The sequence below is a fragment of the Calypte anna genome, chromosome 6 (assembly GCF_003957555.1).
Source record: "Calypte anna isolate BGI_N300 chromosome 6, bCalAnn1_v1.p, whole genome shotgun sequence".
Taxonomy (NCBI): Eukaryota; Metazoa; Chordata; class Aves; order Apodiformes; family Trochilidae; genus Calypte; species Calypte anna.
Window position 1 is genome coordinate 29,409,050 of NC_044252.1, and position 72,089 is coordinate 29,481,138.

Genomic DNA, 72,089 nt, shown 5'->3' on the forward strand with positions numbered 1-72,089 from the left:
TGCACTGCTCAGGACCCCTGTTCTTAATCACAGAGAGAAAATTTATTAATCTGAGAGTATTTGCTTACTTAGCTGTGTAGCTAGTGAGTCTCATGAAAAAAATGGAAGAAAATCAGGCTGCAGACTTAAAAAGATAGGTCATTTTTACCTAAATTGGTTCACCCCAATAGGAAACTTTCCTGTGTATGTCACAGGTTTATTTAAAAGGAAATCCTTAAAAATAAATAATAAAAAATAAAATAAAAAACCCAAAATTAACCAAACCCACTTGCTCCAAAATGGGTACAAAGAATGCAACAGCAAAACAGAACACAAGGACTAAAAAATTAATTCCTTGTGCTGCTTGCTTCCCTGCTTTCTGTGCCTGATGCCAAAACCCCATGCATTTCAAATCCAATCCACCACAATTACACCAGTCCCCAGCCACACACCATGCATCTGTAGGAGCATGGTGAGCAAGAAATGGATTTCCCTCAGCTAAGGTGTCAAGGGAACAGCCAGCAGGCTGGAATTGTATCCAGCCTTTTTGCTCAGATATACAGTAGTGAAAATAAAAATACTTCCCATCCTCCACTAATATCCAGCTTACAGAGCTGCTTAGATATTTTATCCTGATGCCATAAAACCCTAAAACCTTTCAAAGAGATCGTATCCTGCCACAAAAATTCACAAAGTTTACCTGTGGGAGCACTTTTTTATTGGAGTAAAAAAACTCCACACAGCTTGGTGAGACAAGTGTCTTATTCTGAGATGGACCCCACAGTGGAATTCTCTGGAAGTGTGAAAGCTTTTGAAGTTGCATCTTCAGACCACAGGCAAGAAAACCTCTTGGAGACCCCACCAGTTAAACCAGTGCAATAGATACAGACACAGTGCCTGCTGAAAGAAGCCTCCAGCTGGCTGGGTCCCACTGAAATCACAGAGCAGGGCCTCCAGATTGTCTGATATCAAATCAAGACACTCAAGTGCTGGCCCCCAGGAGTCTGAGAAGCTCAGCCCCCCCCCCACAAGCAGAGAGCAGCTGGAGGCATCAGGTAAATCACTCTCAAATTGCTCCAGAGGACATTGCAGCCATCACATCTGCCAAGAAGGAAATAATAGTGGGGGAACACCTGGTTTTCCTACCACATTCCTGCCACGGGCACTCAGGATGAAGAGGTTGAAAGCAGAAAACATCAAGATATATATCTGGGGGTAGGGAGGGCTATGATGCAGAGAGACTTGAAGGTAGAGATTTATTTTATGAACGAAAATGCTTTTGCAAGGGAGTGAATGGGATAGAAGCAGGTGGTCTGGCAAGGCAAGAATCCAAAAGCCTTATTTCCAATCATTAGTTTCAGATTGGAATATAATGATCCATTTCAGCCAGGTGGCTGTGGCATAAAGGATAAACTACCCCCTATGTCCAAAATCCCCCATTTCAAAGACTTCACTCATTAATATCTCATTACCTAACCACTGTGGTTCATAGCTGCAATCAGTGTACATTGGGAATGCCCAGTCATGCTGCTGAGGCTGCCTGAGAGATTTCTGCAATTTATTTCACAGCAGCTTCTAGATGATCCAGTGAGATCAGATCTGTGTCATCCAAACACATGAGAAAATCTGACACACACAGAGGTTCACATTAGAGCAGCATGCCTGCACTTTTTGCACAGTAATATCCTTCCTCAGACACACACAAAAAAGCATCATTACAGTTCCTGCAGATACACCACTTCTGGGCAGAAACCTTGGATGCTTGGGCCACTGCCAGCTGAAAGGGTCTGTGAGCCTCACCAGGGAACTGGCATTATCATGATGGTTTTCAAGTTGAGAACTGTAATTTTCTGAACTGTTGTCTACAGAAGAAATCTGTAACCTCTTATAAGAGAAAAGCAGCAGGAATGTATATCTAAGGTTTTGTCACTGGCAGAAAAGAGATTTCTGGTATTACATTATAAACACAATCTGACTTGCAACTGCTGCCAGCACATATCCCTGTAAGCAGTGAGGATATTTGTTGGGATTCCCTGGGAATGAATCTCATACATAACACATTTGCATAATATCTGTAGGTTTTGTTATCATAGCCCCTCATACTAAAAAAAAGCTCTAAGGTTATCCCACAAACATCTTCAGAATTTTCTTGAGGTCCTTTTTCTTCTGCAGATTAAATTATGAGAAATTTTAGGGCAAATATCTGACTTCTTGGGTTCACACTCCAGATGTTGTATCTCCTCTGAGGATCATATTGTCATTCCATGTTCTCAAACCCTTCCATAAGCTCTTGCTGCCCAAAGGCAGAACGAAGCTTGTTTTACAGCTAACCTGGCCCCCTGATCTCCAAGCCTGCTGTAACTCCCCTGACTTCTAGAGACAGAAAACCAGGTACATGGGGCAAAAAACACAGAGCAAGACTTTTTTTTTTTTTTTAATTATTAAGGCACTGATTTCACTGGGGAGTTAAGCACCAAGCTACCCTTAAAAATCTGACCTCTAGAACCACTCTTATTATCCTCTAATAAGTAAACCTAACTTGAGACAACAACCTAAATCACAGCTATTCCCAGATACCCAAATTCTATTAGCAGATTGTATATCATCCTTTATCCAACTGACAGCTATTGTTTGGAAATTACTAACAGCTCAGCTGCAGTATCTGAGGGTATCTGAGTCAGGGATCATCTTGGTTTAGGGATAAATGAGGGAGTGGAGATGCCAAAGTAGTCTGTGGTGTAACTTTTCATAAAAGGCTATCACCAGGCCAAAGTTGAAGGAGAACTCAGCAAGTGAAGGTACCTGCACCTCTGTACTTGCATGTACATGACATTTAATCTTTTACACAACCTAGATAAAAATCTCACTCAGTTCTCACTGTATCTCCTTTTCTAATGCTCGCAGAGTTTTTACAGTGCTTTGAATTAGATCTGTGATTCGTGAGTGACTTGTATAATAATTAGACTGTGAAGATGTACAGTTAATCCATTTAAAGGTGTAAAGAAGTCCATTTAATGAACATTATAGTCACATTAGACTTGGAAACATCTAACTCTTTTGTTGAATAAAAAGAAGTTCAATGAGATTAACTTCTCTTAGTTGGTTTTAAAGAATACTCAAACATGTCCTACTCTGATAGTGTACTATTCCTTGGTGCATGGTTTCTGCATACCAATGTCTTCAGTGTAGAAGAGTAAGAATAAGACTGGGAGACATTCTATTTCAGTTAAATAATTACAAATTAAAGAGGATCACTTCTACTTTCTATACTTACTGTAGTATGATAAGAAGCTGAACTCCTTGAACTTGTAATTATATAACAGAAATGTTAATCTCCTGGTTGGGTATTCAGTTCTGCTGCATTAAATGTATTCTTACAATTATCAAGTTTACTACATGGCACATAGACATTTCTACTGGGAAACCTATTATTTGATCATATCAGATTTTGACCATAAATACTGTAATGGAATTCTGTTTTCAAATCTCTCACTGCCACAAAATGACTAATGAGGGTTAATGCACCTGGGTAGCTTGAGAACCTGAAAAAACATTCATATAATTTCTGATTTTCAATTTGTAATGCTAACTGAGCTTCCGATTATTTTCCACAGCATTGTGCAATTAAAATAAAAAAAAAAAAGGAAAGAAAAAATAGAGAACACATAAGTCCGAAATGCACTAAGTAACTTGTAATAAAGAAATTTAATTTTAAATATATGTACTTTAAGCAGCTGTTCTCTTCTTAGGAGAAACTCATTTAGGCTTAAGAGTTACTGGCCAAAGCTATCTTCTTTTCACAGCATATTATAATGTGTGCTACTGGCTTTAATAGTTTGGAAATACAATTTACATCCTCGTCCATTTAAATATATAAAATTACTTCAAGAGGTAGGGTAGCCAGTTAGAAAAGAAAACAAGATCCTCCTCTGACTACCACTTCCATGTTTTAATGAATTAAAACTTAAATTTCCAGCAAAATTCAGGCTTCTAATACTTTAATGAAGCTAAGCCACTGCTAAGAACTGAAGGTAAATTCTGTAGATTGTCACTTCAGAGACATTTCAGACAGTGTGACTCTTGTTTCCAGCAGAGATACCTGGTTGTTGTATACATCAGGCTACATTCTTTTGTAGTTTCCAGAGCAACACCTGATAAAATGGAGAGAAAACATAATCCTGGCTAATGCAGGGTGACTTTTTATGTACTGTATGGGATGCAGATGGCACAGACCTGAGGAAGGTTGGGCAGGGGAAGTGCTTTACTGAGAGCTAACCCTGCACCTGAACAGCATGCTCAGGTTTCACCTTCTGAGCAGGTTGATGGAGCTTTCCAGTTGTTGTCCCAAAAGAAGCATTTCACCCTGCTGAGGTGAAATTATCATTATTATCATTATCATCATTATCTGCTGCTCAAAACTCATGCAGCACCATTTGCAAAGCACTGCTCTGAACACATCTAAACAAAAGATTTTACTCCCCAAATGTACCACTTGGTGAATCAGGAACTCAGGCAGAGGTTTTTACAGGCAAAAAGAACTGGAGGGAAGAGAAGCACAAAAGAAGAGCATCCCATTCAAGCCAAGATTTGTTGCTAAGGATCTCTGAATGCTGCTTTTGCCATACCCTGGGTGTTAGGCAGTCCAGAAAGGCTGCAGGCACCTGGGATTGAGATAATTTTATCCCTCTAAAGGTCAACCTTAAAGTAGCTGTGCAGGGCCCAGGTTCTTTGACTTATGGAGGAACAAGCACCCACCAGCCAGTGGGATGGAGCTGTGCCATGTAGTCACCAAGGGTTTTTTCTGCCAACTTTGGCACCACCCCCATGTCCCCTTTGGACCTCAGATTTCTCAGCAGCCATGCTCTCCTCAGGCATTTGATGCTCACTGGAGCAAACCACTGAGATAAGGATAAAATCAACTTTGATTGTGCTGCATAGAAAATATACTTCCCTTTGAATTTCCTGCCTGCCTGAGTTATTGGATACACACACAATGCCTGGTCTAATAATAATGACTCAGTCATGCAAGTCAAGGCTGAGCAGCAGGGCTCTCACAGCAGCCTGACCTGCCTTCTGATGGAGTTTGCAAGGGTAGAGCTCACTCCACACTTTCAAAGAGAACACTCATCATACAAAACGTCACATGAGATCTAAACCAATAGGAGTTTTAAATGAAATATATTTTTTTTCTGTCTTTCCATACTAGCTAGTTGTATTAGTACAGCACTTCATTGTCCTCTCATCATTACCAAGTTTCAGCTGCTCTCTAAACAACACCTTCCTGTTTCAGCTGGAACATCTGTGTCATATGCACTATGGCCCTGGAGGATAAGTTACTACCTATCTTACACACAACCCCCTCTGATTTCACACTCATGTTCACATAAGTTGCCATGTCTGCTTTCTAACACAGGCCAACCAGAACCATTCTGTTTTCTTCAGTATTACTTCTTTAGTTGTTTTTTGTGGACTCCTGATGACACATGCTCCTTTTGAACCTCCCCACCTGTTTTGCCATGTGCTGTCTCTGAACATTCTACTTCTCCTGAAACTTAATTTCCCCTGGACAGAACTGGAGGATTACTTCAGGTGTCCTACTGCTTCTTTTTCAGATTAAAAAACCAACAGTGGCTGGCATTTCCACTGGCCATTTTTGCTACCATTCCATGTGTGAGCTGAGGACAACCAGACCTTTTTCTGAAAGATACTAAATCATTTTAGTAACTAGTTAAGACCAGTTGTGTCAGTCTTTCTCAGCAAATGCACATTTATGACCTATTCCTACTTGCAGCATCTTTTAACACCCTCCCTTGTTCTGAATACACCTGAAAAACTGATTGACTCTTATTCCAGGAAAGGTGTTCTTGCTGTCCCAGATTGTCCATGTCACAGCACTGAGCCAGTCTGGCAAATTTGTCCCTTTGCTGCTGGCTCTGCCTGTTTTGCAAGGAGCAGAGTTCATTCTTTGGGGCCAAATGAATTCACAGGTCTGAGCAGGCCAGTGTGAGCCTGAGAGAGCACAAGGAGAGGAACAGGCTGGGCCAGCTGAGACATTGCTGTGGCCATTAAAAAAAAATTAAATATAAAAAGATTCAGCTTTGCTGTGAAAGGACAGAGGTTCCCTCCAAGTTCCCAAGGCTTGAATCTCTCCTGTGCCAGAGGCTGCCAAGGGAGAGCTGGCAGGGAGTAGATCCTGCTCTCCCCATGACAAATTCTTCCCTAGCTGGTTAACAGGGACACCTCAGCAGAGAGGCACAGAATGTCACTAGGTTAGAAGAGTCACATCACTGTGAAACTGCTTTTCCTTTATGACAGCACAATCCCAGACACTGAAGAAAGAGCAGTGAGCAAACAGCAACACCAAAGCAGCAGGTAGTTGTTTTTAAAGTAAAGCTAAAAAAAAAAATATTTGGAGAAAGTACTCCAGTCTCATTATCTTGTAATAAAATTCACATTTCCTTCACATATACCATAGTGCTGTAACATCAATATACTGCAACTAGGTAACAAGGCTGTTCTGATGATTAAATAGAATATACAAATGTGAACTGGCACATTGGGAAATATACTGCACTGCTGCTTAAATATAGCAAATAAAACCATGGGATTGAAACAACAGAATACACTGCTGTAAGATTACACAAATATAAATTCAAGTGCTCTGCCGTGGTGCTGCTGGAATATGGGGAGAAAGTTATTAGAAACAAAATGAATTCAGTAGCGCCTTGAACTCACTATCATACTCTGGGGCAAGTTAATCACTTCATCCTCATCCACTAACACATTTATCCACCTACTAATTCTCCACCTAATTAGAGAGAAATTCAGAGCTCCACTGGTCAGGGAGGCAGGGATTAGGGTTAAGAAAACACTTGTATTTGAAACCCCCTACCTCTTCTGGTTAGTGTGAAAGATCCTATAAGAAACTCCCACCCTAGCTAATCCATGACCCTCAGCAGGGAGGAGTGTTAACAATTTGGTTTAAAACTCACACTCTCAGACAAATGCATCAAAAACGGCTTTTCTTCTTTGATTTATAGGTATTACTTGTTTTTCCAAGCTCCATTAAGGACTCTTCATCATGTACTGCAAGGGGCATTAACCACTGAAAGTTGTTCCCAGCTCTGTATTATTCAAAGGCAATTTACACTAATTATTGGAGTCCATGGTGTTACCCATACTCATAGAATGATCCATCTCAGCAGGCTAAAGTACTTTTGAAATGTTAATTTATTACTGAGGTATAAAAACGCCCTTACATTAAAGCACAATTCTTTCCTAAATACCAAGGGTTTTCTATTACTGATCTATTGCATACTTACTATTTATCTTAGATACAAGAATAAAGATAGAATTTAATTTACTGTATAATAGTGCCCATAAAAGCTACCATTAACACAAATTGCACTGCATTTAAACTCAGTTGCGACACTGATATTATACTTGTTTTTCTTGTTTAGTGTTTTTCTCAACACACACACAAACAGAGCACGCAGAGCTACAGCATGGAGGTAAACCCTTCTGACAACCTGAAAAAAGTGTTTCAGAGGTGAAGTGTTTCACCAATTCCAAAATCATCTCATTCACATTAAGGTACAGCACTGGTGTGGTATCACTCCTCTGAGGACAGAGGAAAAATGCATCTATAAACTGGCAGGGGAGCACACCCTGCATCAAGAGTCAACAAACCAAAATCCACTGAAAATATCCAGTATTCTGTAAATCCTGGCACAGAAGCTACTGATTCTAACAAGATAGTTTTGGCCAGCTCCGAGCACCCCACCTCTTATAGGTTTTGTTTTTCTAGGTTGCAATGTGTAAAAATAGAGCCATGCCAACAAAAATTTATTTGACCTTGTGTTGACACAAGCCCTTAAAAAATGAAGGGGATTATTCCTTTACTAGCTCAACCAACAACTTTTACTGCATGTGAGAAGCCACTGGATTGCACTCAGAGCAATGTCAGTCTGGGGATGCATAAGGAGTTTGTGGCAGATGAAAAAAGGCCCCTTTGCTTTTCCTAAGTCCTCTCCAAGGTCTCAGAGATAGTCCTCACCCATAAAATGTACACTGTCATGAATTAAGACCATCTGCTTTATATCTGAAAAATCTAAATAACAGCACATAAACAAAGCTTGCCATGATAGGAGAAAATCTTTTTCATCCAAAAAATGTTGGCAACTTAGAATTTGTTTGTGTAGCTGAAATACAAAACACAGCTTTGGAACAGCAATAGTCTTATTCCCAAACTCTGTTAAGATTTCTTATGACTTTGCCCCAGATTTCCTTTTCCTCTTCAGACCTCTGTCTGACCACTGGAAATACCCTTCTTTATTCACAGTAGTTACTGAAAGGACTTAAGATAAAAAGTGTTATGCCAACATAAATCTCAGTCACCCCTCACACAACCTGTTTATTCAAAGAAATCCAAATTCCAGAGCCATGGCTTGGCTTTGTCAGCTGGCCAGCCCACTGCAGGTACTCAGAAGCCAAATGATTTGTAGAGGAGTTGGATAATTACATGTGGGAAGTGTTATGCTCACTCACCTGCCTAAATTCCAAGCACAGGACTGTAATTTGCATGCACAACACTTTGCATACATTAAGGAATAGTTTTGCATAGAAGGCCTGATGCTAATGACTTCTGTACAAACCCACAGTAATCCTACCTGCAAGTCAGGACTTTAGATTAAAAAGGCTGACTTAAAAAACCCAGTTCTTAGACTATGAAAATCTGCTCCAGATGTTTTTACAGAATATTTAAATGATCATGAAAATGATTCACACCACAAAACACAACATTCCTTAGATTTCTCCTATAAAATTAGAAGAGATGCATATTATTATTTTGCAGCAGAATTAGGGAAAAAATTACACTAATCAGTCAAATTTAATTTTCATTTAGTCACAAGCTGTGTTCTATCTGTGGTATCTCTTTTATTTTAGGAACAGGTGGGCACTGCTGATTCTGGACCATTGAGGCCACAATCCCCAATTCATTGGAAAGAAGCCCTCCTGACATATGCAGTTAAATTGATTGGTTTTTTTCAAATTTTTAATTTGATTCTTCCCTGAAAGTTAGTTAGATTTTGACAATTTGGACCATTGGTTGTTTCCATATAGAAGATAGGCAGCAGTTTCAGTTTTAGCTGAAGTCCCATTGGGAAGAAACACACTGAAGAAGAGGATGTAAATATTGTCCTTGACTGAAAACCTTACTGCTTCACAAACTGGTTTGATTCTGCAGTTTAATCCAAGCAATCAGTAGGAATTCTGTGTCCCTCACTCAATTCTCCTCAACAAAGGAATGGTTTGAGAGATAAATATAGCTCAGGTGTCATTTTAGGCAATGAAATATATTGTACATTGCTCCGGCCTCATCTTTTTTACGGATGGAAGTCTAGAAAAAGAATTATTTGAAGTTGTGCAAACTTTCAGTGGCCACAGACATTGGCTCAGCAGATAGCTCAGGCACAAAAGGGGCAAACTGAAGCAATGTGATGAGTTAAAAGTACTTAAAAAGCAGCCTAGAGAAGAGTCGGCTCAGGGGAGACCTCATCACTCTCTACAACTCCCTGAAAGGAGGTTGGAGCCAGGGGGGGGTTGGGCTCTTTTCCCAGGCAACTCTCAACAAGACAAGAGGGCAGGGTCTCAAGTTGTGCCAGGGGAGGTTTAGGTTGGACATTAGAAAGAATTTCTTTCTGGAGAGGGTGATCAGGCATTGGAATGGGCTGCCCAGGGAAGTAGTGGATTCTCCGTGTCTGGAGATATTTCAAAAGAGACTGGATGTGGCACTCAGTGCCATGGTCTAGCAACCACAACGGTGGTTCAAGGGTTGGACTTGATGATCTCTGAGGTCCCTTCCAACCCAGCCAATTCTGATTCTATGACTTAGGATCTGGGGAAAGAATGCTGCAGATCTCTCTGCAGGAAATATTTTCTACTAATTTCCCACTAATTTTTGAATTAGTGTAAATTCCCTCAGAAAATGGAAAAAATAGCACAGTAACAGCTTCTCTTCTAACAGCCTGATTTTAAAGACCCTAGAGCTTGTTTACTGCACATACAACCAGAACAATACACACACCTTGAGCTGACTAAACATTCATGGATATGAAATAGTGACTTAAAGAATTTTAACTAGCAAACTGGAAATCAGTATTCTGTTTCTTCCTAAAATTCTTCTCCATAGGTCAATTTTGTGTGTGTGTGTGTGTGTTTTGTTTTTAACGTCAGCAATGGCTTGGACTTTTCAAGGAAAACCCTCAAGAACACAAGGCCCAAGTTAAACAAAAGGGAAAATTCTCATTATTTCTCAAGAAAAAAAAGCCACTTCTCCCAGACCTCAGGTTTATGTACTCACTACAAGAAATGGCCCATCAGTTTTCAGTGGCTGTGGCTCAGTGAAGAATAAATATTTCAGTGCAGAGCCATATGAAACATTTCAGCTTCCTAGAGAAAACAGATACAGATATGAAGCTCCAGCCTAAATTCCATTCAATTAAATCTGGCTGCCAGATCAGGTATCTAAAAAATGTTTTATCTTATTGGACAGATACAATTTTTATAAATAAAGTAATGAGAAAAAATCTGTTTGCAATCTTGTATTCATTTGATTTTATCCATTGTAAGATATTTTATTAAAAGGGGACATTTCCCTTGCAAAATATTAATAATTTTTAATTATATAATTGAGGCAGATATTCTGTATTTTGTAAATTCATTAGGATATTGTTTTGCTGCCATTCAGATCACATAGAAGCTATGCATTATATATGCAAGGCTAGTGGCACCAGGCAGCTCTTACTCTAATTAGTACAAGTCAAATTGTTAGGAAGAGGGAAATACACCAAAAGTGAGAGAAAAGGAGATTTCCACACAATTGCCCATTGCAACATGAAAACTCAGCTCATCTGCATAATATTAATGACATCAAATATGCAAACAGATGTTTCTCTCATTAAATGCTGTATGCAAATAACAGTAGGAGGAGTGGTAATGTTGTTTCAGGGTTGAGAGATCACGGGGGGTAATTAAAGGTTAATCCAGTTTTCAGTTCACAGACTGTAAGACATGAGTGGTTGTAAAGAAAAATTGTCACTTAACCTTCAATTCATTATCCATAGCACACGGATTTTTCTTCTAAAATGATAAAAAACATATATACATTTATCCACATTCAGGTGCCAAAGTATGGTGTGTATCATTAGAGGAAAACAGAAATTATTTGTTGCTATGAGTTCCATTAAGCAGGTGCAGGAATGCATTAATTAAGGAGAGCAAAATTTGCACAGAAGTTCTGAGACCACGGTCCAAACACTGTAATATCTCTAAACGTATTTCAGTTGCTGAGATGTTGTCAAATACAAATAGAAAACCACCTGAAGTACTTGCAGGACAAGTCCCCCAAAATAATTAACAGCCTAAAGTCTGCGACTGAGCCCGAATTTTGCTGTGAGCCCTGTGAGTTGGATGGTACCATCAGCTGCAGGCTGCCAACCCTCACTTTTGCTGGAAGTGTCCTGCTGGGCAGATTGAAAGCAGTAAACATTTTAGCACTTAGATCTGAGTTCAACACGCCAGATGAGACGTTCCCACTCCTTGCTCATAGGAGAAAATAAAGTGATAAGTGCCTGCGCTGCAGTCTAGCCATGTTCTTCAGCAAGAAGATTTTGTGCTGAGGAAAAGGCAAGGCCAGTGTGAAAGACAGCAGCCACAGGTGGGAAGAAGTGAAGAGAAGCAAAGAAATATCCTTATTTGTGCAGCCCTCTCTGTATAATAGCTGGGTGAAAATCGATGTGGGCCTGGATGGCGAGAGCGAGAAATCAAAGAGGAGATGAAAGTTGGCACCGTTTGGCCTTGGATCCAAGGACCACAGAATTCTCTGCTTCCATGACTGCATGGCACATTTGGATATTTTGGTGTCTCACTTAAAAACCTGCTTCCAGAAGTCTTGCAAATGATTTCCTTTAAATACAGAACAAGAGCAAGGGCTTATGCTTGTCTCCCCGGTGTGTCCCTCACCATCTGGCTGCTGCCACTGCCTCTCTCACTCCTCCCCCAGTAACACACAGCACCAGATCTTCCATCTGTGCCTCACCAGTTCCTCAGATTTGAAAACCAGTTTCCTTCCCCTCTGGCCTCTCAAGTTCCCATTTGTGCAGTTTATCACTTTTGAGCCTCATACTCAAAGATCCATGACTACACCAGCCTATAGCTTCAACATTTACCTTGGTTTTCTGGGTTGAATAGCTTGGATTTGGCTCAATAACTTTCAAACACCACTGAATGTGTTATACCATCAACTTTAGCTATCATGATTGCTCTCTGTCTAGATTTTCATTACATACTTCAGCTTTTAAACTTCTTGTTAATTGAGGATACAGTTAAAAAAAGAAAAAAAGGCATTTTAAGTGGAGCAGAAGAGGTAAAAATCGCGAAACATATATTTGCCTGCATTCTTGTGACATCCTGCGGCATAAACTCTGCCTCATAAAAATTCCCCTTCTCAATGATTTTCACAGCTATTTACAGCCTGCTTCCATTTGAAAAAGGTCTGATATCCAAGAAAAAAAGTCTAAAAAAAAAATCACTTTTTCTGAAGTTGAACACTGCAGAAGGATTTTACTACACCTTCTCTTGAATGGATGCAGTGAAACAGAAGTTTCACCTCGAGTGTGCAAGAGAGCCTTGGAAAGTGCGCTTTGTGAGGTCACTATGTTCAGCTAGCTGCTAAAAATTAGGGCAACAAAGGGGTCATCTACAGCACCAGGGGAAAGATTTTTAAATACTGAAGGCTCCACTTACTCTTCACACCTTATCCAGAGACAGGAGCTTTGTGTGAGACAGGGGGAACACCACACCTTCCTAGCTCGCTCCAGCTGTAGCCTCACCACCTCCAGCCGCACATCTCTTCCCGTGGCCACCACTCCACCTCCGCAGCAGCCCAGCAGCTGCTGCTCCTTCTGAGCTGCCTGAACAAACAGCCGAGGATTACCCTCCTCAGGGTGTGGGAGAACACCCTGTGGCACAGCCGGTTCTCTGTCACCCCGGGGTAAGGGCAGGATGTGGCACAAGCATAAAGGAGCGGCAGCCGGCAGGTGCGGGAGTCCCAGGGGGGCCTGCTGGAGGATGATAGGATTGAAGCAGCCTCCAGCCCCCCCCCGCCTTTGATCACTTCAGCACAAAGGTGGCTTCCACGCCTTCCCCGTCATCACACTCCTTCCTCACCCAGTGTTAGGACCTGGAGAAACAATTCAGGCTGCAAATCTCCCAGTCACTTATCTCTGAATCCTGTTGGAGAAGGGAGAGGTCAAAAATTTCATCTTGGGGCTCATCTGTCCCCGAGCGCTGCCAAAGGCAGGGCCAGCAGGTGAAGATTTAAAGTTGTACCCGTGAAGTCTGGACGAGTTCTAGCAAATGCTGCCTGATCCCTGTAAGAGCAGAGGACAAGCATCCCCTTGGAATGGGACCATGTGTTTACAGACAGAACCATACAAAAAGAAAAAAAACCAAAAAAAATTCAGCCGTAATGTTTTCTCTTATTGTGCTCACAATATATTTTCCAGAAGCATGAATGCAGACAACTCTGCAAGCAAATCTGGCTATGGAGGATTTGGTCCAAAGCTCACAAGAGCATAAGAGAAGAAATCTTAGAAATTTGGTGGGTAAATGGACACTCACAACCCTGAAGGCTGATGTCTGATGCGTGTGCACACAGGTCCTGATGGCTGGAAACAAATTCCTTCATCTCTGGTTACCTGGGAGAATGTTTGGCTGAAGGACGTCAGCCCCCAGGACTTTGGTCTAGACAAAGAGAATAAATAGCTATTCAAATCTGTTTATCAGGAGCAGAGTTTTGAACGTCTAATTGCTGCAGTTTGATAGAGGAACAAAAAGATCTTCCCTGGCTTCCGCCATATCCAAGGGGATTAATTTGTCACTCTTCAAAAACAACTCATTGGAGGAATACCCTCTTTGATTCTTAATTCTCACATTAATTAGGAGTAATAAGTACACTAGATACACTTGGTAGTTAAAAAATTAGTTAGAAATAAATCTGCCACACATCTCAAGAGGGCAACAAAGATCTGGCTCTGCCGGGTGGCATCCTCGAAAGTGAATCCTGATGGCTGGACAGCTCTGCCATGTTGGATTGGAGCTCAGCACCGGACCCTCCGGCTGGCAGTCTACTGAGAGTGCCCGGGGATGGGGACACCACTTTCCTAAAGCTGCCTCCTCCTCAGCCACCACCGCCATCTCCTCAGCGGCGCTGGCTGCGCTCCCCCGCTGGCCTGAGGCGGGAATCGCAACAGTCGCCTCCAACAGCCGCCCCTAATGGTCACCTCAGTCTCCCTGAACAATTGCCCCGAACAGTCGCCTCCAACAGCCGCGCCCAGTGGTCACCTCAAATGGTCTCCCTGAACGGTTGCCCCCATCGGTCGCCCCCAGTGGCCGCCCCCACCGGTCACCTCCAATGGCCTCCCCCAGTGGCCACCCCCAGCGTCCCTGCCTTGCAGCCCGGGCACCAAGGAGCTGCCCACAGGCACAGGTGCCTCCCACCCCATCCCCTCCATCACAGCCGCTGCTGCCCCATCTCACCTGGGGAGGCCTCACTAGAGTCTGTGCAAGTCCTCATGAGGCACCAGAAGGCATCAGTCCAGAAGGGCCCATGGGGGGAAGCTGCAGGAGGCAGGCAAAGCCATGAGTGGGGCTTGGCTGGTGGTCTCTTGAGGCTTTTAAAGCATTTACCAAGTGCTGAAGCCCCCAGACACCACTCACTCAGTGTTGTACCTCCCAGCCTGTCCCTCATGCTCAGCTCCTTTGTGGTGACTTCGCTCTTCCCAGCAGTTTCCTGGTTTAACCATAGCGGTGAAGCTGGCTTGAAGAGCACAGGGTGCAAAAACTGTAGTGTAACGAGGCAACCAGGTGCCACTAATTGCCAGGGAGTGAGCATGAGCTTGTGTCAAGCCCACCTGTGCCCAATTAGGGTGGGCCCCCACTGTGCATGAGCAGGACAGGGGACAATAAAAGGTGAGTCCTGAGACACAGGCAGAGCTCACTCCTGAGTTAGCCAGCAGAGAGACCAGTCGCTCTCAGAGCAACAGCACCGATCCAGTCTAGTCAGCCCTGTGGGCTATAGGCTCGGAGCACTATTTGTAAGTCTCTGCTGGAACACCTGGTTGGACCTTGAAGCACCGTACCCTAAATAAGTTCGTCTTGCTACATCCTTGCCTGCATTCTCCACCAGATGTAGCGAGACAAACTTCTTTTAGGGTACAGCGCTTCAAGGTCCAACCAGGTGTCCCAACAGAGACTCACGAACAGTGCTTTGAGCCAATAGCCCACAGGGTTGACTAGCCTGGATCACTGCTGTTGCTCTGAGAGCAACTGATCTCTCTGCTGGCTAGCTCAGGAGTGAGCTGAGCCTGTGTCTCAGGCCTCACCTTTTATTGGCCCCCGGGTCCTGCTCATGCGCAGTGGGGGCCGGCCCTAATTAGGCACAGGTGGGCTTGACACAAGCTCATGCTCACTCCCTGGCAATTAGTGGCACCTGGTTGCCTCGTTACACTACAAAAAACCAAGCAGGATAATTTTGTGCTGAAATACCAAGTAAAAGCCAATTCAATACTTCTCCAAAACAGTTGGGGGTGACCGAAAATTTCATCTCCAAAGAATAGTTCTGACAGGATTGAACCAAACCCCATGTTTTCCACTATTGACGTTCAAGGGGGAAAACTCCTGGATGATTGGGATATCTTGGAGTCTCTCTTCCAAGCAATTTCTCTCCCTCAAGGGAGGGACTGCTTGTGCAGACCACTGTCCCCTGGTTCCAGAGATTGGTTCTGCTCCCCAGCAGTCCAGCCAGGACCCTGCCCAGGGGAGGAGGCTGGAGGAGCACAGGGGTGCCAGATTTCCAGATTTCCAGACATTTTTCCTGGGCTGGGAGTGCTGACACCCTCACCTCCTCATTGTGTCCTCTAACCACACGGCAGCCCTCGTTGCCTCCTTGTTTAAGGTAATTACTACACGTATTTCCTCCCTGCTGGTCCTGCTGAAGCAGAAAAGGCTTTGGCCTTGGCTTCACTCTACATAAGAAAAAGAAAAATAAATCTGTTTTATAAACACCACTTTTTTTTTTACTTTCAAAGGCAGGCTGCGGAGTGAGGCAGGAGAATGGTCCCTGTTTGGCAAGCAAGCTAAAAACGGTGGAGTTGCTGGGGGGAATCTCTTGCAGAGTTTCCCTGAGCACTCTTTGTTCCCTTGGTAGTAAACAATAAACCTCTATAGATACTCAGCTCTCCCCACCACTCACTTTTCTATAGGATATTAAAACAAAAAAACCTACAAAAAGAAGAGCCAAACAGCCCAGCTGAGTGTAAAGAATGGATATAAGTCCAGAGAGGGTGGGAATTAGTGACTTTTTAAAGACAATTAGTGTTAATTAAAATTTGTGTAACCCAAAGAGATATATGGCACTGATTTTCAGAGAGGAATGAAGTCAGCCTGATCAGCAAGTGATTTGTTACCATGTTAAAATACTCTTTTTGATTTTTAAAATTCAGTATTTAGTCCTGATGGAAAACAATTGTTTCTACTTCATATAGCACTGAAGGTTCAAGTGACTTTAAATACAAAGAATCCCACAATGCAGCAAAAATACATATTTATATTTTACTGAGAAATCCTAAAAATAAGAATTTTTTTTTTTAGAAGTACATTGTGGATGAAAACATAAAAGCAATATGAAAATTCTCCTTTTAAAATCTACCTAGCAGTCAGCAGTGTGTTGATTTGAAATGCCTTGCCTTTCTAACTGCTCCCCTCCTCCTAATAAGCACTGCATCCAATTTGTATGTTATTCTGATGAAATGGTTTAAGCGAGAGAAAATGAGTAGTTTGAAAAATAAAGGAAAGTTCTACAGAAGAAATGAAGTGCTATCATTGAAATCTTTATTTATGTGAAAAGAAAGGGCTAAAACATTACCTCAGAATTCAAGATTACAACATCAGTAGGATATAAAGTAAATCCATTCTAGTAGTGAAACATCAGAAACCATAATCCTTTTTCAAAGACCTTTTGTTATTTTAATGTCTGACAAATTATGCTTTTTTAAAAAGAAGAAAAACACTTAGATTTAAGAGGTTTCTTTTACTTCAGTAAAAGTAGTTTCACTATTTAAAAGTTTTAATTTTCTGTAACCAATAGTATTTACTGGCAAAGTAAATACTGGCAAAATTATGCTGGCAAAGTATTAACACAAGAGCAAGGTTATTTTACCCTCAATAGGACCGAGTACAAAGTTGCCACCAAAGACTTTTGCATCAAGTTGTTATGGCAACTTGGTGTTCTAAAACATATGAACTTTTAGCAGTGAGTTTTGTTCTGTTAATTATCATTCAAATGATGGGAGATCTCAGGACATATTTAACATTTTGTATGTTGCAAGGCATCCCAGGATGGTGTCCAAGGGCCCCCATTCTTGCCTTTAGTGGGAGCCCCATGACCTGTGTGGGCACAGGAGTTGTGCCTCAGTGTTCTTAGCACTAAGAAACAAGGACAGGAGGAAACAATCTACCTATTAACCTCCAAGGAGAGACAGGATGGATCAAGGGATGGAAGAAGGGACCTTTCTGTTGCTCATCAAGCACCTCTCTTTCATATGTTCTTGCTGAAAAGCCTCAAGAATTGGGTCCTCATTGGTATTCTGGGCTCTTGATGTCACATGAAGAGCTGGAAGAGTGAAATAAGCTCCTGAGAGCTCTGCAGCCAAAGGGCAGTTTTTGATTGGTACAGACATGGCAGGAAATTGTTCCAACAAGCCCATTTTGGGCCCTGTGTTAGGTGGGAAGAGAGGATTCTGAGTTTCAAAACCCATAATGGACAAGAGTTCACAAGGATCCCAAACTGCCACAAGCCACTCACAACAGCCTCCCTGTCCTCAGTGATGCAAATTCCAGTTCTGAAGAAGGGACTCTGTTCCCTAACTTTAACCCTACCCATGACCCTAACCAGTCCCATCCCCAAATACACCATCAGCTACATCATCATCCTGATTCCAATGCCTCTCCCACCTTGCCAGTTTGGGCAAGGGAACCCTGGAGGTCAGCCTGGATGAGTAGGAACAGTTGGTCATGGAGCAGAGTATCCTGGGCTGGCTTCCCTAGGCAGACTCCTGGGTGTACAGCCAGATACCTCTGCTGGCTTCATCCACAATCTGGGTTTTGGGGCTTGAATGTGTGTGGTGAGAAATAAGGGGAAATAAGAGTGAAATAATTGTGTTTCTCAAGAAAACGAGCCAATTTTGGCCATACTGACAAGCTTTCACAAATTTTTAACGAAGCTGAAAACTATGCAGAGCTTGTGTGGTTTTCATCAGAATTTTGGCTTCTTGCTTTTCTCACCAGCTCTCTCAACTCATTCCTCCCCTAGTATTGTTACTTCTGCTCTCCTCTTAAATAGAAAGATGGATGGAAATAAGCTGGGGAAATTGAAAAGAATACCAAAATTTTAAAAGGTAAAAACTTGACATCCCTGTGCCATTAATAGATGTAGAAGGCAACAAAAATAATTTATTCTTGAAATATTGAATAATTTTGGCATTTAAAACTATATTTTTTTTTTCTTTTGGAGGTGGATCAGTCTACTAAATATCTACATTGCAGTCATTTTCCTAGAAGGCAAACAAACAAAGTTTGTCTCCCAAATTCTACTAAAGTATTCTTCTATGAACTCAGATAAATCATTTAATTGGCCACTTTCTCCATGCACTGTTTGTACAATGAGAACAATACTCCTTCCTTTTTCTCATCCTTTCTCTTGTTTATTGAGATAGTCACTACTCCAGGGAGTACACAATCTCTAATTATGAGCAACTAGCATAATAGCACCCTGATCTCTAGGACCTACCACAATACAAAGAAGTAATAATCATTGCAAGTCTTCTGTTCTGATGCATGATCTGCAAGAGCTGTGAATATTAACATATGCTGGAAAGTTCTGCTTAATTTAATGCCTTTGAAAGGAAATAAAAGCCTGTTTTTCCTATTGCTGCCATTTGTACAGGCTTATACTTTCCAGGAAACTTCTGCCTTTATGTGTCTTCTTTGACCTTTTTGAAACAGAAATAAAAGTCTCAGTAAATAAAATAATCTTTGTTTATGAACGGGCAGTCTTTTCCTTCCTACCAGCTTCTTGTCACCCAGGAACATGCAGCAAAGGATCTCTAAGTTATCATTTAGTTTCAGAGGGGTCTGCCAGCTGCTGGCCATATGTTTAAGCCTTAAAGGAATTACCTGTGTCTTGTGTTGCCTGTACATGTCTGATTCCCTGTTTATGTATTTTTACTTGACTGTGGCATATTGTAAATCCAGCTGGCTTAACTTTTATAGTCAGAATCCAAATCCTTCAGTTTTTAAGGGTGCTTATCCAAAGGAAACTCCATTGCCATTGTGGAAAATCAATGCAGCAACAACCAGGATGAAAACAGTAAGGTTTCATGCAAAGTTATAAAACATGAGACAAAAAGTCTGTGGAATTTAATTTATAATGACTCCCCCTATTTTGAGTTTGTTTTTTTAAAGATCTGATAGCAGACAGATTTCATAGCAGACAGATTTTTCCATCAGCTTCCACATCCCTGTCCAGAACCTCTGTTCACAAGTGACTTGTATGGTTTCCACCACAGAGATCCAGGGCCAACCCAACCCTGGCCATGATCGGAATGTATCCCTTCAGTGCCCTGACCACCCCTCATGTGAAGGGACTCTGGAGCAGGGAAGGATGGAGTAAATTAGTCCCAGGCAGAGGAAACAGCTGAGCTGGGAACTGAGTTCCAGTTGCTCAGCTCTCCAGCAGGAGCCAAACCCCAGGCTCTTGTTCACTACTGAAGCTTCTGGACATCTCCAGATACCTGGAGTCAGATTTTAAGAGCAGCATTTTTGCTATGATACAGCACTGTGTGATACCAAGGCACCTTTTGTACTTCTAGGCCATGGTAAATCTTTACCATAGAAACGTTCCAAAATGCCTTATACACAGAGGCTTATTTTTCAGAATGGAGGAACCTGTCCCTTGGAGATGAAGATTGTTTCCTTAGGACTCAACTTAAACATTCCCATGTGGTAAAATGAAGGAGGAGAATCCAGTGAAGGGAGCTCTCACTTCTCATTTAATTTACTCCCTAATACTCAGCAGCCTCAGATTTGTAAGAACTGTCCACGTTTCCCCTTGTGGCAGTAGCAGACAACTGCTAATGGACTTGCTTAGAAAGTTTATTTTAAGGAAGAACTTATTATTTTTCATGGAGGTGTGAACATGGCTTAAGGAGCTCAAGTCTCCATGTGTAAGCTTTACCAGATAGGTTCATGAGGATGGTGATCTTCATTAATATGAAACTCCAAAGCCAGCTCTCACTGGTATACATGGTGCCATTTTGTAAATAATGGCCTTTCTGATATTGCAGAGTTCTGAGGTTGCCAAACATACTATTCTTTACACGTATAATAATATTAACCCATAATACACATCTTCTCCTGCAGCTGCAGGACAACAACAAAACCACTCACACAGAATCCAGTCTTCTCTACAGCAGCATCTGGCACCTTCCAAAGTAAGATTTTGTCTGCCCTTCCAGATGGGACCATGGGCTGTGGGGAAGGGAGGGCACTGGGGTCTCCTAAAATATTCCCATCTTCACTCACCAGATGTACCCATGAACTTTCAAACACTGCCCTGGTCCTGACTTAAATTTTTGCTGCTCCCTCCAAGGACAAGTTCACTGGCTGGGACTGGGCTTTGGTTTCTGTGCACTGCAGAGGAGCTCTCTGACCCCTTTCCCTGCTGCTGAGTAACCATTTAGTATCTGGGGCTTTCAGTAAGAGAAAGGAACACACACACCACTGCTCAGCACTTTCCAGGATTTAACCTGCCCTGCACATGCTGTGTGGTGATGAAAAGGTGATTAAAGAAGCATATATTACATTATGTCCAGCTTTAGAGAAATATTTTAATGGAATAAAGAAAGAGCCATACATTTTCTTGGTGTTTTGGTTTTTTTTTTTTGGATTAGATGTAAGCTTCACCTTCTGGTATTTACAACTTAAAGCCCTCTAATATTGGGCTAGTTAATAGGATCCAGACAATGAAGCTGACTACAGGCAAAAACAAGAGACTGTTTTAGTTTGACCAGACAAGGAGAAGAAAAGCCCCAGCTTGATAAATGGTGAGAAGTAGATTAGATGTTTAAAAATATTTCATTTTTAATAATCCTAGGTGTTACTGACAACCCAGGTAAAAAGCAAAGTTCATTTATTCAAAATGTATTTAAACTGACAGTATCCCTTTAATTAAGTAGCAATTTAGATTTTCCTCTCCTCCACATACAAAGCTTTAATGAAACATGAAAGCCACAAAAGAAATTTGTGTGTGTTTCATGGCAAGGCGTGAGGAATGATTTTCTGTTTAAATTCACAGACAGTAGCTATACAAATAACATTTAATATTTGTCAGAAGTATTATCTGCCTTCTTCCCTCACAGCATTACATTACTAAGGTAATAAGTACATGAGAATACATGATTTCCTGGCTACTGTATTGAATATGCACCTTTAAACAAAGTTAGACTTGGGAATTTACCCATATTTTAAAAATGCTAATCTAACACTAATTAAAAGGCCAGTGAATATGCTTTGATGGATTCTAGTTCATAGAATATGACAAATGAATTTAGATGGCATGCAGGACTGCCCTGGAATTACAATATCAGAGCAGCAGTGAGCAGGGGAGACCAGGAAAGGGCTTCTCTGAACTGGAACAGGGGCAGGGAGGAGGGAGAGCTGGAGCTTGCCAGGGCTTCTCTGGCTCCTGCCATCTTCTCAAGGTGTGGCAGCCACAGCCTTTGTTTCTTATTTCCTACCTGCTTTCCTGGATATGCTGAAGCAAAAATTTGGCTTCTTCTGCATCCCCCACCCACCCTCCTGTAACACACATAACCTATTCACTGTAAAATATCCCATTCTTCAGAAAGGGAAACAGCCAACCTGGGGAAGAAAATTCAGATTGTAGCTATTTCCTTTCTCCTACAGAAACAGGTTATTTCATAGGCTCCTTCAATTCCTTAAGTATTTCTAAGTGAGATTCTAGGTCAAATATCTCCTGCAAATGACACTTTCTTCATCTTCCTCTCAGCATCAGGACAAAATTCAAACCTAGCTTGCCATGCGATTTGGAAGTATGCCCTGTGGGCTCTCCAGTATGTGCTTCTCCTGAACTGACTGCAGCCCTCTTCAGAGCCCCTTCTTGCATGATGATATGCAAGGAACACGCTGGGTTTGGCTGGGATGGAATTAATCTTCCCCATGGCAGCCCTCACAGTGCTGTGCTTGTCTTGGGATCCAGAAAGATGTTGGGAAGGCACCAGCATCTGCTGAGCAGTGTGTACAGCATCAAGGCTCTCAACCCAACCCGGCCAAAGGGATATTTCATAACATCTGACATCTGCTCAGCAATAAAAGCTATGAGAAAGGAGGAAAGGGAAGGTGGAGGGGTATTTGTAATGATGCTTCTCTTCCAGAGCACCTACTACATGTGCTGAAGCACTTCCTAGGTAGCGGCTGGGCACTGCCTGGTGATGAGAAGTAGAGAATACATTTTTTTTTTTTCCTTTGTTTCCATGTGTAGCCTTTGCTTTGATGAACACATCTTTATCTTGACCCATGGGTGTTTTCTCTCTCATCTTGTTTTCTCTTCCCCTTTCCTGCTGAGGAGGTGTTATAGAGCAGCTTGATGGTTTCTTGATATCCAGATAATGTTCTCTCACCATAAGAAATTAACCAAATTGCTCTTGTATCTTTACCTTCATTATTCCCACATGAGAAAAGCCAAAATTTATTTTGTGCTAACTAAAAAACTAGAGTAAAAACCTCCAGATTTTTAGAAGCAGTCTTCCTAGATCTCATCTAACAAGAATTTGGAAGTTGGGGTTTCAAGGTATTGTTGCTTACTTGCCTATGTAAAACAGCATCTCACCTCCATTGCTTACACAGGTTTTTATATAAATCATGGCAAAATTAAACATGTTTCTTTATCTGTTTTGGCCTTATAACCCCTCAGATCTCCTTTCAGAATGCTAAACCCAAGTGAGGCTGGCCCACCATTTGAGAAACCTGGAAGAAAGAAGATGAAGAACACTTACTGTCTGGGAAAAAGAAAGGAGTAAGCACCAATACAACAAAAAGCATTCACCAAAGTCGCATGGCCTGGATCTAAAGCAGCTGAAAAGAGCCATTCTGAAAAAAAAAAAATCCACAAAATTCTCTGAGAATTGTACAGTAGGAGGAGGCAGAAGTAACTATGGTTGGGTAGTGAAAGCCTTTATTCTTTTAAAAATATAATGTTCTGTCCAGGAGTATTTTCAGTCAGAAAGAATTGAGATCGTAGGCATTACTTAGAGTCACAGGATTCTCAAAGATAGAATCTGTCATGGGATAACCCACCACCTGCATGCCCATGAGAAATCTCATTCCCTTTCTCTCCCCTTCAGCAGGGACAAAAGGATTTTAGGTTTTAATTCTATTATTTCTTTCAACTTTGGATAAGAGTCTGGAGGACACCCTTCCTACAGCTGAGGATCCATCCCAGCTCTGGGTATCCCTGGGGTTGACTGATCCTCCCTAAAAAAACCATGACATTTTGTATAAAAAAAAACAAACTTCCATTGGATCAAACAGAGAGTTCTTGTACTTAGGGGTTGATGCACAAGTTCATTCACAGCCTCCCTGAATGAGGGATGTCAAAATTTGAATGGCTTTATATATATCCCCTGGCAAAAGTAGAGATTGCAACTGAGCAGTGTCTTTTAAAATACCAGAAGCATTTTAACAGTGGGTTCTGCATGCTTAAAAATCTGGCTTGGAGCACTTTTTCCAAGGTCTCAAAGTGAAATGGTGCCAGTGCTGGATATTGAACTATGATCTTCTGAGGAATGTCTATCCAGATTTTTGCAAACAAAGCTCAGGGACTCCCAAAAGATCCAAGAGTGGACACAGCACCACACTACTGTGGTGTACAGCTTTGGGTTTGGAGCTAGCTGGTTCCTAGCCAGCTTGGATTGAGGACAGGATGATCTTAGTCTGGCCTGCAAAAAATACCATGGAAAAATATCCAGAGTCCCAATCCATACCTTCAAAAAAAGACCAGACTGTCCTTTTAAGGGAGCAGGGGTGGGAGAGACAGTATTTTCTAAATTGTTCTTTTTGCTATGTGAGGATAGATCTTATTATAAGCACAGCTGAATTTCTAGATGAAGAGAACTCTCCTTCTCACTAATTCTGCTTGATCTTCCTATCACAAACTGGGTATGCACTGCTTATATGTTCCTTGACTGCCACTTCTGTGTTCCCTGCTCTTCGATCAGAGATAAATAAACCAAAGACAGCATGATGCCTGTTATCTAAAAAGATTCAGGTAGAGCAAGTATCATAGCACAATCAGAGTACTTGAAAATTGTATTTTCCAGGGAAGGACTTTCACTTGCTTTCTTGGATCATACACAGAGGAAGTCCAAGGTCTAGGGGGAGAAAATAACTCTTAGTAACAGAATGTTTGAACATTCATACAGGATTAATTACTTGTTTTATTTTTTTTTCTTTAATTTTAAATGATTGTACTGCTAGCAAAAGTGAAAAATAAAGACTCTGATCTATGCCAGCCACTTACTACATGCAAATACTCTGCAAGTTTTTCCTATCTTGAAGAATTTCAATGTAGACTACAAAGGCAAAATGGACTGAAGTGATCCCTGGAGAAAACATGTGCAACTCCACTCATATAAAAAGACTACTTGCTTCAATAGAGCCAGACCAATTTATCCTCAGGATGAATTCACACATTTTTTTTCTATTATTAGATGGACGTCCTACTTCTAATGGAGTCTATGTCATCTAAGCATTTCCAATTTTATTTTTTTTTTAGAAGTAAAATTCAATGCTTATATAATGAATTGCACTGCTGAGCAGTGCTCTAAGTATCAACTGAGGTCCATTAGCATTTGCAGTGCCATTATGCTGAATCTGAAATCCAGGGCTATATAAAATATTTCAAACCATGTTTCTGTTCAGTCTTGGTACAGAAAATCTTTTGTCTGTGGCATATGGCACCAGCAAATCAGTGTAACAAATATTACAAAGCTTTTGTTCTGTCATCAAAATGGATCAATTTCCCAACAAAGAAATAACCAGGAAGAACTGTGAATTTCTAATGGTTATCCCCTAAAACCTATTTCAGCCAAAAAAACACATCCTAAATATCATTATGGCTCGTAAGTTTCTAGTTAACATTTACTTATGGCACTAATTAAGTCAGTTGAAAATATTCAATCTGAGATAAAGGCAAAATATATAAGACCTCAGGGTTATGACCACTGGAAAATGGGTGCTTAAACCAGATGACTTGTGAATCACAAAGGTTGCTGCCAGGTTCTCACTGCATCAAAGTCAAATGTCAAGTTGCCTGTGCTTGGTTATGATCAATGTGAGATCAGGTCTCTTTGTGTCTTGTGAGCCATATTCTCCATGGCCAACTTTCCTAAACCTGCCTGTGGTCTTCTTGCTAAGAAAAAAAGGAAGTGTATTCACCCAAATACACAAGTCCTTGGGAGGCAGCAGCCCTAACTCTGCACTGCCTGTCTGGGCAGCACTTGAATAAGGATCAATGAGTCAACTGTCTACTGAAGCAGCATGGTTAGAGCAAAACCCCAGCCCTACTATTGATAGATTTAAAAATTTTTAAAGTGGTTTGAGCTTGCACTAGAAGTACATTGTAAATATATGCATATCTGAAATACCAATATTCAAAAATATCAGGCAAAATACTCATTAGTGGATTAACTACACATGATCAACGCCAAATAAAGAAAACTGCTCTGGTTTTGCTGAGGTCATGTAGTGCTGTACAGTTCTTATGAAGTAAATATTTTTGAAAGTTGGGAATGCTCTGAGATTAAGCAATACATTACATTTTTTGATCAAATGCCAGAAGCCATAGGTGAATAGGAAACAGACATCAGTAATTACAGTTCATACTTAAGCTATTTCAAAACCCCTTGCTTCAATGAGCAAGTATTAACTGGACAGACACTCCTTCACAAATTAGAGGTTGCAAGGGCTTATTACACACCATATTTATCTTTGAAACTAGTCCAACAGAATTAAACTAAAAAAAAATAATGATACAGATTATGGTTGCAGGCAGAAAACTATTAAAACTCTAACAACTATATATATATGTTTTTATCTGTCAAACTGTCCCTGCAGCCACTCTTTGGTTTAGAAGCTCAGGAATGCAGTATTAAGAAATACTAGTAATTGTATCAGTGTGCTGTTGTCAAACCTTAAAACTGGATGTATTTTATCACAGGGTTGAAAAACAATTTCTTTCTTGACTATGGAGGCTTTCGAATGAAAGAGAACTGCAAGAAGAGGAATCTGGACTAGGTTGGAGAAGAAAAAGTGTGATACATGAGTGAAAAAGGTAGAACATGGATTGGATTAGTGAAACAGCACACACAGCCATCAACTTGACATTTTAAAATCTATTAAAAGTCTATTTTAGAATCAAGAGCAGAATATACTTAGTTAAGAGGCATCAGTGGCACCCACCAGATATAGCTCTGATCAGGCCAGGTAGCTCAAGATACAAACCTTGGCCAAAGGACAAGGAACGAGAGGACTTCAGCCTTTGCAAACTTAATTTTTCTGTTTACTCCAGAGAAACAGACATGGGAAGCAATGAGATCCTTTCTCAAATGACTTAAAACTACTCCAGATATCCAAGAAGGTACCAGGACTATAAACGGAAGAAAGAGGAAACTGGTGGAAAAAAAACTGGGGCAAAACCAGTGTATATACTGGTTTTATATGTTTAGGCTATATATTATTATATATTATATATAATATTATATAATATTATTAGGTTATATATTATTTATATATTATATATTTAGGTTTTTCCAAGGCTTCTAAGAGGTAGGAAGGAGCTTAGGTGAGACTGCCTATAACTACTGCCAAACTCAAGATATCATCAATGAGCTCCTAATAAACATTTGGCTCTATAACAGATTTGTACTGAAATTAATAATTTAAGTACATTCCTCTAGATACGTGATTTCAGTCAGACAAGGAGATAGAGCAAACTTGTCATTTGCTAAAGGAATTATTACATCTCATATTTAGTTCAGTGTAAGAGATTATAATATTTAAGCTGATTAAAAAGGTTTCAGCTACAGAAACAGCCATTTGCATTGTTTTAACACTGTTTAAAAAATAGGAAAAGTGAAATCTCAGAACCTAGTTTTATTTGTTTGGCCAAAATGCAGAGAATGCAGAAAAAATACTTTTTTTTAAAGTGTCAGGAATGCAAGACACCTTAGAATCACATCAGCAGTTTAGGAGGATATTTATTAAAGGTTGAGTTATGCATTCATTTATTATGTATTCAGATGATCTCTATAAAGCTGTATTAGGCTTTTGTATTTTCTCTGTTAATCAGGGGTTTTTTTGAACGTGGTATAATTCTGGGAAATAATATTCTAAGCAAATGCTCAAGGTAGATCAAAATAGTTGAACTGTGATAATTTTTAAATATATCACACAAATAACCCAATGCAAATATTCTGCATAGTTACACTTCTTAGTTACATTATTAATGGCCTAATATAAAACTAACTGGTTATTTTAAGTGAAAAATATTACAGGTGTCTCAGTATGCACTGGTGTGAGAAACACATTGTGGAAAGTTTTCAGACAACAGATGTTTTTTGAGCATTTTAATTTCTTTTAAAACACATTTTCATATTAAATAGCCCTGATCCTTACAATAAGATCAAGATCTTTGACAAACAAATAATATTATTATTAAAAGCAACTACTACAAGGAAACATACAGCACCTGTTTAATACACACTACTTTTAAATGTTCCATGGAATACTGCTGATGTTTTCAGGACAGATTTATCAGGATCATTTTGCTTTTCAGTATGTAACAAATAGAAAGGTCAACTGTATCTCAATCTCATATGGCAGCTGCTTAAAAAAAATAAATAAAAACCACTGGGGACAAAGTGCCTGTAAGTTTTGAACAGGAATATGTGGAACTGAGAATAATCTTGAATGTTCATGTAATGTTTGTTTATGCAAGTGAAGAGGTGATTTACCTTATTGTCTACAAAGAGATATTGCTTGCTTGCTTCCACACCAAAGATTCTAAAGCTGACATAGCTTGTAAACCACAGTGAGATTTATGATGTTATACTGCAGAAACCTGTTCAGACCCTGATTTACAATCCTGGTGATTGTATTCAACTCTGTCATCATATCTAATTATAGCTAACTGCAGATTACCATAGTGCAAACTCTCATCTTCCTTTGGAAGAAATATGGCTTTTTCCTTAAAAAATTAAAAAAAAAAAAAGGAAAGAATCAAACATCCTGAGGGCTAATGAACAAAAATGCACTATCCTGTGTTGGACTGCAAACCTAAACTCTTCAAATTGGTGCTGTAAAACTTCCAATTGCTGTTTGTTGGCAACTTGTTTTAGCCTCAAGTGCTCAAACAGTAAATCACCATTACACTAATACCATACCTTTGGCCTGAAACATATTAATCTTGGTTAACAATAACTGACATTTACATTACCAATTCAATTCAGGCATTGTGGTGACTAAACATAAATTCAAGAGCTTCAGGGAGAAAAGTTATTAGTTCTGAATGTGTCCTTTTCACAGAGAACCATTTTGAAGAAACATTATCATAAATTCTTATGTTATAATCTTATAACATAAACATTCAAATCCTAATTGATCTGTAAAACACTTGACTTGCAGTAAAAACTGCATTTGTTTCTTGGGTGCAGCTACCTGCACAATATAATACATTTCAGGTATTTTCAAGAGCCACCTTTGTTTAATTTATCTACTCAAGAGAAGCTGAACCTCTTAAAACTTGAACAATTGTGAAAGAAAAATGACAATTTTAAATATTCTGAAGAACATGTCAGGACATGACAAATAGTACCAGATCCTCTCAAGAGAGGGAGGGTGGACTTCTTTACTAAGATCCTAAATGCAAAAAAATACCCCTTTAAACAGGTAGGGTAGTTTTGCTATTATTTATTTAGTGTCTCCCCTCATCTTTCAAGCAATCAGAAAAGCAGTACTTATTGCATTAAGTCTGCATAGCCTTAGCAGGAAAACTTATCCTTCTCCTTGTACCTGCACATTGTAACTGCAATGCAGCACAGAACACACCTGGAACAAACATTCTATTCCAACTGTGGAGTGTTCTCAACCAGACCACAAAAGAGTTCTACATTCTACAAACCTTAAGAGTTTCATACTGTGGAGAAAAATATTATATTTAACACAGTTTTGATATTTAGATAGTATTTTTGCTGAATTACAAGATGGGGCCAAAAGAAGATATTGAAGTCTAACAGCATTAGAAGAAACACACCAAATTCAAGGTGTTGGGGTTTTTTGTGTGTTTAGATTTAAAAGTTGCCTACAAAGATTCTTCAAGTAAAACCAGGTTATTTCACTTGTGAGGAAAACAGGATGGATTACATGTATCCCATGTTGCTTTTTGTTTCCCATCTCTTCTTGGCTTCAAATCTGAAAAAGAACACCAAAAATATATTAGGCATCATGAGCATGTGTGTTTTCAACCATACAACTCTTAATAACAACAAGCCCCCCACCTTATTTTAATACTGTAATAAAGATTTGAGGGTGAACGTAGCCATGTAACCAATATATTAATTCTGGCAAAGCCTCTGTGCTTAAGTCTGATACACTGCTAAAAAAAATAAAAATAATAAATTACAAAACAACCACAAAAAACCCTCTCAAACCCAACAAGGTTAAACTAAACAAATAAGATTAGCACAAACCTATTTCAACTAAGAAAACATTAAACTGAGATTGTATTGTATATGCTCAGTGCCAATGAAACCACAAATGTTTAATTACATACTCAAATGACTTACCCCCAAGCAAGCTTCTTTTTCTTTCGAGCTTCTTGGGCAGCCTCTGCTTCTTGCTTGGCTTTCACAAAGTTACGGCAAGCGGCAGCTTTGGCAATTTTCACACCAAGCTAAGACACAAAAAAGGAACAAAGAAAAACTGAACAGATGTAAAATGCTCCCATGAAATGCAAGCTTTACAAATTTCTTGGTCTGCTATTGTTCCTCAGAATTTAATAGATACGAAAATACCTTTCAAATATTAGGCTGACGATGTGCTTTTAGATCAGACGTGCAAGAATGTCTTGAGAGAGAGAGAGAGAGAGAGAGAAATACAAAGCATGGGGATCTTGGGGGAAGGAGTTGTGATTGCTGTCATTCAGTTAGCCAAAACTGCTACAAACTGGTTAAGGAAAACCAAGCTTTCTTCCTCTCTTCTCCAAAATCTCCTGAAGTTAGTGAACACATTTGTGACTCGATATTCTAATTTTCCCAAACAGTGCCACGGGAGCATCAAACAAGAGAAACAAGGGAGACCCAAGTGAAAGAACACTCCTGAACACTTTGTTTCCATCACTAATGGTGAATAATCTGCACTTGAATAATCTGCAGCACCTACACAGCTGATTCTTATTTACCCCAAGAGACATTTTATGCAGGTGAGACAACTCCAGAATTCATCTTTAGGTGTAGACACACTGACACATCTACAGCTCTGCCATCAAACACCCACTCTGCAGGTAGGCTGATACCCCTGACCATTTTGTTCATAAAGCAAACCAAACTTGTAGTGATAAATAACATCACTACAAGCTGATCTACCTTATGGTCTTTTCAGGGTTCAAGAATCAGGAAAGTAGCCTTACTGTACAAGGCTCTGAGAGCCTACATGCATGTAGACAGCGAGCACACCATCAGTTTGTGCTTCGTTTGAAGTTCTATACACTGTCAAGACAATTAAGCAGCAACTATAATATCTGAAAATGAAAATTTTGCAAAATAAATAATGATAAAACAGTTTTTCATCCAAGTTTTGCATATGAGGTAGATATGTACCTATGGAATCATCTTGATGGGCAAAAAAATTCATGTGACCAGACATCTGAAGTCTTTTATATTATTAGCTACATCATTTTCCCCTGGAGGATTAACATTTTATATGACCAGTAATTCAATGCCAACATCTGAATTGCCAAATCAAGTCAACGACTAGAACATAACATTCTCTTATTTGCCTTGTCAATATTTAAGGGCAGATTCTGACTTCAATATACTAGCAGTATAAAAATGCTTAAGGAAACCTGACTAAAATATCAAGAAAGTGTTTACTTGTTAATTGAAACAGGACTAATTATTAGCTAAAAGAAAAAAAAAATTAAAAAAAGAGAGCAATCTGATGGCTGAAGTCAGTCAATTAGTGGTACCATGCCTTGATTTTTGAACTTCATTTTATACCTCTTAACCCATTTAAAAACTAGCTCCTACTATGTCATAAATAACAGCATCTCCTTAAAATAAGTTTTTGTGGCCTATTCAACACCTATGCACACAGAAATATACACAAGTGAAGTCTACACGAGTGCTCTGCAGAACAATATTTTGATCTGTATTTGTTGGAAGAGGGAATGAGTTCTTTTATTTTTGAAAAGTATGGGGGGAAAATAGGATCACAATATCCTCTGTAGTATATGTGGAAGCAAAAGGAGAAGCATTTTGCAGCAATAATGTTATCATTTCTAGGCTACACAGAGTCAAATTTTAGAGACAGGAAAACAACTGTGTCATGTATACATACACACACACAAACATTTTAGCCAGATTAAATGTCTTCTACTACCACCCACACCCAGACATACATTTCCAATCCCTCCTCCCAAAAGAAATCTGCAAAAGCTTGGTCAATGGGTTTTGCATTAAAAAAAAAAAACCAAACATTTCAGGTCATCAGATAACTCAATAAAATACAATTTTAAAAGTAGTAAGAAAGCATGAATAAAAACATATACAACAATTTCTTGTGTAGTCAAAGTATCAGCATTTTCCATATAGAACATCCAATATTTTGCTGCATTTTAATTAAGGTGTCTAAACATTATCACAAAGAACTGCAAATTGGTCAGAGCACGCAGTAAGGAAAATTAAGCTCTAAAGGCTTTTTATCACCATATTTCAGGAACCAAGGGTGTAAAATGTTCTAATTTGGGATATATTAAAAGCCATAAAAGGTCTTTCAAAAAGATTAATGGTACTTTGCTTGGATTTAAGATAAGGGCTTTAGCTGGTTGGAAAAGCAGGGCCCTGGCTAGACCCTTGAGGCATTCATCTTTACAGCCACTTGGAAGATTTGTAAAAGCGTCTGCATAACCTCAAGCAAATGCACTGCGACATTTTTTTTTTTAAATTCCTTTCAATTTTACAGGTTTAAAGTGTGTAAATCATATTGGGTAGTAAAGCTGATATAATGGTTCATCCTTGTAACAATATATATATATATTTTTTTTAAGACAAACTTAAAAAACAACTTAGTTTCCACAGGGCAAAGACCTTTTCATTTTGAAGTTGACCAGTAATAATGTCAAATATTTTACTCGAGATGTTTAATGTAGCATAAAGGAAAAACCCTTATCCCTTATTTTTCATAAATGTTCTACTCATCTGAAATTGTTACCTTGTAACAAATTTCTGAAGCTCTGCTTTTTCTTGAAGAGTTGCAAGGCATTTATTTAAAAATACCAATTATCATACTTTAACTTTTTATGGAATAACAGGTCTCTATGAAAAATATTTATGCTATTCCCTTTTGTTCTTTAATTAAATGAAAACAGATGTTTTCTGAAGTAAAGCGGAACCATTACTGGAGTACTTAAAGTGTTAAGGTCTTTAATTTTTATATCAGTTTGGTCTACAATTCCTGATTGTCTTTACTCAAGCTCAACATTAATGTCAAGCAAGTTACCTAGGAGACGAAAGAGATCAAAGAGACAAAAAACCCTCAAATGTCTGATTAATCAAGCCTGCAAACAGCTTATTTCTTTTAGCCTGCATGCAAGTATGAAAATGAGATTCTGGGAGCCGTACATTGTGCAGATTTGTTCATTCTTATCAGAACAAAGCCAGCGGCAGCTTATTTCATGGATCATTGGCACTGTCATCAGTGCTACACAGAACGGGTGACAGCTCCTCATTTTGAGGCTTGAACAAAATTAGCAAAAAGTCGGCACAAATTAGCCTCTCATCTTTTTAGTAATATGACATTATTCATTTACTTTTTATCCAATTTTTAATTTTTTCCTTGTCAGCTATCCCTTTCTAGTGTTTCTTGCACAGCATCATAAAAACGTTTTTCAAACAAGCAAAGAAATGGCTGAAGTTGAAATAGGATGTGAAGTTCATGGAGAAGAGTAAACATTTGTATTAAGCAGCAACAGAATCTACTCTAACTTCCAGAAAACTTCCTTGAAAATCAAGGCATTCAGCACTAAATATCATTAAGCAGAGAGTGTTCATTAAGACATCACTGTGCAATAAATGCTGAAAATGATAAGAGTAAGGAGACAACGGCTTCAAGAACTGCTCCAGAATTACTCAGGTACAATACACAAAAAGCTAAACCTACAGAACCTCTAACAAAACATCTATATTCAAACAGGTCCTGAAATATCCTGTGATCATAGCAGAGAAGCCAAACAGCCTTTTAATACAGTGTTACAGCTTCTCATCAAATATGAATCTAGTTATTTCAGGCTTGCCTTTAGCAATGATTTTCTCCTTTTATGTTATGGAATGTTATCCATTGCTGACGTATATAAAATATATAAAGCAAACAAGAATACCAAGTGGATTTTGCAGTGAAAATTGTTCCCCTTCAATGATGTGCTCAACTTCCACTGTAAAATACTTTGTAATACCTTTGTTGTATTTTTATGCTGTGTATTACAACATCAAATTATATTTGGATGACACAGTAATGGAGCAAGGACAGAAAACTGTTCTAATATTAAGCTCTTTGCTAGACTGAAACATTTAAATGCAAGTAACTTCTTCCATTCATGAGAAAACACAGCATTAAAAAATTAACTATAAGCTGTTAGATGCTTTACATAGCCCCCTTATAAGAAAGGCAGTTTTAAAAAAAGAACTGTAGTACTGTTTTCAGCAATTTCTTTATCTCTGTTCTTCTAAGTAAGAAAGCTTATTAACAAGCTTTGAACTTAAAATCACATTTACAATAATGTGCCATCAACAGTTTTATAAGCTAATTAGAAAAAAAGATTAATTAATGACTGGCTGCTAATAAAATGGCAATCATGAAGAAAGAAACCAAGGGTGCTAAGCTTCAACTACCACCAATTAAGAGCTAATTACAAACAAATTATATATGTGTTTTGCTGTGGGCTTTAATTTACTAAAATGGTTTTAATTAAAAGAGAAAACATGCTGATTAATTGAACTGCAGAAAAAAAATCTACAGTATAAACTGTGCTTTGTCTGTCTCTTTAATTAGACTTGTAACATCTGAAATCTTTTTTTAAGGTTTGTTAAGGAAAAGATATACATAATTAAGGGAGCATAAGAATGTAATTCTAGGTGATAACCCTGCCATGTTCCAAAGGTTAAAATAAAACAACCTCAATGAAGAGAGATATTTGGAAGCACCTCTGCTAAGTGTTAGAAAGAAAATCCTTCAGATATAAAAAAATAAAGTCTTATTTCATTTACCCCCGGGGTCTTTCAGCGGGCAAGACTTCCAAGTTAATTGTTGCTTGGTTATATTCCATATAAAATTGCATCAATCTCTTCAGGAACCTAAAGCCACTGTGATATGTCATGAATATTGCACAGAATTTACAGATTAAGGTCTATTTTACCAAGAGAAGAGCATGAAGCACTATAACCTGTCCATCTGTAACAGTGCTGTGTGTGTGACCTCATGACCAGCCCTATCCTACCCAGATTTTCAGATGGAAAGCACCTTCCAGAATGGCTCCCTGGTTATGACACACAACCTTGCTCCTGTACCTCCCATTCTAAATTACATGACTAACAAGTTACTTGCAGATGACAGAGACTAATTTGATCACTAGAAAACAGTCAAAACTGGTGCCATAAATTTAAGACAACAGAGGGATGAATCTTGCTGTAACCCAAGAATGATATCCCAGTGAATAACCAATTAATTTTGTCTATCATGATGTAGGTCTTCCATGTAAGTTTGATTACAATACTGTAATTTCTCTACAAAATGCAGCTTTTTAGAAGTGTTTCACCAAAATGCCAGAAGCCACTGGGCTGAGCACTTAGGAACAGTGCTGTCAAAAATCCTGCTCTATTTCAAGACCGAGAGCTACTGCAGTAATTCAGTACACTAAGTTACAAAATATTTTAAAAGCTCCTTTTGACAGGCAAGTCTAATAAGGTCAAGATTTTTTTTATCACGTTCAAGTTACAGTCCTCAGGCTAATGCAGTCTTAGACAATGTGGCACCTACCTACCAGGCAGCTAACACAAAACCCACGAGCAAATGCAAAGTTTGAGCTTTTGCTTGAGCAGTTCTCAGAATATTAGAGCCTTAAGAATTCTGCCTTCTGCTTCCTGAGACACTACACAGTGACTTGAGTGCAAAAGTGCTATGAAAAGTTCTTTATCTAGGGGGAAAAAGCTTGGAAAATATATTTAGATTTATGTATTAGGGTGGTGGTGGTGAAACTTAAGATTATTTGGTTTAATTAAGAACTTTTACAAGTGTAACTCCAAACTCAGATTTACAGCCAAGTGAATTTAACAGGTATCTCCACATACCATCCTCACTTAAAAGTAAAAACACCTCCACATATGCAGTCACAGTGCTCTAACTTAACATTTATTCTTCAAAAAAATCTTGGCAGATTCGCACACACAAAAGTAGGAACAATTAAAGTACATTTGAAGATATTACTTTTTTGAAAGCCTTAGAGTTGACATAATTCCAATGGTCTGTTCCCAGTTACATATCCAAGTACCTGCTACCATTCAACCTCAGCTATCTTACCCTAGAGAACCACTAAGAAAAGTATTTCAGCACAGCCCAGTATCCAAGTGAACATCACTGTCTCCTCAGCTTTCAAGGTAAAAGGTTCAGAATTTTGGGGGTAACTCCTGTGTTAATATTTAACATGTCCATTAGCATCTCTCAAATCATTATCATTAACTGCAGTGTTTGAACACCAGCTTTAGGTGGTGTTTTTTTCCAGCCTACACTGGAAAAGCAGAACATTAAAGCATGAAGGACCCTGCCAACCCTGAAAGCCCTTGGAATGTTGTAATAAAGACAGCAAGTGGATTACAATTAACAAAATAACAAACCTGAAATGTGCCTCTTACACCAGCACACTGCAATGAACTGCTAGTTATTTAATACTAACAATATTATGTTGCAGGTATTACAAAAATAATTCATTCTAAGATTAAGTAGTATGAGCCACCTGCATCATGTTGACACTCAAAGATTTATCAAAGGTTGTGCTGGTCTCAAAATGTAACTGTACCACAGCACTGAGGTGCTCAAGCTCAACAAGGTTCTAGAAGCAGTCCAGCTGGAGAAGCAGATTTACTGAGGGCCTAAATTATTCTGTACAACAAATGCAGGCATGCCCATGCTCTTTCAGGAACAATTTTATTCATATATAAAATAATGCAATTGAGAATTTCAGGATTATTAGAACTCTTAATGAAGCAGAACACCTCACAAGGATGTGGCCAAGGATGCTACAGTTAGAGATCTTCTACCCTGCTGACTCCCAAACCAAAGTCACTTTTCTAGTTCACAAACTAGGAAAAGAACAGGAGAGAAAGGGCAATAATACTTGTAATGAGGTCTGCCAAGGGATTAGACTTAATATCATCATAAGTACAATTCATTACTTAACAGAAATGCAACTCCTAATCAAAAAGGAGTAAAATGATTTTGCTACTCTCAAAAGCTACATATGAATCCACACATGCAGAGCCTTAGGCATGAGGTGCCCAAGTTTCTCTCAGTCTGAAGCCCCAAATGCTACTAGATTAAGAAGGTTGCTTTCAAAAGATCAGCATTTGTACATAACTGTCAAAGCAGAAGAAAGCAATAAATCACACATTGCCCAAAGCTTCATTGACAGCACTACAATGGCAATTTCCTTAAAGAACCTGCAACAAGTACCACACGGAAACCCAAGACCCAAACCCTTGAAGCAGTATCAGGCTTTAAGGATGTAAATTTCAGTGATCCACTCACAGCTGCCTGATTATCCATACTGCCTGAATCATCACCATTTTTTAAGCAATCTGATTTTTTAAAATGGTTTTCTCACCATGTCACAGTGACAGTATATTGACAGCAGCATTTTGGCATTCCTTTGCTTTTTGGGACATCTTTTTCCTGCCTATTCTCATCATCTGTTTATTTTCAGCTTCATTTTTCTAAATACTGAAGCTGCCCTATCAGTTTCACAGGCTTATAAATGTTATACATCAAAAATTAGTTTCACTTATTAAGGCAGGAAACGGCTTTAAGAACTCTGGGATCTGTGCCTCAAAGCAAAAGCTTTATCAGCAGGTTCCAGTCACTGCTTCTTGCAAAAGAAAATGGTGCTGATTAAAACCCCATACACCTGATTTCAAAAAAGAACACCTACCCACTCCACATTTTTCACGTGGCTGCAAGGGGGGCTGCACCCCAAAGAGAAGGCAGCTGTTTCTCATAAGCTGCCTGCCCCCAACCCTGCAACACTGCTCAAGAAAAATGAAAATGATACAGAAAAAGATGACATTGAGATAAAAACAAACAAACACACCACACCACAATAATTCATCCACTTATTTCTCCAAGACTTCAGAAGTGGTGCACTTCAATGCAGTCATAGTGTAGTCCCAAGCCTGACTAGCTCACAGTTTTGTGTTGCATCTGGAAGCTAGAGGGCTAAAAATAGCCAGATTTTAAAATTAACTTGCCTGTAAGAACTATTTTGGGAGGTGAATTTAAAAAGGGATATTTCTTTAAAATTGCAAAGAGAAGGATAGCAGTGATTGAGTCAATATTATACAATACAAAACTAATATTTTATTAACTGTACTTGTACACAAGACAATGTTTGAATCAACCACTTCCATAACCAAGTCCTTCTCTACAACTCTTCACTGCATCAGTCACTATTAGAATGGTTTCCTTAGAATAAAAAGCATTTTAAAAGATCCATGAAAAAAAAAATATACAGCTGCTTAAAACCACAATGAAAAATGAACTTTGCAGTGTGTTATGTAGCAGAGAGCCCCAGTGAATTCACATGGATTCTGCCTCGACAGAATTCCTCATGAGATCAAGGCAGAGTCATTGGAGTTTTCCCTCTTTCAACATACTATTTATTCAGATAAACCCACTTAACCAAAACCAAGTCAAGGCTGTGAATACTAATAATGTTTCAAGCATTTTGTTTTCAGCATTACAACATGCTAATATTTGAAAGTCAACAATTTGGAGCTAATGTTCCACAAATAATAATACATTGCTGTAGCACCTGGGATATGCTAGATGTTGAACAATCCCATGGCTACTGAAATCAGATAACAGTTTATCATAAATATTACAAAACCTTAAAACTTCTTACATTAATTTGTTTTTATAGTCAAACAATTTGCACTAGACCCTCAGTATGTTTTATTGATTGTGGTTCTCTAACCATTTTTAGAGTAAATGGGATAATGACATTTGTGAAGGAGAACAGGCAGTGTTTTTCATGTTGTACACAGGAAAGGTAAAGAAACAGCAGCACAGGGACAAACTGGTCAGACCTGAAGGGAACATCAGGACACATTCCTAACACTGTCAATAGCTGTTATCTTTCTGGGTTGAAGTTTTGGGATCACCTGGTGAGAGTCCAGTCATTACCAACTGCCCTGACTGACTAAATGTAGGACTTCAAAGAGTAAGAACACATGCAGAGGAACAGTCAAGGTTCTCTTAAATAAAGTTAAAGTTTAGGTGAAACTAAGACTGTATTTCCCATTTTTAAAGCCATCACAACATTGCATTAAATAGTCTGCAATTTTACATTCAGGCTTAGCTTGAAAACCTGTACTTAGGAAATATTGTAAATATGTGTAGAAGGAGATGTATTCAGAATTTGTCTGTCTTAATGCTTTTCTAATAGCTTTGAATTTTGGTAGTGTATACAATGGAGAGAAAATTCTCATTATCTCTGTAAAGACAGAATGAAAGCCAAAAAAATATACAAAATATCCAGTGTAAATTTAGAGTATTTCTAATTTAGATTATATAAATCAGATGACTTAAAAATTATAGCTTCTCCACTCACCTCAAACAATACTTTTTCAGTCATATTTTCTTATGTCTCCAAAACTATTCCAAGTATCTTTTTATTTTAATTTTCTTCATTTGAATTTCCTCCCCTGTGCACAGCCAACAGTGGGCACCACAGCCTTCTTGGATTTCAGTTAGGTACTTCAGCTGCTACCACCTCCCATACACACACCAATTTAGCTATTTCTTATATAAAACTGCAATTGCCAGAGGTATCTGGTAGATTCCTCACCAGTTTAATCATTCACTCAGCACTGCATACAAATTTAAAGGGTCTGCTTAATGTAACAAAGAGCTGCATAGCTTACATAAAATTACCTGGATACACCAACTAACATGGAAACACCTTGAAAATTGAAGTACAGGAGCTCCTCTCACCTACATTTTTTTAGCTATACAATTATATACTAAAAATTGTGAGGGGAAAAAAAAACATACCAAAACCAAACCACAAAGTCTCTTAAAATCATGCTAAGGCTACAGCAATATGTTTGACATCCATGTCCTCCCATTCTTCTTCAAAATTCTTCCAGCCATCAACTCCTGATGACATGAATGAACAGAAAAAAAGCACTGGTGCACAGGTTTAGGTGTTTCTGTCCTGATTTGTGCATGTCTTTCTCTAAGCTTGCTAAATCTCTACCTTTCTTCAGTCTTCCCAAGCTTACTGGGGAGGGAATGCAAAGAAAAATCTGAGGCACAGGGAACTCAGAGGAAGGGAACATCCCAATCCTGTTTTCTTGGTTTGCAAAATGGAAAAAAATCAAAAGCTCATTGCAAAGGGCTCTTTACTGACTACTCTGACTCAGCATGAAGGCTTTAAGCAAGGCTATTTGGGATCATTCATGCTCTTATTTTCAATTTTTATATATAGTTGTCCAAGCTTTACTAGATCAGCAGCAAAATTCTTCAATTACTGACAGACATCTGTCCCAAACCATCTTAAAATGCTATTTTAGTTATGGCACTTCTTGTACAGATGTACAAACTCAGTGTTTCAAACAAGTTAAGAGCCCACTTACCTCACGAACAGCTAATCTGTCACTCAGCTCCTCAGCTTTATCAATGTCACCTTCAGCCACAGACTTCTCTATGCTAAGTTCAAGGCCAGACTAGAAAGGAAAAGCAAATATCTTCAGGATAAATAGAGAAGCAACATGTTTAAAGTGAGATACCTCCTTTCTAAAAATATTTGGTTTTTTACATTCTTTAAGACACTACACAAACCTGTAATTTCTGTGTAACACAAATCACTTTGTCTGTGTACTGCAGTGGGCAGTATAATTAAGAATGCACTGAAAGGCTGCCTGAGCACAATCATTGAATTAGTTCCACCTTATGTGCAGGATAATACTGTAGGTTAAAAAAATTACACGGACTAGTTTATGCCTGTCACAATAAAATTTCATCTGAAGATCTGGCTTATCTCTTCCATCCCTGGAGCTTTCTAAACAAATTGTGAAATATATGTGTCAGGTAACATGAAGAATAGCAATTACCACTGTATCGTTGCAGTTATAAGATCTTATCTTGACCCAAAAACTGAGTTCTGGCATGGTGCCATTCCACTGTGCTAATAAACTCAAAATTCTAGCAGTCCTATGGAAAACAGGGCAAAACACTGCAGAATGTAATCTCTGAAAGTAACAAAATAACCTCTATGATCGACATAATTTGTTTAACATCATTTACAAATAATGCAACAATAAAAAGAAAGTACATACAGGAAATTAGTTGGAAAGTTCTGAAGGAATACAGAAAGGTAACAGAGAAGTAGGTGTTCAAAAGTAAAAAAAAAACCTCTCATAAAAAAGACACTTCACAGACTCACTGACTCTAAATATTAGTGATGCTAAAGAAAACACATTTGCCAGTTTTGTAACATTTACTTTTTCAAAATATAAAAGTAAACAGAATTCTTGAGAGACAGAGACCTGCAAATACTGCACTTGAATTATGCAAGTGGAAGTTGGAAAAAAGTAGTGCACAATTGGAAGTCATTGTGACAGCCAGTGCTGTTAGATGTCTCTTCTGATATTAATGACATACACATTCTACTATGATAAAAACTCTGAATTTATATGGAAACCATCTGCATTTAAGATCTATCCTGAGCAGTTTGCTGGCAACTAATCACTTATCAAAACTAAGAATTCAGACAGAAGCAAACTATGTCCCATGGCTTGTATGCAGAATCTTACTTTTAACAAGTCAAAGATGGAAAATGTATCACAAAGGAGGCTAAATGGACATTATGTCATGGAACTTACACAGGCCCTTACTAGAAAACCTACAGAGCAAACAGCTCTAGGAGGAACTCAAAAGTATGAGTTTCTTAATTTGTCCATCTTGTTGTACCAGTTATTTCAAATATGATTAGTTAAACAATAATATTTATAAATAAAAGGTGTTATAAATCCAGTAAAACTGTAAGGCAGGTTTAGTCCTCTAATTACTAAGGCTACTACTGTCAACTAAAGTATCTACATGACCAATTAAAAAATAAAAACAAAGACAAGAAAAAAAAAAATCAAACCATGTATATGAAGTTCTGTCTCTCATGGTAACAGAAAACAAAACCAGAGGGGAAACAGGCATAGATATGTCTCAAAAGAAAGAACATCTTTCCATCCAAGTACTATTATTCATGTGATATTTAAATTAATTAAAAACATGCAAAAATTGTCCTTCCTCAGAGCAACTGGATCACTTACATTCAAATATTCTCAGTTTTTATTCAGCCTGTTAAGGCTGAATTCTTTTACTGTCCAGTACAAGCTGACATTGCTTATATATAAAAAGTCACCTTTTGTGGAGCTCTGCTATCCACAGGTGATTCAAATCTGTCATTGATTCCAAAGTACTGTGTAAGTTCTTTCCATTTCTCTTCATTTGCCAATTGTTGGCTACTGAAAACAAACACACACAAGTCATTAACATAAACAGTTCCCTTTCCACAACTTGTAGTATTTTTCAAGACTAAAAGGAATTTTTCAATTTGGCAGACATCCTCTTTTCACTCATTCATAGTTTTCAAAGTGAAATTATTTATTCCTTCCCCCCTGCAAGTGTAGTTCCAGAACCTTGAAAGCAAGTTTATAGAATCATTTAGGTTGGAAAAGATCTTTAAGATCAGCTAATCCAACTGTAAATCTAACACTTTTTGTCAAGGGGGAAAAGGAGGAGGAGAAGCAGGCTGAGCAAGACCTTGTATGGAGTTAGATGCAGAACACCTTTAGGAATTACATTAATTCCATTTAAATTTACATTAAATAATGCATTTGTGTCAATTTTTAAAACCAAGCAATAACCTTCATTTAGCAATCACTGGTACCAAGTTCAGTCTGCCCAACAGAGCCACTGAACAGCTTCAGCAGGTTTTTTACAGATTGTTCACTGCTAGGCTTTGGCCATGCATGTGGTCAAGAGTTCCACAAGTTTTGCCTGGCATTAAAAACAGACCTCAGATAATCACATTGACCTGGTTATACCTCTTTGTCACTTCATCCTTCTTTTTCTGTTTCCCTAGGGAAAAAAAAAATAAAAATCCAACATTACACAAGTAATACCCTACAGCATCCAGTGAAGTTAACAGAACCCTAACTGCTCACATTTCCTCTGAAACACTGACACACTAGAATTTTTGTCCATGGTCATGTGGATTTAAACCACTTCATACAAAGAAACTCCTACAATATCTGTGAAGAAGTTTTAATCAGAACATACAAAAGTATGTTTCATAGCATTACCAAAACACGTAGAACTACTGAAATACACTGATTATAAATGAGTATTTGCTAAGTTCTACCTCTCCCTTATAAAAGAGGAGAAATATATTACTTGAAGTTTAAATAGCAATTTACAACCTAGTTCTACACATGATGCATACAACTGGAAAAATTAAATCCTAGATAACAGAACACATCTATAACAGGCATTCAATTCCTGATTAAAAAAACCCAAACCGCTACAAACAACAACAAAAATAAAAAACCAAACCCCAGCAATAGCCACTTCCCATGTATTTGATTCTAACTCCATTTTCATAGACTAAATTCTGTAATTACATAAAACACCTTTTCTGCGGCGCTTTCTTTTTCGGCTTCTGTTTTCCTGATGTGCTTGGGTTTTCATTTCATGGTTTTTCTTCTGAAGCTCCAGAAATTTCTACAAGATCAAAAAAAAAAATAAAAAGCAAATCAATATTTTAGGGTTTTTTCCCCAATAAAAAAAAAAATAATAATGTGCTGAAAAATGCCTCCATTTCTTACTTATCCACAGTACCTTGCTCTATCTGAATAATAAAACGTATGCACTGAGAACATCCAAGCCCAATGGTGTTAAATATGAATTGTCTTTAATCTTTCATCTCCTCCCTCCAACTTTCTGCCCTCACTAAATACCAAATCTATCCAAAACCAGCAGCTTTCTCATGGGACATGACAAGGAATATAATTATGGACCATCCTGAGCTATTCCATATACTGCTACTGACTTGCTGGTAGAGAGCAATCCCAATGTTACTGACAGCAGAGTCCTCTCTGCAAAAAAAGCTGCTACAAAGAAGCCCAGAACTCACTCAACCCCAAAACCTCATCTTTATGCAACAATGTTACCCAAACAACTCCCTGCTGGGCTTCTAATCAGAGGAGAAAAAAGATTACACTCACGTCCTACCTACATTCCTGTTCACCCTCCTTGGAACAATCTAAGCTGTATTACAATAGCCTCACTCTGACCGTGTTTTATTTCATTTCAGGTTTGTATACTGAATATTCCACACTGAGTTACTGCAATTAAAAAAAAAAAAAAAAAAAGAAAAAAATCAGATTTTAAGTATGCTGCATTTCTTCCCTGGACATTAGGAGACCTGGAACAATACCCACATTCCACATGGTTAAAGGAATTCCAGGAGGGCATGTTTGAGATTCGTTGTCTCCATCTGTCACCGGTGAGATCACAACGGGGTCACTGCTGGCACTGCTTTCAGGTCTATTCTCCTGGAATTCAGGCAGCTGAGCTCTCCCAGTATCTTCTTTCACATCTTCCTTTGAAAGGGATCCATTCGATTCCTCTCCCTCGTCAGAACTTAACTCAACATCACTTTCATTCAGTCCTGGAGGCAAGAGTCCACTCCACATCTTCCAGCTTAAAAAAGTCCAAACCACTGCAAGCCCCTGCAAAGACACACAAGCACATGAGCTGACCCAGACCGAGGAAAAAAACCATAATTAAGAGAAGCAGAAATACTAAAAACACATCATCAGAAAGATTTTAATTTAGAATCACAGAGTCATTTTGATTGAAAAAGATCTCTTAAGGTCATAAACTCCAACCATTAACCCAGCACTGCCAAATCAACCCCGAAACCATGTCCCTCAGCACATCTACAGCTCCAGGGATGAAGCCTCCACCACTGCCCTGGGCAGACAGTGAAGAAATTAAAAGAAAAAATTGTAATTCCTCTTGAGGAAAGTAACTACCATCAGATAATTTAGACCAGCCCCTTATAAACTCTCAATACTTACTATTACTTCAGAGAGAGGCAGAGGATTTAAGCGCACAGGCTGAAGCTATTTGCTCCCCTTTTTTGTTTTTTTCCCCTTTTTCCTTGTTCTTTAAAGCTTTTGCCGCTCCCCGCTCGTTTCTCCCTGTTCCGCTTCAGGGCAGTGAGGAGCGCGTTCCCTCCCCTCCCATCAGCCCTTCCCGGGGCACCGCAGCCGCCTCCCCCTCACCCCAAGGCCGGGAACGGGGGAAGCTCCGCCGGCCCCGGGGTGTGGGGACGGAGAGGAACCGGGCTGGGGAGGCCACAGACCCGGACACCGAGGGCAGCCCGCTCCGGGACAGCGGAACCGCAGCTCCGGGCCGAGGGAGCGCAGCCCCGAGCACCCCACATCTCCCCTCACCGCAACCGCGGCGCCGCGAAACCCCCCCCGCCCCGGTCCGTGTTTACCTGGCAGCCATCTTGGCACCGCCGGAACACCCCGATCGCTGATTGGGTTCTGCTCGCCAGCCAATCAAGGGACGCCTTGCTGCCTTGGGCCCGGCCTCCCTGGTCTCTATGGCAACGGGGCAGGGCCGGGAGGGGCGGGATGTGGCCGGGCCCTCGGGGGGGGTGACCCGGATCCCGGGAAGGGGTTTGGGATGTGGCCGGACCCGAGGGTGGGGGGGGGTTGAGCGGGATCACGGGAAGGGGTTCTGGTGTCCCGGTTCTTCCTTAGGGTCCCAGTGAGGCCGCTCTGCAGGAACAGAGCGGGTTCCGCACACCCAGGAGGGCTCCAGGACGGCCCAGCATGGGGGAGTGCGGGGGTTTTGTCAGAATTAACAGCAGTGCCCCGGAAGAAAGACAAGTGACAAGTTCTGCAGCAACCCTGGCTGCAGGATTCCAAAAGTAAACCGTTCCAAAAGTAAACCTTGTAATGTGAACACTCGGTGTCTGTGCTGGTGACAAGGGTCAGCAACATCACTGCTCAAGGGTGGAAAAATCCTGTTTAAGTTCTCACTGGTGTCCTGGGCTCGTGGTAAAGAGAAAACCTTAAAAACAATAGGTCCCAGGTCTTGCATGATCGTTTGTTGTAGATTTTCTCCCATCAGAGCTCACGTTTTCCCGAAGTTGCTCCAAGAGTATGGAAAAGCTCTTAAAAACCTGCCAGGAATTCTGAGCCAAGCAGCACCATGCTCCTACCATAGAATCATAGAATCATAGAATTGGCTGGGTTGGAAGGGACCTCAGAGATCATCAAGTCCAACCCTTGATCCACTCCCGCTGCAGTTCCCAGCCCATGGCACTGAGTGCCACATCCAGTCTCTTTTGAAATATCTCCAGACACAGAGAATCCACTACTTCCCTGGGCAGCCCATTCCAATGTCTGACCACCCTCTCCAGAAAGAAATTCTTTCTAATCTCCAACCTAAACCTCCCCTGGCACAACTTGAGACCCTGCCCTCTTGTCTTGCTGAGAGTTGCCTGGGAAAAGAGCCCAACCCCCCCCTGGCTCCAACCTCCTTTCAGGGAGTTGTAGAGAGTGATGAGGTCTCCCCTGAGCCTCCTCTTCTCCAGGCTCAACACCCCCAGCTCCCTCAGCCTCTCCTCATAGGATCTGTGCTCGAGTCCCTTCACCAGCCCAGTTGCCTCCTTTGGACCTGCTCCAGCACCTCAATCTCCTTCCTGAACTGAGGGGCCCAGAACTGGACACGGTACTCGAGGTGTGGCCTCACCAGCGCTGAGTACGGGGGCACGTCTTCACGTCTCTTCATGTCTTCTGACGTGAAGAGCCTTGTGCAAAGCTTTCAGTGAAGGATTTGCTTATTTCCAAGATTCCTTTGGACCTTGTTCCTTGAGCTTTCATAGGTGAGACAGACAAAGCTTTTCGGAGAAGCCCGAATGTGATCCAACAAGAACATCTTGTCCATGAGGAGCGAGAGGAAGGGTGGCACTGAGAAAGTGCCAGAGAAAGATGAAGGGATAAGGCTGGCATCAGCAGCACTGAAGTGTACCTGGAGATGGGAGGTTTCCTGATGAAATAATCTGTAAGGAGGGGCATTTACGAGTGATGTTTTGACAGGCTGAAAACAGTTACACTCTTGTCCATTTCTCATTCCTCTCATAGAACTCTTTTTTTTCCACAGCTGGGATATATCCAGAAATTACATTCTCAGCTAATAGGGAATATGGCTTTCAGGAGGGAGTTCTTGGTAGATCTCAGATTCTGAGACTGGCTGTGCACGGAAGGTAAAAAACAAACACCTTCCTCATGGGTATAAAACAGATGTTCATATTCATTTCCTTTGTATGCCATAATTTTACATCCTCAGATTCATTTCTAAAATCAATTAATTCCGTAAGTAATCACTTTTTCATGAACTACATGTAAATTTCACACTCAGCTTGCTAACTAGATTTTCCTCTCATCTGGGAAATCAATTTTTAAGAGATTTATTTTATTTACATTTAATAATTGATTGTATTTGGTATACAGATAGCTGGCAATAGATAAATGTATTAATATTGGATAGTGATTGCCATTTATCCTAGCCAGATGTTAGACCATTAGGCTACCTGCTACTTTCTTATTGTCAGCTAATTTAACAACACTCCAAAAATTGAAAGATATGTGACAACTTTATTACCTGTAGATATTTATGTTTTGTAGTGATACATTTTCAAAAGGCAAGTTTAATTTCATGACACAATTTACATCCAAGCATTGTTCTCCTTATTTTTTATCCACTAGCCAATTGGCACTGGTAGTGCACACAAATGAAGTACTCAAATGAAGTATGATTTCATTTAATCATTACAAATTTATTGCATTTGCAATTTTAAAAGCCAAATTTCTGGGTAATCCCCAATTCTCCTGCAACAAGCCCTGACTTTTCACAGGTTCTTCCATGAGGAAAAAAGGTGTAAAGAGCTCCTCCCTGGCTTTCAGCAATCCAGAAGCATTTGTATTCAAAAGATCAGTGACCGTTGAAGCTATGAAAGAGATTTTTTGGCTACTTAACATAATTTTCAATTTACTGTTCTGTTGTTGATATAATATGCAGAGTATTTTTATGTGGAGAAGGCAGCACACCCTTGTGACCAACACTTGTTATCCCTAAACCAAATTTGCAAGGACTGCTGTCGTGCACAAAACTTGATTTGGTGTCAAATTCTTCTGATGCCAATTTTCTGTCCCCAGATGAGCAAATATTCAAAGGATCTGATTTATTTCCTGATGGTCAACTGATGTGACTTCCTTTCTCGAATTCTTGTTCTGGAGACCTGCCAAACAATGACTGGTGAGTGAAACAAGTCGTGCCTCTGAGATTCCCATGGAACATCAAACTAGGGCAGCACAGTAATTACAGGTTAGCTATTTATTACAGGGTAGATGGTTTTGATGTCATTATTCATAGAATCATAGAATTGGCTGGGTTGGAAGGGGCCTCAGAGATCATCGAGTCCAACCCTTGAACCACCATTGCGGTTGCTAGACCATGGCACTGAGTGCCACATCCAGTCTCTTTTGAAATATCTCCAGGGATGGAGAATCCACCAATTCCCTGGGCAGCCCATTCCAATGCTTGATCACTCTCTCAGTAAAGAAATTCTTTGTAACATCCAAGCTAAACTTCCCCTGGCACAACTTGAGACCCTGCCCTCTTGTCTTGTTGAAAGTCGTCTGGCAAAAAAGCCCCCCCCCCCGCCTCCCGGCTCCAACCTCCTTTCAGGGAGTTGTAGAGAGTGATGAGGTCTCCCCTGAGCTGCCTCTTCTCCAGGCTGAACACCCCCAGCTCCCTCAGCCTCTCCTCATAGGATCTGTGCTCGAGTCCTTTCACCAGCCCAGTTGCCTCCTTTGGACCTGTTCCAGGACCTCAATCTCCTTCCTAATTGGAGGGGCCCAGAACTGGACACAGGACTAGAGGTGTGGCCTCACCAGAGTACAGGGGCAGAATCCCTTCCCTGGACCTGCTGGCCACACTGTTCCGGATACAGGCCAGGATGTCATTGGCCTTCTTGGCCACCTGGGCACACTGCTGGCTCATGTTCAGCTTCCTGCCAATCCAGACTCCCAGGTCCCTTTCTGCCACTCTGTGCCCAGCCTGGAGCTCCCCATGGGGTTGTTGTGGCCAAAGTGCAGGACCCGGCGCTTGGCCGTGTCAAACCTCATCCCGTTGGAATCAGCCCAACTCTCCAGTCTGTCCAGGTCCCTCTGCAGAGCCCTTCTGCTCTGTTCAAGTAGTATTGAAAACTACTTGAACTTTAGAAGGAAGGCCTACTGCAATTAGATGTAGCATTTAGTTAGATCTTCCAGGATCTCCATGAAGTTTCAGGTTCTAGCTGATGTTCTCTACGTCTCTGCTCCCTACCTTTGCCTTCTGCCACTGGGTATTTACAGACACCACTCTGAGTCCCAGTTGCTGCAGTTACTTTGCCAGGTGTATGGACTTGTGGCAGCAGGAATATGAGGTTCCTGCTGTGGGGTATCCCTGCAGTGCAAAGCACAGGGTCTGCTCAGGAACTGAGGACAGCAGCTCTGGGTGTTGATTTTCCTGTTGTAACTCTGGAGTAGCCAAGTGTTAGTGTGTGGCTCTCTGGTACTTGTAGTGCATGCTGCCCTGAGGTGGTCATCTTCAAAAAGTTTGCTTGAGAAGAGGATATCCTGTATTCACTGGGGTAACTATGTGCTTCTGGTGCTATTTTTACTCCTGGTGCTGTTTAGGATGGACTCTTGAGATCATGGTAATATTCTACATTTTATCCTTTCTAGGCAGTGCTTCCGACACAAATATGTCAAAATGATCAAGAACTGAATTCTTATTTAAAATAATAGGAAGGTCTTATTGTATTAGGAGATTACAGGCATTGTGTTAGTATACTATCTACCTTGTATTCATTTTTGCTAAGATAATGAGAATTTTTTCTGGCATGATTATATTTTCGTACAATAAAATAACATTGGAAAAGAAAATTAATATGATTTTAAAGAGAGATGTAAAGACAATAAAATAACCTCTGTTTTTTTCCTAAACTTTTAATTTGTTGCTAACTTAAAAAGTACTTTTTTATTAATCCTTTAAAATAATTGTATTCAAATGAGCATTTAAAGTCAGTTAAAAGGATTACAGAGGGTTTTTTTCCACGTACTCTGCTGTATAAGAACCAAATTAATTCTTGCTAAACAAACACTACAAGAACCATCATAGAGACAATTAATGGAAATCTCCAAAGAACATTATCTAAGACTGTACATTAAAGTGTATTAGTAAATATTCTATAGCATATATTGGAAGTAGTGGTGATGGTTTGTAACTTGAGCTCTCTTTACCTCATTCAAAGGAAAACTTTCATCCAGGCAGGCCCTTACCTGAGCCCTGATGGAAGTCTGGGAAAGTCAGTGGGAAGATTTCCATTGTCTTCATTTAGGTTTGGATTAGACCAGGAGTGTGCAGCAGGGAGCACAGAGCTGTCACACTGCAGCACTAGCTCTCTCCTGTCACTTGAAGTCTCAAGTCCCCTTGTGTTCTCATTCCTGTGCTCTCAAGGACACTAATAATTTTTAAAAAATGGAAATGGATGTAACAAATAATAGTATTGTAGTGAAAAATGGGCTGGGGTATAATCCCCATTATATAACTGAGAAGTTGTGCTGTGTGCTGCCTTAGTTCTTGGGCTGCCAGGAAGAGCTCCATGGGCCTGCAGGGTTCTTTGTTATGCATCCTCAGACAGCACTGCATGTCTGAATAATGCAGGATCAGGCCCAGAGCTTTTACTGAGAATATTGTCACTGTCATTTACTGTGTCCCTGTTCCCCTGAGTTTTGTATTTACTCAGCTCCTTGGGACCCGATGGCTGTTTTGCTTGCTGATCCCTGTTGCTACAACTGCATTTGTTACTTTGAGTATAGGGTCTGTTTTATGGGACTTGCAGCCATATAATTCACTGCAAAGTAGACATCACCTCTCCCTGAAGGTCTTCACCTAGCACAGGACAGCAATCCAAATTCATCCATCCCAATTTTGTTGTATATCCATATACTGGGTTGGTATCTTGGATCCATTTCCTCTGTTCTGGCAATAGAAGAGAAACACCCTTCTGCTATATCCCTTTATGAAATAGCATCTGACTGTTTTTACACAGGAAGAGTCAGAAAGCAGCTTTCTTAACCTGAGAGTTTCTCTTTGTGTATCAGTTGTCCTTACTTAGCAGCTCAATAGTGAGCCCTACAGCTACAGAGTTCCTCCATGTGGCACCCAGATACGGAGCCAGGGCAAGGCACTTAACCTCTCCTTGGGTTACTTTGTGAAACAAACAACACTATTTTGAAGGATATTAGATAAAATTAATCAGTTCAGTATTTGTACTGCAATGAAGGCCTGGGTAATTGGGAGTCTCATAAGAATCTCGACCTTTTTAGTTTTATTTTGTGTTGATTTAGCTCTGAAGGGTTGGGTTTGATGCTCCATGCTGTATTTGAAATGTGCTATTGTTTAATTTCTGTAAATAAGAGTGGATTTTTCAAGCTACTGTAACGAACCTCTTTAGTCTCTATGTATATACCAATGCCCTCTGCTGGTTTGAAACACAACTGTTCAGCAGAGGGTATTGCTGTTCTTCTCCTTTATTGAAGAAACTGTAATATTTAAATTCTTTTCTTCTGAAAGTGGTTGACTTTTGGCCACGTATCCAGAATCTTCGTGAAGTGCAAGTAACTGCACCATGGGCAGGCTGACACCTGGGTGACTTCTTGTGCTGCACACCCAACACTGTGCCAGCTTTTTTGGTTGCCTTCTGCGTGGTTTTGTTTCACTGTATTTGCTATTCTTCCTTTGAGCAGTGAGCTCATAGGTAGCTACCTGGAGAAGGAAGAAGACCCTTACCTGAGACTCCTCCAGTGCCCAGCTCTGTGCAGATGTCAACACAATGGCCACCTCTCTAAGGAGCCTCTCTGCTCTTCAGCCTGGTCCAGGGCCTTCCTTAGAAGGTGAGGGGCAGTTGTGTTGACAGGCTGTGGTTTGAATAACCCTTGAGGCACAGGAGCTGCAGAGGTAATGAAGTGCCTGGAGGAGAAAGTCTTAACTATCAAGGGATGGATCCACACCCCCTGCCACAAACCAGAGGTCACGTGGCTGAGGAATGTGTATCCAAAGATAATGCTACCTTCAGAGAACTCTACTTACAGGTAAGTAACTCTTCTTTAAAGGAGGTATCTTTGTGTGGCAGACTGTTTATGGGAGCAATTTGAATTGAACTTTAAATGAAAAAGGCATATCTCTGTAAGTGGTAATAATTTTAGTCATCTCGCTGTGGCTAGGGGTTGTGGAATTCATTAGCACAGATTAACATATAAAGTGGGTGAGATATCTAATAGCAAACGTAGAGGTTTAGGGACCTTAATTCATCACTGAATGAACAGCGTGTACAGTATTAGGGACTATGAAATTTTTAATTTACACAAAGTGTCCAAGAATATAGGGAATAAATTTAAACCCAAAACAGATAATGGAGCTGTGCCCTGCCTAGCTGGCAAGTTGAATTGTTTTTACACTGAGTGAAGAAAGCTAATTATCCCAAGCACAAGGAGACTGCTAAAAATAATAAGATTATAAAGAATAATTTGCTGATATAATTACAACAAAATTGGGTACACACAATCGTCAGATACATGTATTGCTTGACCTGGGCGAGAAAGTGAAATAAATCCTTCCTCTATAGCCTTCGTAAATTTGTTTTTATCATCTCCAAGTGGTGTTTGCACAGGCAGCACAATTTGCATGTGTAATGTGGCTGTACAAATTGACAACAAGTAAATTATTCAAGGAAATAGGCTGGTCGTGGGTCTGAACTATCTCGCAAAGCCTATTCATTTTGAAGAATCACTGAGACGTGAAGCTCATACATCAACCATTTTCTGACAATCCTCAGACTTATTGTCTCCTAAAATGTCATTATGGCTATTATTTATGAAGCTAATTCATCTATTAATATATATTTAACTCTGACTTGTCATGCACCTTAGCAGGCATTCTGTGCACTGCATATTTTTGAATAGATGAAAGAGTTTTGCATGCTTTAATGATTACTGTAAGCTGCTATAGATTTATAGAATGCAGCTTTATTATCTACTTGCATTAATACCTTTTTGTAACTTTTTTTTTTCTTAAGGCCATCAAATATAAATGGCAAATGACATATCCAAAAGATTGTATAAAAAGAGATTTTCTCAGAGTTTCTTAAATTTTAGAAAAAAAAGTAGTAGCTAACTGGTGAGGCCTAATTCATTTTTAAGAGTGTAAAAGAAAATATGTTGATTTTTCAGGTATTTTGCTAAAAATGTAGGGTGAAAATAATAATTTTTTATTCTTAATATATCTTTCTGTTTGAGGATAAGTGTCCATCTTTTGATTATACCAACAGGGGGAGTACAGTTTAGAGGGGGAAAAATGCAGCTGATGGAAAATAGATATATCCTGCTATAGTACACATAGAATATAGATAATTTGCCTCATACAGAACAGTCCTTAGGAGATTAACAGCACAGAAAGTATGGATAATGAGGTTGCCTATGGTTCATGGATTTTTTCATCTTGATTCACTTATCTTTAGGGCATATTAAAAGACACAGGGATCACAGTAACCCTTCTCTGACATCTGCAGAGTGTCAGAAAATTAAAAATTGCAATCTAATATGAGAAACATATTTGGGGTAGTTCTAAATTTTATTACACACACAGAATTCAGATTAAACTTGTAATTATAATAACAAATGGGCTAATTTAAATGCATAGTTATTATGACTCTACAGCCAATTTCACTATTTGCAAGGGCCCATGATCACAATTTGAGGCTACTGGCCAGTAGCCTCAGAACTGATTTTGAAGTTTTGGGCTCCTGCTTGTGATATTGATACCACCAATGGATTTCAGAGCTCATTTGGTCTTGGTCCCTCAATGTTCCCATCTGTAGGATGAGGATAAAAAGTCTGACTTGTCTCCTAGTGGCCCAGTGGAATAACCCATCAGGGAAAAAGGAACTTTCTGGTCAGAGTTTTTCTTCAGTAATAAAATTAGGAATAGTCTTATTTTTTTAGTTACTCCCCAGGAGGTTCTATGTCGTAAAAGCCATACAGTGGATGGTCCATGAATAAGGAGGTGTTGCATACTGTATCTGTGCCTTAAAATCTTGCAGAGCTGTGTTTTTCATTGTCAGAGCTATTTCACCTTGAGCAGAAGAACACAAGAAAGTCTCCATGGCTCAGAAGTCTACAACACAAAGGTTTACCAACTCCTTAAGAAGCATGGTCTTCTGAAGTTAGTGTTACAATGGTGAATACTAGAGCTGCTCCTATTGGAAAACTGACACTATTTTGAAATCTTCAACATCTTTAAAACATTAATAAGAACACAAAAAGATGTATAGAAGCAAAGTCAACTGGCAGAAATAAAGACACTCTGAGAAACCAGCTCAGTCCAGACAAGAGCAGAGAAACTGAGCATGTGGTTCTGAGTATGTGTGATGAATAACTGAGGCTTTTTTGCCTCTGAACGTCAGTAAGAATAATGACATTATGTGCTATGGAAATAGAAACTTATGTTTTCAAAAGTGTGCTGTTGTTTTGTCAACTTGTAATTTCAGTTGCCTGCCTCAAGACATCTTAGAATGTAAACCTACACTTTCAGAATACATATATATATATATATAAATATATATATATTTTTAATGGAGCCTGATTGAGTGGTGTAAATTTGCCCTATGGTAACCCAAAATGGTTTAAAATTGACAAAATCCATTACTGAACTTCTGCAAGATCTCAAAATGACACGTCAGAGAAGAAAACTCATTGTTTCCTTGTTACATCAGAACTTAATGACTTCCCAGCTGCAGCTTTCACAAATAAAAAAGAATTTGAAGACAAGATTGATTTAATTGCTTAAGAAGAGCATGTATTTTCCTCATCCAAGAAGACATTACAGACTTCTGCAAAGATATGATACAGCACATCAAACTCTTGTTCATGCCATTACTGTGCACAGTAGTGGAGCTACTTTTTTCTTTTCCTGAGATCAAAATTACACCTGCTACATAAGATATTTCTTCATCTTTATTCAGTAACCTGTAAAATTCAGAGTGTGAAGAGGGTGCAAATCTGCTTGATAGTTCTGGACAAAATTTTTCAGCTGTGATTTTCTGAGTGGCTCAGCTGTACAGCAGCAGAATGATGTGAGAGGAAAGTGCCTCATCAGACTGCTGTGCAGCTCTTGCTGCTGCTCCTGATGACACTAATCCATATTCCACTTCTAAGTTGGCTGCTTCTCAGGGAAATGCTGCTGCTTCAACATCTTTTACTGCTGATCCTGCTTTACATTTTTGGAACAACCCAGGAATTCTCACAGCCTCATTTATAACTGGGGAAAGTAAACACAATTTATTGTTTCATAAAACAAAATTGGTGAACCGTGAACTCGTTATGTATTCTGGCTGGGATGCCTTGTGCTGTGTGTTAGAGCTTTAGTGTGTCCTCTGATGGTTGTTGCTGAGGCTGCCATGGTGTCAGAGCATATGGGGAGCCTAAAAAGTGACCAGCTGGAGATGCTTCCAACATGTTGGGTCTCTGTAGCTACAACACTCAACTCATTTTACTGTGTACTGTGTACTGCAGTATATCAGCAACATGCCTGGTGATACCCAGAGGGCTGCCTGGAGCTTGGTGCCTGATAATCCCTTGAAAGCTAAAAATCTGAAAGGATGTAACATGAGCAGCTTCTAGATGCTGTAGTTGCTGTGACCACTGCCCCTCTCTTAAGACTCAATAACTTGTATTGTAAGTACCTAGTATATTTTCTTCATCCTTTTTTTTTCTTCCAAACTGCACATCATTTGTCTGTTTGATTTTCTGAGGAAATGGATGTTTTGATAAGGGCCCAGTCAAATCAGTGCTGAGTACAATAAATTCTAAATTTAATGTTCCCACTCTGAATTCTTAGTATATCTAATTACACATATTTCAAAGTGCCAGAAAGCCCCAGCCACATATTCTCTCTATTAAACTATATGTGCACATTAAACTCTATGTGCAAATTGTATCTGATGTAGATCTGTGGGTGGGTTTTTTTTTAAGTTTTTCACCTTCCTTGCTTCCTACTTTTGTTCTGGGTAGCTATCACTGAGATGGATTCTTCTGGCCTGTTTTGGGGTATGAATCAAAACTGGTCTGGTTTGTATCAGGCCCTTGATTAAACTCAGAAATACTGAAACTGGCTGGCTTGTACCATTGAGGGTTCCAAATTGAATCCAGTGCTCTTAATGGAGAATCCCAAAGAATGGATGCCTCTTTGCTGTTGCAGGCAGCATCTGGCAAATTACGTATTATTTCCTAAAAGTGTTATGGATTTCTTCATTAACTGGCTGCTCCACTTTGCAGATGGTTGGATCAGCAGCAAGATCTTCGCAGCTGTGTGTAGTTGGCAGACAGGTGTGTGATTTTTGCATTTTTGACTGAACCACAAGCAAGAAATAGATTTTAACAGCAATGAGAACCTGAGCAGAAGATTAACCTTGCTGTTCATGCTTCTTTTTCTACTCATCCAGTGTAAAAATCTGTTTTGTATTGGAAAGTTCCATTGCCTCTTCTACAGTCCTTTAGTCCTTCCATGCAGTCAGATTGCCAGCTTCCTAATATTAAAGAATTTTTAAAATACTTAGTGGTTATGAGAACGTGGAGTTATAGTGTTTCTCAGAAGTAACAAACATGTAGTAAATGAATCACAGAGTAGAGTGTGGGATGGAAGTGGAGCTGAGACAGTGAGCTCCTGTATAACTTATTTACATTATATTGGGTTGTTACAGGTTTCTGTTCAAATGTGAAACCATCTGACTTTCTCCAAAACTCAAAAGAGGAGGCACAAAGAATATTACTTATTTTGGTTTTGCTGTATTTTATTTTTTTTATATATTTTACCAGTTTGAGACTCTAATGAGGAAAGCAACTCAAAAGAACAAAGTGTCAGGGCCTGGCATTTTTTTGCTTTCTTGTATAGCAACATGGTATGTGACAAAAAAGATCCAGGTATTTACAGCAGTCCCCTCAGTAAGTATGCACTTAAAAGTGCTGGTACCTCTGAAGTGCTCTGCAAGCCATAAATTCTCCCTTTAAGGTACTGTCATAGTGCACTTGACTTTGTCTGTGTCTTAAAAGACAAATCTTAAAAGCAAAATTAATTTTGGGAAAGGATTTGGATGCCTAAGGATTAATTACAACATTTTTCTGCAAGGTTTAGTCCCCAAGAATGGCCTGTATAATAAATGGGATACTTCATAAGGCTTTCAGAATATTGACAGGTGTTCAGCTCATGATAGGCCAAAAATCTGGTCAGCTGGAGGAACTCTCTTAGAACAGAAAAATGTATTGCTTTCACAGCAGTGGTATTCATACTGATGCTTATTTGTCTGAGTGTTTTATAGATATTTTGTATTTAACAGGGGAAAAATATAAACAAAAATGAATGGTAGAGGAAAAAGCAATTACCTCTGCAAAAACCCATGCATTGGAATAAAAAGTATTATCCACTGCAGTCACTTTTGGAAACCATATATATTATATTTTCTCTTCCTGAAAGTTACAAGTGTACTTGAGATTGAATTTTTAAAAAACATGTTAGGACCAAGATGGATTAGGAAGAAATAATACATTTAACAGTCATCTTTCCTGAATAATCCACTCCTCCTTTCCATATACTTGGTTTCCAATAATTCACACAGGATATGTTTGGAGATGGTTGCTCAACTCAATCCTGCTCCATACATTATTATTGCAGGACTGTACTGTTTGGTTAACTAATCTCAAAAATATGTATGTCTATATTTTCTTAAACTACCAGAGTCATGTTTCTGAGCATTTGAAGCATAGATTCCATAGGATTATCTAAATCTGACATTTATCTGGGTAAAAGCTAACACATAAAGTGTCATAACTAGTCACATGGGTTTTTATACTTTCACTTGGAAAAGAAAGAGCACTGGAAGTGACACACTAACAAATAATACATAATCTGTACACGTGAAATAATCTTTACTGCTTTGTTACTTCTTAAATATGAGACATGCACTGCTCACAAATACAGCTTGTTATCTTTGCAGTTAGGAATCATATTTATTGTAAGTAGCACAATAAGTAAATCATCACTAAAAACTTGACTTGGAAGAAACTACCTGTTTGAGATTCCAAGGCATGGTCTTTTTTTTTTTTTTCCAGTTATTAGTTCTTAATAGAAACCTATGACAAAACTGTCTTAGTCACACAGGGTATGGGACATTAGCAGTTATTTAGTTATTAGATATTTTTCAAGTGCTGCAAGATAACCCAGCTTCCCAAACAAGTGTTAAAATAACCTTTAGCTTGCTTGAGCCTAGAGAAGCCCAACCACATGTCCTATTACTGTATAGCTATCATAAAAATAAATTAGGCAGCCTGCATTTTCAGGTTAATCTTCAATTTCATAAGTGAATCAGTAATTACTATAAGTTAATATAATTAGGTGCTAACACTTAATTGAGAATTATTTATTCAGGAATCTTCACTATTGTAACATTTTTTATAGCTCCAACTCATTCTGAGTAATATACTGCATCAAATAAGCTTATTCAGAAATTGAATGGACATTACTTGGGATCTTGCAGTTTAGGATTTTTAAGCTACTTTTTGTCACTGAGGTTCTTGCTGAAATGAGAAGAAATTCTTTTTTTTTGGCAGCTGAAGTGCCACCTGAGCATTTTCAAAGGACTGAGACAAATTACATTGGAAAGACTCCTACTGTCTCCAGTGGCTGTTGATTAAGGTCCCAAGAGGAGACTTTACTTCTAAGTTGCTCTTGGAGTAAATAACTAAAAGAAGTGAGTAGCAATCCCGGATCAGTATCTGGTGATTGCATGTGGGCTTGTACCTTTAACCTCATAGCCAAACATGACTTCATCATCTGTTTGGTTTAGAAAAAAAATGAAGCTTTTTATCATACTGCATAGATGCTATGGCTAATATACCTGAAAACACAGGAGTTTAAAGGTTGTCTTAGAGATCAGTGAAGTTTTGACCTCTCTCATTTGGATTAAAGTAATCCCTGCCAGGAATTTACTGAAGATACACAACTTACTCTCTGTGGCTTTGTCTGTGTTATCTGTGCCTGAGGATAGGCTCACTTTTTGTCTGTACCATATGGTTTGAACAAGCTGTATTTCTTCTATACACTGCAATTTTCCTGAGTTTGCATCATTCTGCTCTTTGCCTGCTGCACTGGTTGGTTCACCTGGCATTAACCAAAGAATAAATCAATGTGCTGCCTGTGAGGTCAGTGAGTTTGGATCAGAGTGTGAGCACGAATGGAGAGCTAACAAGACCATGTATGAATACAATATGTCCAACTCTTTTATCTAATACTCAATATGCAAAAGTAAAAGAAATATGGGATAATCACATTTTTACCTCAGTTGTCCTATAAATCAGATGGATTTGATAGAAGTATGATAGAACTTAGAAGGCAGCTTGCGTGCTACATCCAGAGTTTGCATTGCTGATTCAATGTGTGGGTCTGGGTAGTGGTTCATAGTGGTTTCTCTTGCTGGTTCAGCAGAGAAAAAAAGGTATTTTTCAAAGTGGTGTGAGCGTGTTAAGCTGTCTGACTCCCAGGAAAGTCAACATTGGTTGTGCTCTTAGACGTCTGTTTCTTTCTAAAGTAATGATGAAGAGCAGTAGGTTCAACAGAACTTCAGAATTACTTTGATAAATCTGTCAGAGGAAAGAAATATTAAAATATGTGTACTGTCTGTTTGCCTTTTTTCTTGAAATATAAATTAATTATGTATATATAAAAACCTTTTACCATAGCTAATTAATCAGAATCTCCTCATAAACTCTGTGTCGACAGCTCTGTATGTCTAATTATCTTTTTCACTTCAGAATTGTGCAGTTGAATAATGAAGAAAACACTACCTGATGAATTCTTTTATTTTATGATGATATCTCTAGAGACAGAAAAGACAGAGCAGTTTAAATGCCATCTTAAATTACATCTTGGCCTTGGCAAGCTTTCAGCTGGTTTTGATTTGCATGGAAACCATTTTTGTAAGACTCATATTCTCTGAAAAACAGAGCTTAAAGCTATAACTAGAATAAATTATCTGTAGCTATTTAGGGCTCTATTAAATCTAGATGCTAGGCACCCTTTTCACATGCAGAATGCAATGGAACAGCTTTTAATACCCTGTCAACCTGTTCTGTGAAAAGTCGATTGGGCAGGGAAGGTTTGATTTGGCTGGTTTTATTAAAATATCTTTTGCCTCCTTACACCATCATGAACCACTCAGCCTAATTTAAACCAGGCAAATTCACCAATCTGTCTTGGATGTCTATAGAAACAGCTTTTATTTTTTAAAGTGATGACATCCACCCATAACTGTTGGCATGCAAGCTCAAGACAGTTATTCATACACTGCTGATAGAGAATTGTTCTTTATATGAGATAGCAATATAGGGAGCACATACATGGATTAGATGCATCCATGCCCCCTTTTGATTGCATCCTCCTCTCTACAGCAAGTTAAGCCTTTTGTTAGGACACAGAGGAAGGGTCAAATCAAATCAAATACTGTTTGGCTGTGCATATCATTACTCAACCTTTTAAGTTTTTAGAGGATGTCCACCTGCAGTACCACTGTGGGATGTAGGTGCCATCACAGCACACATGGGTTCATAAGGATGGCTGTTAATACAATGAAATTATGAGCTGATGTAGTCTTATTAATTATTTAAATCAGAACTCAGTTTGATCTAGTGGCTGAATTAAGTGCTCATTTACTGTGGTGCAGGCCAGCTAAAATCAAGGGAGCTTCTTTGAGTGGATACTGGTGAGAAAAAGGAAGATAATTATAAACATCTTAAAAACAAATACTCATAATATTTAAATTAAAGACTTGAAAAATCTTAAAAAGAGAGTTACTCTCTATTTTACTTGAACTTCCTGGAAATATGGATCTAGATCAAGTTGTCAAATGTGCTTTAAAACTAGGAATGTCTTATTTAAGCATTAGACTTCCATCTGCCAGGTCTCTTCTCTGTGGATCCTTGCAAGGTTATTGGGAAAAGTTGTAATAACACAAAGTGGGGTATTTTTCTTGTAGTACATAGGGGAAAAATAACCCGAGGACAAGACCAATTCTAGCTCTGAAATACTGACACTCGTGTGCACATGTGAAAAAACTATCAAAACCTAATAGAGAGAATCATGTAACTTTTATACATTCTAATAAGCAATCTGAAAATGTATACCTAAAGTTCAGATTTAGAGCATGTTAGAGAGTCAGTGAGTCTGACCTCCATGGTTAATGAATTCCATGAGGAGTGAGCAAACACTAAAAATGCCCTGTAGCTCAATGTCTTCAGCCAAAAAGAACTAATCCAATTGACTGAGACCAAAGAAAACGACTGGGGATGTATGGTTCCAGAATGTCTCTGAGGTATTCAAACCCAAGTCAATTTAAGGACTTGTAAGTTAATAACTAGGACTTTACACATAATCCTGTACTTTACAGGTAGCCAGAGAAGGTTTTTTACAACCAGGGTAATGTGATTTTCATGCATGGTGTCAGTCAAAATTTCAGCAGCTGAGTTCCAGACTAACTGAAGTTTCTTCATCAGTGCAAGAGGAAGAGCTACAAAATGCTGGAATTGCACTGGGTAGTTCTAGAGTAGACAGAGGCTTGCAAACCTGTGTTAGCAAGGGCAGATACCATGTTTTTCCTCTGTGTTTTAAAGCAGGATATAAAATTTTCAGTAGCCAACTGGGTCTGCATGCTAGAATATATGACAATGTCAGTGATTACCTGCTGGTTTATATTATCATCTCCCCAGTCAAATATGGTAAACCAGTACATTTTGCAGCTTGGAACTTTAAAAGCTGAGAGTCTGTATTAGAAAAACAAATCACATTTTTAGTGCTGTGTGCTAGCTGCAATAGACATGTATTGATGGAGGGGGTGGGAAATGGTTTTCTGGCAGAAAAATGTCTGTAATAATGGGTTGTTTTTTCCTTTTCATGTTCAAAAAAGTTACACTGATATTTCAAGACACTGGATGCCTGCTTTAGAATTGACTGAGTGAAGGGTATAATTTTTGTATCCAGTGGCTGAGTTGTTTGTACCTTAGCAGATGATAAATAGATACAGACATTTAAGCATAGAGCCACCTGAGTTCATCTTTATACTTGCCTTGGCAGATGAAACTTGCTTTTCAATAGCTATCCTCAGATATATTGCTGAAAGTTAAGATATGAGAATCAATCATTAGGGATGAAAGTGGTGGGTATTTATAGGAGAAAGTTATTAAAAGAAGATCAGCAATGGTTTTACCAAGAATAAATCCTGCCAGACAGAATACAACCGAGTTCTTTGAAGGAATGACAAAAGAAATAAATGATTGGAACGTGGTGGACATAATTTATGTAGACTTCAGTCAGGGGTGTAGCCAGCAATTTGAAGTTTGTACACATCCTGGCTGATCCCTTGCCCCCTGCCTGCAGTATCCCCATAATCTCACCCAGCAGACAGGGCATTGCCTATGATCACTAATGCAGCAGGCACACATAGATGTAGATTTCTATCAGAGCTATGCTTTCAGAACCCAGAAAAAAAAAAAAAAATGCTGGCCCCAGGAAAAAACAGATTGTATTTTGTGCATGCTGCTTAAACTGGCAGTGCTAGAAAATGTCTGTGGGAAAATCAGAAATATGGGTGTCAGTATTATAAAGGCCAAGTGGTCTCGGTCAGCTAGAAATGTGCTTTTGTTGGACATGGAGTAATATTTCTTCAGATGTCCACTGTTATTTGTAGACTGCAAATAAACCCTTAATTTGTGGCTTATCAAATTTTGGGGAGTTTACCACTTTTTCTGAGTTTTTAAGATCTTAGGAACTCTCCTCACTCTAGTAACTGTTTCCAGTATCAAGCCTTTAGTATGGTGCTGGGTTTCCAGAGGGCTCCTTCCCTGTCATTACATCACCTGATGATTACAAAACCTGATGTTTTCACTGTGTTTTGCAGGTATTGCTATTCCAATGAGTCATTAAATCTTCTCTCATTTTTCTTTCTGCCTCCCCTGACAAACTAATTTGTAATTACACAGGATTTTAACAACCATCCCTGGACTATTTCTAAAAGTAAGGCCAGTTTTCCTATCACATCATAGGTGGTAGACTCTGCTCTGGTTACTTACTTGTAACTTTTTCTGATTGCACCTGTAAAGAGTCTCCTCTTCTTCAATTTATCTCCTATAATCTGAAAAATATTACTCGATGTTATTACCTTCAATAAAGTAATCTCCTAACTCATATTATTTCTATTCTCCTGCATGTAATTAACTAGACATTATTCTTCTGTGTTTCCTTACATCTTACAATTATATTTTTTTCCCAGTTCCTCTGGCTACCTTAGTCTTTTAATTACTATTTCTTCATAATAATAATGTTGCAGCTAAGCTTGAATTAAATCCTATGGCTTTGTAGAGCCACACACGTAAAATTTGAATTACATTTCTGATCTGAACTTTACAGGTTCTACATTATACTGGGAACTACACTGGGATAGAGTCCTGAAACTTTGCATCTGTGTTTCTATTTTATAGCTCACCTTACTTTCTAATAGTATATGGAATTAGACACATACTGTTTGTTTACTGTTTGGTGTGTGCAACTGAAGCAAAGGAGAACAGATTTGTTTAATGCTAGATATAGATTTTTAAACTCTGAGCTAAATACTTTTCCTAGATCTTTACTACTCACCCACCAAATGGGACATGATTAAGTGTAAATATGGAGTACACTGCATTGTTTTTTGTAACCCATAGTATGCAGAAGATAAACTAATTCTGCCTTCAGGTGCCCAAACATGTGATTTTGACCACAAAGGAGCTGTATTTTTTTTGAACATAATTTGAACCTAACATGTGAAGTACTTTACTTGGAATACCTTGATCTATCCTCTAATATTTGCTTTGCTTTTAGCTTTTGACCAGAAAAGTTTTGCAAAACCAGAAAGTTTTGCAAAAATTTATTTTTTGTCCCCATCGCATTTTTAGATACAAAAAAAAAGTTTGGGACAACATGGGGAAAAAGTCTGTCACAACAAACAGTGCTTTTTCTTTCTGTAGCATCATACCTGTTTTGTCTCTTCCTATTTTGACTAATGTTCACCACTAGACAGCCAGGGAGATTTGTTCAAGTAAGCATGTAATCACATCCTCTAAGAAGTGGTGGACCAGATTATCACAAGGTGTGGAAATGTTTGACAGATTATTACTAACTCTATGCTTGCTCAGAAGACTCAGACCAACCTCTTGTCTTTTCTGTGCTATGGAGGCTCAAATACTGGCAAGAAATGTTTCTTGTGGTTTCCCTGCATGGCAATATAGTGATATATGGTGGTCTCTCCACCTGAATTCAAGCCTTGACACGTACTGAATGTTTGCTCTGAATAGCAGCAGCTGGGATTTTGTTGTATGTTCATCTTCCCACCAGTGTTATCCTTCAGGGTGTCATTATCAAAGTAGAGCATACTTCTCAACCTCAAACAGTGTGAGTCTTGTGGAAAAAAAAAAAATAAAAAAAATTCAAGCAGCAAGATATGTCAACTTCTCATTGAATTAATGGGCCTCTTTGATTTTTTGCCCAGGAGAATACAAAAATCAAAAAATGTTTAAGCCAAAAAAAATCTGGTGTCTCCTGGGTAAAATGTGAGAGTTGAGAAGTATGACATAAGCATTAGTAGCCTTTGTGCCTCTTGATAGCTCTGCTGAATCTCCCAAGACTCTAAAAGTTGATTTGTCAGCTTAACATTAGCTTCAGCCTTAGCTGCAGCAGTAGCTGTTGTTTCACCTTTATCAGCAGAAATGGTACAGCTGCTGGAGGGACTGATGTGGTAAATCTTTTTGTGACACCATTTTGTTTTTGCTACTATCTCTAATTGGCTTGCTCGTGCACTCTGCATCCCAAGCCAGATAGGCTGAAAGCTTCATCACACTTTAATTAGAAAAGAGCTATTTTAAAGTTACAGAGTTGACTAATTTTATTCATCAAGTCTCTAAGGGTCACAATTTTAAAGTGGACTGCTTAAAAATGCCATTGGTGATCTTTTGCACAGTCTGAATTCACAATACTGCATTATAAGTTTGACACATTCACAAAAAAATTAATGTAAGTCTGCAGCTACAGCAAAACACTATATTTTTTGTGCATAAAAAGGCTATTTAATATTTACTCCTCTATTTGTGCTTACTGTTTACAGCTTCCACTAATTGTTCAAATCTGGATGCCCAGTATTGAGTAGTTAGTAAAAAGTCACTCAGTGGTGTGCATCCCTCTTTCTTCTTTTTTGCTTTTATTTCCTAATCCCAGTAACTGAAACTGCTATATGGGTTTGCAAATTGTGGCCAAGCAGATACCTTAACACACTGAAGAAGTGAGTGTGGCCATTGAGGGTCATGAAGAGCTCTAGGACATAGTAGGGCTATACCTAATGCTAAACGGTAAAATTAATGGCACTGAACTATCTGGGCATCCACATCCTCATCTCTGAGCCAGTGTGTGGGAGGGAAAGAGACAAAAATGAGGGACATCACCTGAGATGAGCTGCACTCTTTCCTTAGGGTAATCTTGCAATAACCTTGCAGTGTCTTGGGGGACTAGAGGGCAGTTGCTGTTATCTCTCATCTGCACATCAGTTCCTTGTGTCACTGTAGTCAGAAATATTTCTTCCAGCAATGGGATGCAGTTGCTCATTGGCATTCTCAAGCATGCAAACTACAGCTCCACACTGTTGCAAGACAAACCTCTCTTAGGGCACGGCACTCCAAGGTCCAACAGGTGTTCCAGCAGAGGTACACAAAATAGGCTCTGACTTGGCTGCCCTCAGGACTGGTCAGCCTGGCTTGGTGCGACAGCTCCATATTTGACTGACCTCTCTGCTAGCTTACTCAGGAATAAGCTGAGTTTGTGCCTCAGGCCTCACCTTTTATTGACCCCCTAATCCTGCTCATGTGCAGTTGGGGCCCACCCTAATTAGGCACAGGTGGGCTTGACACAAGCTCATGCCCACTGCCTGGTAATTAGTGGCACCTGGTTGCCTCATTTCACTACACCAGGCATTGCCCAGAACAGCCTCTACATAAGAAGTGATTTTCAGTCAAGCACATTGAGAGATTTTGATTGTTCTGGGTCCTGACTTAGGGGTCTCTGATACAGATTGTTCTTCAGGATTTAGCTGAATTTTTTTTCCCTGCCAAATAAAATCCATTTCTATTCGACAATCTAGTCCCACTGGATTCTGGTAGAGATCTCTGGCTCCATATATCAGATAGGTTGTGGGTCACAAACAACCACATCATCCATAAAAAGACCTCACATGTTGAAATATGGGTGTAGTGAAATGAGGCAACCAGGTGCTACTAATTACCAGGCAGTGGGCATGAGCTTGTGTCAAGCCCACCTGTGCCTGATTAGGGCAGGGCCCAGCTGCGCATGAGCAGGATTAGGGGACCAATAAAAGGTGAGGCCTGAGACACAAACTCAGCTCATTCCTGTGCAAGCCAGCAGAGAAGTCAGTTGAATCTGGAGCAGTAGCACCAATCCTGAGGGCAACCAATCCTGAGGGCAACCAACCTGGAGCACTTTTTGTGAACTTCTGCTAGAATGCCTGTTTGGACCTCAGAGTGCTGTGCCCTAAGAGAGGTTCGTCTTGCAACATATGAGGAATATATTCTTCCCCAGCAGCATAGCCACCTTGCATTATTCTCTTCTCAGGTACACCAATAAAGCCAGTATTGGCAGCCTGTAATCCAGTTTTGAAGATCAAGCTGTCCAGCCATGTATTCCCAGGGCTGGCATAAGGTAGTGGGAGTAGGAAGCCAAGTTCTGTGTTTACCTGTGACAGGAGGAGGCAGTTCTTTATTAGTCCTTTTGTGTTTATGTAGAGCTGCAACATTAAATTGCCCTTTGGTTTTTAAAGCCTTCTATTTGTTTGTTTCTCTGATACAAAGAAACTTCTTAAGCAATAGTTAACATAATCTCTTTTTCTTATTATGGTTTTAGATGTTATCAGTCACAGTATCTTTCTTCGTGTATAAGGACAGAGAGTGAAGCAGGAAATCTTTCCTCCCTTTTTAATCAGCAGAGGGGGATTCACCTTGATTAAATGCAGTTATGCCCCATCATATTTCCCATCTCACTTTGTGGGGCTTAGTGTTAACAGAATCTGGGGCATCATGAGGTATTCAAGCAATATGGATGGCATTTAAGGCTTTTGTTTGCTTGTTAGTTTGAAGGCTGTGTCTGCACTTTCTTTATGAAGCCCTAACTTCCATCTATATCATTCCCTCCATTTTTTCTTTATCCCCTCTTTTCCCAAATGTACAGCCCAGGAGAAAAAAATACTTTGCAAAGTGCAGTTGAAAAGGGATTTTTATGATGTCCTGATATGCTGAAATTTTTGTCATATGCACACAGAAAATCTGCAGTTAACAGTAAGATTTGGTGTGCAGCATTGCCAGCAGCAGTTCTGAGGGTACATGGTGATGATATTTTAACTCTATTTTATCTTTTAATCTCATTTCAAGCATGCAATGCAGGTAAACCTTTACCTGGTATGAATACCTCTCTGGGTAGTCATTGCAAGGTTGTTGGGAACACTGTCCTGCTGACCTCAGGTTTTGCCTTTTCACCATTCAACTATAAACTGATTTGAAGTGTAGATCTAAGTTTTGGCTGAAAACAGGAATATCTCCTATGCTGAAGTTTTAATGTTTCTAGAGTCGTTCTATCAGACTGATTTTTCAGTGTAATGTGTAGTTATGTAAACAACTAAAAATCAGAATGTTTTATTTGAGTTTGTTGGAACAAAGGGATCTTTTCTGTGGTGTAGTTTGACACTGGGCTGTGTTTTGCTTGATAATATACTGCAGTGATTCGTGGTAAGTGTAATTCAGATGTTTTAAATGAATTAGGTTTGATTTCATTAAAAATAAATCAAAACTCAGTTATTTCAGAGGGAGTTTCTGCCTGATAGATATATTTAATTCTGTTTTTATAAGAAAATTATAGTGTTTTGGTTCTCTTTAAAAGAGTGCTTTATTTTTTTCCCTGGAAATAGAATTAGGCAAAAAATTCTCACATAGCTGTTGTGAGATACTTTGGGGTGTGCAGTCCTAGAGAAACAGTGATACAATGAATGCCAGTTGTTCTTCTAATTTCTGTTCCAGTGTCCTCTACATCTATATCCTGCTGTTTATTAAAGTTCTCATTTTTTCCTAAGCTCAGCCCTCTTCCTTTGTGTCCTTGTCCTTTCAGGAAGTTTCATGCCCTGTAGAAGGATGGGCTGCCAGGAAAGTGAGATTGGGGAGTACTAATATGTCATGCAGATTGCTGGATTAATAAACCTTTGGTTATTTTATATCTGAAAGGTGGGCAAAGTGATTCAGTTCTGGACCTGTTCAGAAGAGGCAGACTGATCTGTGACCAGTCCCATCCTTCTGCCAAAAAGCCAACTGCAGTGAAGGCTTGGATGATGCTCAAAGTAAAATCAGAACCAAAACAGGATTATACAGACCTTCCCAGCCTCTGAAATTGGTCTCCACACCACAAAATGCAGGTTTTGCTGTTCCTTGTGTGGAGGCTTCTGTGTGACAACTCCATTAGTGATTTGGAGATCTAAGTAGTGTTAGGACACAGAAAAACATTACTAAAAACTGGTTATCATTTGCTAAAATAAACCAGTTTTGTAGTTTGAGCTGATCAATAAACAGAAGCACTCAGATGAACCTGGTGTTTATTCTGGGCATGTATTGCCTTTATTTTACTCTCATATCCAGTTATAGCAATTAATTAAGGTGTCTTAAGGGGGTTAGAAGAAAGTTTTGGCCAATTTGCTAGAACTGAGGGCTGACTAGGTTGAACTGAAGCACAAATAGTTTGCCTTGTTTTGGACAGTAATGACAGATTACAAATTAGCTGCCTTTATTTCATCAGCCTCTTAGGACCAAAAGAGGAGCAGAAAAGAGCCACCCAAACTTCCATTTATTCCCAATGGCAAGGTATATCAGTCAGTAACCCATTCTGTATATTGTGGGGGGGATCTCAGGGGTTCCCAGCCTGTCCTAATGTCCTCAAAACATAAATGCCAAGTATTTTACTAAGCATAAAGACAAGTTGTATCCTGAGTTAGAGATTCTTCCAGGAGAATATGTCATGACAGTCAGCAAGTGTCCTGGGACTGCTATTTTTTTGTCATTCTGTAAACAATAATAATTCAGGGCTCTTGAACCTTCATTAGATGAGCAATGAGAGGTGGAAGAGCAGCCATGCATGCACTGCTCAGAAGCTCTTCTCAAGGTACAGCTTTCCCATTGAGAAAGGCAGGGGAAGTCTATGCCAATCCCCCTGACAGAAGATAAAAATTAATTTTGAATATTTTCTTATGCTGCACATTTGTTATATGCATTTGCTATAATATTCTACTTACACGTGTGTATAATTATGCATACATTAATAGATACAGATTTGTCTTGTATGTATTGAATACTCATGGCATCCTTGATATGGAAATAAGAGCAATGTCCATTAAGCAAACACTGAGATTTTTAAAGCATAGATTTAATAGATCAGAACAAAGGTCTTAGAACAGCAAGTCCCCTGTCTTGCTTTTCTTCCAGACAGAGTTTATGCTTTAAGGAGAGGGAGTTCAAGCCTCCACCCTTGCATTTCTAAACAATATTTTGTTTTCCCTTTCAACTACAGCCTTTCTTATACGTCCTAGAGAAATAATATATATGAAGGAAATTCAGAATTAGGGGAAAAAAAAAAAACCAACAACCAAAAACTGTCTTAAAAAAATTCTTGCTAATTAAATTTGGCCTTTTGTACTGGAGCAAAAGCCTGAGCCAGACCAAGAGCCTTTTGAATATCAACAGAACATCTTGAACTAGTTCTAATTTCAATTGAAATTATCATCTGGATGTATAGAAATAGTTTGACTGAATCTAGCCAAGTATTGTTGCTGTGGTTTCCTATATTAGAACATTCCATTCTTACTCTCCTTTCTGCCATCCAGTGTAGAGCCTTCTGTTCTGATGGGAGCTACATGATCAGAAAGCAATCCATATTGTGGGTGACACGTGAAGCACAGCTCTACATAATGTATTTGGATAACCATTGATTTCTGAGTTTTGGAGATAATTCTTCGCTAAAATTCTGTAGCCTGAAAAAAAGATTATTCTTCTACATGATAAAAAAAAAAAGAAAGAAATAAAAGTATTTTTTAGCAGAAAGAATTCTTCTTGAAATCTGATTTTTGTATTTTGGAAATGCAACTGCATCTGCTTAAGAAAGAAATATTAGCTATTTTTTATCCATAATCAAAATGCTAAAAAATATTTTTTCTCATCCTGTCTTTTAGCTTTCTTTGAAGTCACAATATTAAACCTCCTTAAAAATATTTATGTGTATTTAGTTAACAAAAGCTCCTGTAAGTTGAATCCATGCTGGCAAAAGGTTCAGGTAAGCTCTCTATATAAGCTTACAGACAATTGTGTAAATCTTCAGCCATTAAAGAGAAAGGAGAAAAAAGCCATCCTCATTACACTGCTGTCATTTACTCTTCATCTCCTGTCCTCTTTAGCAGCATTAAGATGGGATGTAAATTTGCCAGTTAATGCTGTTAGAAAATGGATGGTTCAAGAAGGGCAGGAATTAGAGATCAGTATTAGGTGCAGATAAGCTCCTTTTCCTCCGCAGTGGCGGCTGTTTAACATTCATGGGAAAATCATCATCAAACAGCGTTATCACAGCTCTGTTGATGGCTGAGGAACTTCATCACTATGATAATTTTTTTTTTTTTATAGCTGTGAGCCAAAAAGCTCCCTTTTATTTCTGCTGTCTATAACTGTGATAGAAGCTTGTTTGTATGGGTAGGGTATTGCAAACTCATAGCTCTTCAGCCAGGGTTGATTTCTTTCCGCCATTACTTCCCCCCTTGTGTACATTGCACTAAACAGTAATGCTGATAAAAAAAAAAAATGCTAAAAAAAGGCTCAAACAGTCCTTCAAAGAATAACTGATATTTTTGTGATCGGTAATTCAAAGTTTGACAAGTGCTGCCATTCTGTAATGAAACTGTCATCCATTTTGTTGTGAATAAAGGGTAGAGACTATAAAGCAAGCAGGCAGGGGAAAAAGGTAATATCTAACCTTACATTGACTTGACCAGGAGCTAGGAGATTGTTTAAGGGTCACAACATAAGATTATTTTTTTTCATGAAGCACCACGTTTTGTCATCAAGTAAAGAGATTCACAGCCTGTTACATCTTTTTATCCCCTCCAACATGAGAGGAGCTCTACTTTTCTCTATTTTCTTGAATCTTTTTAACTCAAAGAGATGTTAGTTCATCTGTAGGTATTTTGCCAGAACATACAACGTCCAGTTTTAAACTCCTCAAATGTGTGTAAAGACCCACCTCTAAATGGTATGGCCACCACATGCTCAGCAATCTTCAAGTGTATCTGATCATGGATGTTCTCTATCTCATACCTGGGGGAAGATGCACAGGTCTAGACTGCATGCATTCTTCCAAAGGAGATAAGGTGCTCATCAAGGAAATTTTTTAATTTACTAAGGTTCTCAGGTTATGCTTCTTTGTAGCTTTGACCTCATTTTTTGTAGTTTATCTGTTCTAAATGACATTTCTCGTTTTGAATATAGCTGGAAAGCATTGTGCTAAACAGCAATTTTATAACCTCCACAGCACCACCTGATAATTTTGATATTTCCACTTTGAATTCAGTATTGATTTGATTACTTGGGCAATTTACATTTGGCACAAGCTCATTTCTTGTCTTTTACCTGAGCAGGGACTTCCAATCATGCTATGTTGTGCTGAATTATGTTTGGAGTTTGGAGATAAGGACTTTTGTCTACTTGACACTCAGCTTAGGCCACCAAACTCATTTCCCATAGGAGAAGGGTTTGAATCCAGTCAGGAATCTAAGGGTGAAAGGCTAGTGCTTTATAATTTAAATATTACCATATAAACATAAGTTTAAAGCAGATATTGTGTGGATGGGAGAACACCAGAGTTATTTGGAGTGGGATTTCAAGGAGCTCTTCCCTATAGAAGAAAAGAGCCCAAGAAACTCCCCCAAGCCACTGACTTCAGAAGGTCCCAGTCATCCCCAGGGTCACCCCTTG

The 72,089-nt window shown here is 39.2% G+C and overlaps 1 protein-coding gene across 3 annotated transcripts; it reads right to left on the reverse strand.

The window, feature by feature from the left end:
• Positions 1–27,417: 27,417 nt before the first annotated feature.
• FAM204A (family with sequence similarity 204 member A) lies at positions 27,418–45,311 on the reverse strand. 3 transcript variants are annotated; one of them, XM_030453567.1, is made up of 8 exons: positions 45,284–45,311; positions 44,217–44,507; positions 43,407–43,497; positions 42,822–42,855; positions 42,137–42,236; positions 40,353–40,442; positions 30,021–30,127; positions 27,418–29,646 (listed from the first exon to the last, which is right to left on the reverse strand). In XM_030453567.1, the coding sequence occupies exons 2-8, from the start codon at positions 44,469–44,471 to the stop codon at positions 29,595–29,597; spliced, it is 729 nt and encodes a 242-aa protein (XP_030309427.1). In that variant the 5' UTR covers positions 44,472–44,507; positions 45,284–45,311; the 3' UTR covers positions 27,418–29,594. The 3 variants fall into 3 exon arrangements, with proteins under 3 accessions (XP_030309427.1, XP_008495964.1, XP_030309426.1); XM_008497742.2 differs by having other exon boundaries at positions 42,137–42,239; XM_030453566.1 differs by lacking the exon at positions 45,284–45,311 and adding an exon at positions 45,066–45,242 and having other exon boundaries at positions 42,137–42,239.
• Between the last annotated feature and the right edge of the window lie 26,778 nt (positions 45,312–72,089).

What these genes read in the sequence shown, in the direction of transcription:
- FAM204A (XM_008497742.2), bottom strand. Translation starts at nt 44,471, where the DNA reads ATGTGGAGTGGACTCTTGCCTCCAGGACTGAATGAAAGTGATGTTGAG. An exon ending in AAGAAAGCGCCGCAGAAAAG is followed by an intron (nt 42,856 to 43,406) that starts GTGTTTTATGTA and finishes TTTTTTCCCTAG; the next exon opens with GGAAACAGAAAAAGAAGGAT. An exon ending in ACAGATTAGCTGTTCGTGAG is followed by an intron (nt 30,128 to 40,352) that starts GTAAGTGGGCTC and finishes TTTGTGTCTTAG; the next exon opens with CTTGGTGTGAAAATTGCCAA.